A 72089-nucleotide genomic window follows, 5' to 3' on the forward strand; every position below is an offset into this window, starting at 1 on the left:
CGTCGGGAAACGCCACGCCCCTCCCTGGCGTCCCGAGTAGCTTTCCTCTCACTCAGCGCTCTGAGCCGGATGCCCTGGTTCTCCAGCTCCCTCCCTCTAATGCCTCTGCATCCACAGTATACAGCCTCTTGGGGGCCTCCAGTCCAGACCCCAGGGCCACCTCAAGGTTCACCCCCAATAACAAACACTCCCTTTTTGTATGTGAGCACCAGAACATTGATGACGAAATTTTAAAGTCTTAGTGAATTCTTTTATGTTAGTTCCATGGCCAGCAGAGAACTGCCTTTCATTTCCACTCACCCTTCCCACACTATTTATTACAGCTCTCTTCCGGTCTGTTGCAACTGCCTACTGATTCATGGAGAGGACAGTAGCAATCAGGTGGGACTTGCCACAGCTTCCCAAGCCCTGTCCTGGCATTCTCTGCCGCCCCTCTGCATACATGCTCTACAGGGCAACCAGCCCCTCAGCTCTGCTCAGGATCCCGCGCCTCCCAGCTTCTCAGAGACTTGGCTCCTGCAGTGTCTCCTCTCTGCTGTTCTCTCTACATGGGAGCATTCCACAATGGGGGGGGGGAACCCCACTGCCTTCCCCCAAGTCATCCTGCAGATACTGGCCCCCAATCTGTACCTTTCAAAGCAAAACTGCTTCAACTTCTCCCGAGGCCGTTAGCTCCTGCACCCGCTTCGATAGAGCTTTCGTCCCTATCTCTCCACTGCGACTGTTTTCGTCAAGGCCTCCCTTAACATCCATATTGCCCGACACCACTCACACTCTGTGCACATGCGAGGGAACAACCTTTGGCGCTGTGACCATTCATTTCTCCACCTACTTTTTTTATATAGATTTGAGTTGGGAGGTGTATATAAACTCAATTTCTATTGTATTTGACAATGTGCGAATTTCACATTATGCCCCCTTTGACCTGGATATATGGGAATTCGGGTCAATATGAAAGACAAGCCAAAGAAGGAGTATCCTTTTCAGTCACAGAGGGGGCAAAGGCCCCCAGAGGAAGTGGCGGCAGAGGTGAAACAGCTCAGACAAGGGACAGGTGTTCGAGAAGTGAGGGGGAGCTCCAGGTACAGGAGGGTTTCCCCTCATCCACACGTGGGACTCACAGGATACACTCCGTACAATGACCCAAGCGCTCTCTTTGAGTAAAGGGATAACTGGAGTTGAGATATATAGCTTTCTGGAGCTGATCTTAGTTCCTGCTATGTTGTAGATGAGATGGGGGGGGGGGCTGGATTCCCCTATGGGGGACGTAGAACGTGGCTGGGTTCATAACCAGAGGTTCATGATGGAAGCTTTAACCCGGCAGAGGCTTAGATGACTCTGCAGCTGCACCTGTGGAGGGCACAGTCCTGCCCAGGGGTGGGATGGAGGATGAGACCCAGATGCGGAGGTATTTGCAGATGCCAGCTGAGTGAGGTGAGGCTGAGGCAGCCAGGGAGCACCAGGTCCCCACCAAGAGGAGGGAGACAGAAGTGCAAGTTACACCCGCCTCCCTGCATGGCATCAGCAGCTGGACCTGGGGGGGGACAAGAGTCATCCTTCCCTCAGAGACCACCGAGGGCACTGTGAGCCACATAGGTGTGTCATAGAACCCCCCCTTTCCACATCATCACACACACCTGTAAGCCACACATACCCTTCCTCATATCGGGGAGGAGTGAGGGGCGAGGGGTGGTGGAAACGTGAGACTGAGCATTTGTAGATAGGGACCATTCAGCGATTGCATCGGACCACGCTTACCTACCACATTCAGTGTAAATGCATGACTTCTCTCCCCCCTTGCCTTCCAGTCCAGATGCGGGGCCTCACTCAGTCAGGAGACTAACGGAACCAAAGCGCCTGGGTGATGTGAGGAGCACGAGTGAGTCTGTGATCCGAGCTCACCATCCCCACCGGCTTTTCCTCTGCCTGCGGTCTGTCCAAGCAGTCATGTTAAAGGAGATTGGGGGTCCTTGCCTTGTCCTCTCCTTTAACTCAAGAAGCTTTTACCATCCACAGACGGACCCCAGGACAGAGGACAGAGAGAAGAGAGGCCCACACAGACACAGTGGAGTAGTTGACAAGGGTTGTCACAGAGCTGAGCTGGGCCTCCCCGTGGCCACCGTGCCCCTGCCCTCCCCAGGCAATTTCTCCTTGAACAACCCAGACGCTCACTTCAGGGCCTGAGTTCTGGATCTGGGCTTCAGAAAATGTGTCCAGAGCCAGAGGAGGATGCCTGGAGGATCGTACCTAAAGCCAGTGGTTTTTATTAGAAGAAGGAGAGGTTTTCCCTTCTTAATTCGTTTGAAGGTAAAGCATGTGAGTTTCCTCCATGGAGCTGAGGGGCCCAAGTGAGGACCTCAGTAGTTGCTGACAGAGCCAGCACTATCCCCCCCCCAAGATCTCCCCCCCCCCCCCCACTGGGTGCTCAGAACATCTAATCTTCGAGGGAGAGCCTCCCCAGGTCCGCCTAGAGCTGTCACATCCGCAAGTAGGGACCCAGGCTTTTGTTTGCAGAGACCAGCAATCAGGCGCCCAGTAAAGGACAAGTCTCAGGTCTCCAGCTGCTGTCACTGGCCCCGTGAGTGTGTTCTCCGTGGTGAGAGCCCATTAGGTTCTGGCCACAACACAGTCATGCAGCACGAACGGTGTTCGACGGGCTTTCTTTATAGGAAGCTAGAGGACTTAGAACGTACTCGCTTATGCCCGCTGCCCCACTTGGTTCCTGAAGCTCAGAAGGTCATGCTTTCTACCCCCCTCCGTCTGAAACAGACAGTGGTGCCCTGAGGCCCTGGAGTCTCTCAGATGGAAACCAGGGTCTAGTCCTGAAGAAGCCACCACGCTCTCGTGTCACTCTGGGGAAGGAAGGGGTCGACCTGGAGCCAGGGCTTGGTCTCTTCTTACAGTCGTGGTTCACCGGGCCTCCCTTTCTCATCTGGCCTCCTCTCGGATAATGACCTATCCCTCCCTCCCTCCTCCAGCAGGGATAAGGAGCTTTGGAAAGATGGGGTTTCCTTCAGAAAGGCGTGGACTCTGTGACCACAAAGCAATGGCTGAAGTGGCTTTCGGACCGGACCTTGGTCCTTCTCCTGAGAGCGTTCGCCTGCGTTACCGCTCGGCGTCTGACCAGTGGCCCCTGTGTGAGATCTTAGAACAGTCTGGACCTGGGCCACTCCCTGACTTGCAGCCACCCGCCGGAGCCTGCGCCCTGCATCCTCTTCACGGTGATCTGAGGACGGCACTCTGACCCCAGCTTTGCAGGGGCAGAATCACATGGCGCTTCTGTCCTGCGGCTCCATGGCCCAGCCTCTCTGTTCCTCATTGGAAGGACCCGAAAGCCCAGGCTCCTCACCACCAGAGAGGACATGCCGAGGCCAATCTCATGACCAGGACTTAGTTTTACAGAGCATTCTAGTCTATCCAGGCCCCGGCCGCAGACGAGGTTGCCCCGAACCAAGAAACATGTTTGTCGGAGACACTTGGTCTGAATGTCGTGGCCAGATGCCCACGTCCCCAGACCTGCCATCGCCCCAACCCCCGGCCCCGACACCCAGGGCCCTCAATGGCGGCGCTGCTCTGAGCGTCCCCAGCAGGACTCCTGTCCTCAGATGCCACCTCTGCCACAACTTCCCATTCGGTCCCCCTCTGTTTCACTCTCATCTGACAACTCAGTGTGGGGCTCTGCCGGGACACCGGCCGTTGAGGCGTCTGCCCGGAAGATGAAGCCGCTTCTCCGTGGGTCACAGAGGCAGGAATGGGGCGGGAGAGAGGTGATGGAAGACTTGCTCCAACCCCACCGCTGCACGGACCCCACCGCTCTGCCCGCAACTGAAAGAAACACCGGTGAGGCTCTGTCATCGAGTCAACAGCCCGCACCATCCGCAGGGGTTTCTGGAACCTGCAACCAGTTGCTTTTCGGACCTCCTCTTGGGGACAGAAACTAACATCCTCTGAAAGCACACAGCCACCTGCTTCTACTACCGCCCTGTGTCAAGCCAGGTTTCTTGATCGTGTAGACCGCAGAGTGGACTTACTTGGCTACCTCTGGATCCCTCCGCGATGTCCCCCACCCGCGGATCATCCCTTTGCTAAATTCTCCAAAGAGCTCCATGTTGCCAAACCAAAGTACCCAGCGCCGTCTCGGCCACAGTAACAGCCCTCGGTTTCACAATGCTGTGGTTCCTCAGCTGCTGGGACCGCAGCCCACCCTGGCTTTCCTCCTGCTTCTCAGATCTTCACTTCTAAGTCTCCCTGTTGGCCCGTTTCATTTGATCCCGTGCTAAATCTTGTTTTCTTTTTTCCTCCCAGGGTTCCAACCTCTGCTCTGCGCTCTTCTCATTACCTGTACACGATCCGTGGGCGACTACATCGCCACCCAGAGCTCTACCCCCCTGACTCGCTTCCATCTGTATCCCCATGTATCCCTGTGGCTTCTCCCCTCAACGAGTCTACCTAAGAAATGCCTGCTGGGCCCCAGATCCCCATGGGCTGAACCTATGGGGCATCTGCACTCAGAGGTCCCACAAGCCTTGCCAATCTGCAGACGACCCCAGACCTCCATTCCCTCCTCTCGGGTGGACACCACCATCCACCCAATGCCTTAAGGCAATATCCTGGGGAGGTTGCTAGGTGTGCTCTCCACCGCGCCCCCCCCCCCCCCCCCGACTCTCTGGGACCTGCTCAGGAAAAGGCTACACCATGATCCTCACGTTGCCACAGGTGTTTGCAAAGTCGCCTGTGAGGGCTCCTTCTCCACAGATACACTCTGAGCACATCCTCACAAAGCTCCCGGTTCGGGTGCGTTCCCCACAGGAATTCCTGAGGACACCCGGGCCCTGCAATACACCTGGGAGGTTGAAATCCTCATCTTCTGTAAGAACCCCCCGTGTAAACTCGATGAATGAGGCACAGCAGTAAGCCTGGGATTTGGAATATGGAGTTGAGTATCTGGAAGCAATCTCTCAAAGAGAAAGTTTGGGGAGGCACGTGTCCTTGGGTGAGCATGAAACAAGGGACTGCTCAATTTTACTTTTCATCATCAGTACCTCGACCTGTTTGGGCTCTTATCTGAGCATGGGAATGAGTTTGAGAACATAAAGTATAAGAGAAAGTTAAAAAACACAACTCAGTAAACTTGGCAGATAAGCCTGACAGCCGAGCCATCGCCATCAACGGATACGAATCTCAGCCAACGCGTTTTCATAGAATTATTGGGATCTGTCTGATGAAGTGGTCGATACAATGTTTTCTCCGATCTTAAAGTAGCTAAGCACAAGGGATCTGGACAGGAAATAAAAAGTCTTACGTTTCGTGAGCAAATGCAGGGTTTTAACTTCAAACTCTGGTTTTCGGGAACATTGAGAGCAGCCAGTACAATGGCAGTTTTAAAGCCCGCGTTTACTCTGACCTGTTTTTCCTTTCCTCACAGCCTATGAGATCGGCCAGCCACAGCAGGTAATGGTGAAAACCTGCGGGCCTTGTAAGGCGAGTCTCAAATTTCTCTTTTTTTTTTAAATTTTATTATGTTATGTTAGTCACCATACAATACATCATTGGTTTTTGATGTGGTGATCCACGATCCATTGTTTCCGTATAACACCCAGTGCTCCATGCAGTACGTGCCCTCCTCAATACCCATCACCGGGCTAACCCATCCTCCCACCCCGCTCCCCTCCAAAACCCTGTTTGTTTCTCAGAGTCCATAGTCTCTCATGGTTCATCTCTCCCTCCGATTCCCCCCCCCGCCTCATTTTTCCCTTCCTTCTCCTAGTGTCCTCCATGCTATTCCCTGTGTTCCACAAATAAGTGAAACCATATGATAATTGACTTTCTCTGCTTGACTTATTTCACTTAGCATAATCTCCTCCAGTCCCATCCATGTTGATGCAAAAGTTGGGTATTCATCCTTTCTGATGGCTGAGTAATATTCCATTGTATATATGGACCACATCTTCTTTATCCATTCATCTGTTGAAGGGCATCTCGGCTCTTTCCACAGTTTGGCTATTGCGGACATTGCTGCTATGAACATTGGGGTGCATATGGCCCTTCTTTTCACTACATCTGTGTCTTTGGGGTAAATACCCAGGAGTGCAATTGCTGGGTCACGGGGTAGCTCTATTTTTAAATTTCTGACTTGAGGTTTTCGCCTTAAGGATGGTTCTGTTTCCACGGCTGCAAACTAGGTTTTCATAGAAGTTTCCAAATAATGCTCTTGCTGGGGCCACATTCCAGACTCCCTACCTCAGACTCCCTGGGGATGGAGCACCTGCATCTGTCCCTCTTTTTTTTTATTAATTTTTTTATGTTACTTCCAGTATAGTTAAGATAGTGTTATATAAGTTTCAGGTGTAGAGTACCGTGACTCAACAATTCCATACACCACCCGGTTCTCATTAGGAGGGGGGCACTAATTAATCCCCATCACCTAGTTCGCTGATCCCCTCACCCACCTCCCCTCCGCTTACCATCAGTTTGTTCTCTATAGCTAAGAGTTTGTTTCTTGGTTTGTCTCTCTCTCTCTCTCTCCCTCTCTCTCTCTCTTTTTCCTTTGCTCCTTTGTGGCTGTTAAATTCCACGAGTGAAATCATATGGCACTTGTCTTCTGACATATTTGGCTTAGCATAATCCTCTCTAGCTCTACCTGTGTTATTGCAAATGGGAAGATGTCATTCTTTTTTATGGCTGAGTAATATTCCATTGTATATATACCACATCTTCTTTATCCATTCATCTCTCCATGGACGCGTGGGCTGCTTCCATGCTTTGGCTATTGTAAACAATGCTGCTATAAACATAGGGGTGCATGTACCCCCCCGAATTAGTGTTTTTGTATTTTTGGTTAAATACCCAGCAGTGTGATTGCTGGACTATAGGCAGTTCTATTTTTAGCTCTTTGCGGAAACTCCATACTCTCTTCCAGAGTGGCTGCACCAGTCTGCCTTCCCACCAACAGTGTAGGAGGGTTCCCCTTTCTCCACATCCTCGCCAACACCTGTCGTTTCTTGTATTTTTGACTTTAGACGTTCTGACTGGTGTGAGGTGATAGCTCACTGTGGCTGTGATTTGCATTTCCCTGATGGTATGTGATGCTGAGCATCCTTTCATGTGTCTGTTGTTGACCGCCTGGATGTCTTCTTTGGAGAAATGTCTGTTCATGTCTTCTGCCCATTTTTAAACTGGATTATTTGTTTTTCAGGTGTTGAGTCCTCTTTGAGCTGCTCCAGGAAAGATTCGATGGGCAGCTGAGGTTGAGAAGCATCGCTGAGCTTTCCCGGTCCTGGTTTAAAGAGGATCTCGGAATCTACAGCCATGTGTACTAATACTGAAATTTTAAAAAATCCCTTCTGTGTCTTCTCTTGCAGGAGCTACTTTTTTTTTTTTTTATTTGAGTTTAGTTGACACACAATGTTACATCCGCTGCAGGCGTATGTCACAGTGATTCATCATGTCTAGCTGCTCTGCTCCCCAGTAGCGTAGCTACCACCTGGCCCCAGACAATGCTAGTACAGTATCACTGACGATATTCCCTGGGCTGTGCCTTCCATCCCGTGACTTTTTCATTCCTTCACCGGAAGCCTATATCTCCCCCCCCGCCCCCCGCCCCCCCACTCAACTTCCCCATCCACCCACCCCCTTCCCTCTGGCAGCCATCGGTTTGCTTTCTGTATTCATAGGTCAGGAGCTATTCGTGACGTTATTTACTTTACAGCCATATTGAGAATAATTTCAAGGACTCAGGGCTGTGTTTATGCGCCACTGTCCCCTTCTCTACAGGACACTCAGGCAGGCGGAGGGGAGGGAGAAGGGCCTCAAGGATGGAAAGGCAGCGGGATTTCCATCGTCCTGGTTACCCCTCTGCCGTGGATCCCCACTGGCTTGCTGAGCGAGGCAGGGGCCCCTGTGTGTGTGGGGGGGGCGGGGGACAACATCCTTCCCCAGTCTACACATGTCTTCCTGTGGCCAGAGGTTGAAGCGAAGGGTGAGGCTGGTTACCAGGGACACCGCGGCCAGTTCCATGGGATTCCTGAAGAATGGAAAAGTCCTAAGTGGGTTTCAGATGCAGCATGGACTATGGGAACTTGGCCCCAGCCACAGATTTCTGAGACAACCACTCTGTTCACCCAGTGGCTGCCCGCACACGCGGACACGCGGACACGCAGACACGCGCAGACGTTGCACTCACCAGCACTCCGTTCCGTTGTGCCCAGGGCTCGTTCTGTTGTGCACAGGGCTTGGGCTGGCGGGAGCTGCTAGCTCACATGGAGGAGGCAGTGATGATGGGTCACACAGGCAGGACCCAGAGAACATGGAACGAGAGATGGGGCAGTTTCTTAGTGTTATAAAGTCAATGGCATACCTCTTCCTCCAGGACTTACTTAGACATCTGCATTACATTTTCTAAAGGCTGTAATTTGGGGCACCCGGGTTGCTCAGTCGGTTAAGCATCTGCCCTCAGCTCAGGTCATGATCCTGGGGTCCTGGGATCGAGCCCCGCGTTGGGCTCCTTGTGTAGTGGGGGGGGGGGCTGTTTCTCCCTCCACCCCTCTTCCCCACTCATACCCTCTCTCCAAATAATAAAATCTTTAAAAAAAAAAAAAAAGTAAATAAAGCCTATGATTTACCTCTCACAAAGTTCACCCAGTTAAAGGCTGCAATGCAGTGACTTGTAGTAGATTTACGGAGTTGCGCAGCCTTCAGCAGGATTCAGCTGTACAACATTTCATCCCTCCAGAAGGACCCCGTGTACCCGGCGGCACTCAAGTCCCACTCCTACCTCCAGGCCGAGGCAACATCTAAGGTAATTTCTATCTCTTGTAGGTTTGCCCTTTCTGGGCATTTCCTGTAAACGGGCTCATGCTTCAGGCGCACTTGTGTGTCCGTGTTCTTTCACTTAGCGTAACACTGTGGGGGCTCATCCGTGTTGCTGCAGACACCACAAGGTCATCCGTCTTCGTAGACCAGTGGCATCCACTGCCACAGTTTGATTATCCTTTTAGCCGTTGACAGACTTTTAGACGGCTTCCCCTTTTTTGCCGTGAACGTCTGAGTACAAGTCCTTGCTTGAACATAGGTTTCGTTTCCGGTTTCTCCATGTCCTCATTCTTTGTCTTGCATGATTGCGCCGGCCGGACCCTTCAGTCAGTGTTGGACGGAAACGGTGGGCCCCGGCATCCTCACCTTGGTCCGCCTCTCAGGAGGAAAGCATTCATTCTTGCACTACTCAATGGGATGTGACATGAGACTCATTTTTCTTCTAGATACCCTTTATCAGAATGAGGACGTGCCCTTCTAGCCCCAGGCGGCTGAGAGGTTTTTTTAGCGTGAATGGGTCTTGAATTTTGTCAAATGTCTGTTCTCTCTCTATCGGGATGATCAACTACATGGTTCCCGTCCTCACTCTATGATGATGGTGTTTACCTTAACTGCATTTTGAATGCTAAAGCAATATTGCAACCCTGGGATAAGTCTCACTTGGTTAGCTGCATACTCCCTTGTGAATGGTGTTGGATCTGGTGTGCCGTTTTGGGGAGGGTTTACGGGTGGATAGTCGTAATAGATATTGGTTTATAGATGTCTTGTGTTGTCCTGTGTGGCTTCGGTAGCCGGGTAATATTGTCCTCATAGGCTGAGTAAGGAAGTCTTCCCTCCTCCTGTCTATTCTGGAAGAGTCTATGAAGGACGGCTACTGTCTCTTCCCACAGTTTACCAGAATTCACCAATGAGGCCAGCAGGCCCAGGCCCTTCCTCTGTGGGAAGGTTTTTAATTCCCAACTTCAATGTCTTTACTTGCAATAGGTCCATTCAGAGTTTTCTCTTTGAGCATATTCCATTTTACCCCCATTCTCTCCCTGTAATTTCTTGCCTCCTGGTGGCTCTGCCTCCGGGTCTCTGGTCTGGAACCCGGCATGCGGAACATCTCTAGACCTCACTGGATCCTGGCTCCCAGTCCGGAACTTGGGAGCGTGTGCTGTGTCAGATGGGACCCCCAGATATGCTCATGTGCTCCATACGTAGGCAAGGGGCCCATGCCCTCGAGGGGGGGGGTGGGTGGGGTGGCACCAGTGAGTCCCTCGGGTACACCCACCCAGCCATTCTCCATGGGCCCCCAGGTAGGCCGTAAGTCTGTGGCTAGGAGCGCCCTCAGCAAGCCCCCCGGTCCGCGCTGCCCCGCCCGGGTCCTGCCCGCTCCTCTCGTCTCCTGGCGAGACAGCCTCACAGGGGATCTGTGACGGCTCCCTGCCACACGTCTGGGTGTCCCAACTCTCCCTGATTGAAGGCTCAAGTCCCGAGGCCCGGGACCGTCTCGCCATTACTCCAAACTGCCCCGCCCCGGCAGCCAGCCTAGCACGGCGTGGGGGAGGCGAGGGAGACAAGGAAACCTTCACGAGTGGCTATGCATTTGATGGTGGTTGGCGTGGCTGCAGAGGTGAGGCCACCTCCTTCCCGTCTCTGTGAACTCTGCCCCGTGGGGAAGACTGGCCCTGCCCCAGGGCATTCTGCAGAGGATTCAAGGAGGTAGCTCATAAGACTTGGTGCTTCCAGCTGGGAAACGTCCACCAAAGTCACCGGTTCTCCGCACTTCACCCACAGCCTTCGGGGAGGTTACAGGTAGTGAGCTGGTTGAGATGCCCACTCTGAATGCAGCCCGCCTAGGTCTGTGTGCCACGTCCCGCTCCGGTGCCTACGCGACACCCAGCAAGTCACCTAACCTCTCTGTGCTCCGCTTCCCCACCTACCCATTGAGACTGAGGTCTTGCTCCACGAGGGGTCTCTGGGAGCGGATTCCATAAGCTGATATTTGCAAATATGCAGCATAGGGTCTGACAGCTAGTACACAATCAAGAGACTGAAATGCCATGTTACTCCTGCTCCCCACACCCCAAATGACCAGTTTGAATTGAGGCCTCGGAGTTTCAAGAAAGAGAAGTCCTGCTTTAGGGCGCCTGGGTGGCTCGGTCCGTTAAGCGTCTGCCTTCGGCTCAGGTCATGATCTCAGGGTCCCGAGTTCAAGCCCCACGTCGGGCTCCCTGCTCAGCGGGGAGTCTGCTTCTCCCTCTCCCTCTGCCCCTCCCCCTGCTCAGGTTCTTTCTCTCTCAAATAAATAAATAAATGATCTAAAAAGAAAATAAATAATCTAAAAAGAAAAAAGACCCTCTCCTTCAAGTGGGAGACAAGCCTGGCGGGGTCAGGTGAGCTCCTAAGCTCTCAGATGAGATCACAAGTTGAGAACATAATCAACATACCTGTGCTCAAGCCACTTCCCTCTGCGGCAGACTCGTAGATCTTGGCAGCAACACAGCCCTGGGGACTACCTAAAAATAGAGCCTGACAGAAAGCAGAATTTATTGTCAGTTTAGAGGAATCGCATGGGCATTTCGTGGGTACACAGCATTGGATCCTGTGTTGGTGTGTGGGGAGGAGGGGAGGTGCGGGGCGGGGGGGAGACCGATTCATTCAATGAATCCTGAAATGAAAAGGCACGGGCCTAAATCCCCAAACGACTCTCCAATAACTCAACGACGCTCTGGTTGTCCCGCAGCAGGCATGAAACTGCCGTTCCCGTGCACCAACCCAGGGCCACCAGGCAACGAACGAGGAATGGCCCCCGAAGATCCTAAGGCCAGGGGAACCGGCACCATCCCACGGGAGCTCCTACCGTGCGCAGCGGACTCTGCTTCCAATTCTCTGTGGGCAGGAAGACTCTCCTCCCCTTGCTCCTGGATCATGTGAAGGCCGGTCCTGCTGCAGGGCCACAGACGGTGACGTGATGCTGCTCCCTGGTGCCCTCCCCGTCCCCTGCCCCAAATCCGCACAGTTTACAGCTCCGCCCGATCAACCGTGATCTGCTGCTCTAGGATTTAAATGTCGTCATCTCAGATCTAACAAAGAACAAAGCAACAGGGATCAAGAAACCAGAACTCAAAAGCTATTTTCCTTTCATACGCAGATTTATTTGGTACGCACGACGAGGCAACCCACCAGAAATTCCGCCCAGGGGAATACCATCAATGCCACGAAGCAGGGAAGCGTTGACCTACGTTTAGCTCAGCGTATTCATAACGGCTTACACAGAGAACACCACGGTGAACCCCCATGTTCCAGTTCCACGTCCCTTTCCGCCAGATTCTCGATTTAGCGTCAGATTCTCGGAAGTGGGGCTCAGCTGAGCGCACGGGCATCCCAGCAGACCTAGTGCTGCTTCTGGGAGGCGGTCAGTGACACGGCACGGAAGCACACGGCCATCACCAGGGTGTTCATGCCACAGAGAAACCCTGTATCTTACTGACGACGAGGCAGGGAGGAGAGACAGACATCCGGGGTGGGGAAGTGACAACATGCATCATGGGAGCCGAAACACGGAAGTTAAGGACCTCTGGTGCGCAGTGAACCACAGAAAGCCCCACGGTGACCCAGAAATTCCAGGCAGGAAAGGGTAGGCCCTTCCCGGGACTGGCTCCACGCTCACACGGACCGAGTGTCCAGTCCTCACGCTGCTTTTGCTCCTTCTCTGACTTCTCTGACTGCTTACTGTTCGGTCCCCAAAAGGAACCCACGCTCAGGATCTGGCCACACCAGCCTCCACGTCTGAATCCGTTCAGATCTCTGTCACGTGAGGACGAGAGCCTCAGTTTTCTTTCAACCACTGCTTCAGGAGCCTCTGGAACATTCTTTTGCTTTCCTGCTGCATCTCCAGTTGGAGCTTCTCCTCTCTCTCCTGCTGTTGGAGCACCCCTTCGGGCAGAAGGCCGGGCCGGCTGGTCCCCAGGCTGAGGGTCAAGCCACTGAGGCCCTGCACCAGCGTGTCCCAGGAGGAAGGATGCGGGGCCCCTTTCCTCTCTGTGGGCATCCCGGAGACGCTGGGCCTATGGCTCTGGCAGTATCGACATTCACATCGGAATCTGTTCGGATCCCTATCCCCCGAGGAAGAGATCCTGGCCTTCCTCTCGACCCGGTAAGGTGCCACGTGATCGAGGTGTCGCCGTCTCACGTGCCCCAGAAATGTTCTCTTCCTCTGAGGGGATGCTGCCCTTTCCCACCGCCTCTCTTGGAGGGTTTTCTCATCCCTGTACCGCTGCTGGAGCAGCCCGTCTGGCAGAGGGGCAGGGTATCTGGTGCCCGGACTGGTTTTGAGGTCACCGAGGCCCATCATTAGCAGTTCTGAGAAGGAAGGAGGGGAGGCTGCTGTGACTTCCCGGGAGGTCTCTTCAGAGCTCATCGGGGAAGATTCGGGAATCAGTGTTGAGTTACATTTCTGGACTGGATCCATGGAGGCGTCGTCGGTGCTCACAGCTCCGCCCGGCCCTTGGGTCTAGACAGGACGGTGAAGATGAAGGTTCTCAAAGAGCTGGAAGGTAGCGGAGGGACGGGCACGGCCGGAAGAACCCAGACTGCAACACGTGGTGATAAAAGAAGAAAGAAAACCCGTTATTATTCCTCTGACTTCAGCTTTCCGGGCCTCTGTCTCCTATCTGTGAGATGGGGACGACAATGAGCCCTAGTCGCGAGGGCTGTTCTGTGCTCTCAGTGAGATAATACAGTTCCAAGAGCTCAGAACACTGACGGCATATAACCAGGGTCTCAGAAGTGACAGCCATTATCGCGTCCGCCCACGTGACCCGCCATGCAAAATGATGTCCTGCAGTCAACCACGGTAATTCCTGCGGACGTTTTATAACCGTTCTCAAGCATCACTTTAAGAACAATCCATGTGTGACCGGCTTGTGCTCTCCTCCTAGGTGTTCATGTACTTTCGAGAAGCAGACATTTGCTAAAATCTAAGCATTTCACCATGGGGAGGGACACATTCTTTTCAAGTTTCACTGGCTTTCATCTCTTTAGAAAGGATATTCAAGCCTATGGACATCATTTGAAAATTCCCCGTAAGAATAAATAAGAATTTACCAATGCATAAGAACAGAAATCAATGAGGTTTCTAACAAGACACATTAGAGGAACTCAAATCAAAAGTTGCTTCTTTGAAATGATCCATAAAATCGATACACCTCTCACGGGACTGAGGAAGGAAAAGAAGAAAAACAGAGAGCAGAGCAGAGCAAGATACATCCCACTTCCTGCTTTCTAGCCATACGACAAAGCCAGGGAAATCAGAACAGTGTGGCACTGGCATAAAAACCGACACACAGACCAATGGGACAGAATCGAGAGCCCAGAGATGACCCCATGCATATACCGTCAACCAGTATTTGACATAGGAATCAAGAATACGCAGCGGAGAAAAGACAGTGTCTTCGATAAATGGTGCTGGGAGAATGGGATAGTCACACGTCAAAGAAGAAAGCTGGACTCCTGGCTTATACACACAAAAATGTACTTGAAGTCGATTAGAGACTTCAGTGTAAGACCGGAAACCATAAAACTGCTGGAAGGCTACATGACAGAAAAGCTCCTTGACACTGGGTCTTGGCCGCAAATTCCTGGATATGACCCCCGAAGCACAGGCAACAAAATCAAAAAGAAACAAGTGGGGTTACGTGTAACTAAACAGCTGCTGCACACCAAAGAAACCACCAACGAGGTGACAAGACAACTTATAGGATGGGAAAAAATATGTGCAAACCGTGTATCTGTCAAGGGGTTCATATCCAAAATATAGAAAGAACTCATACAACTCCACGGCAAAAGGGCTAATCGTCCAATTTAAAGACGGATAAAGGCTGTGCTTAGAGAGTTTTCTAAAGGAGACGTACAAATGGCCAACAGGGACATGAAAAGCGGCTCCAAACCGCTAATCATCGGAGAAATGCGAATCAAAACCACAATGAGGTATCACCTCACACCTGTTAGAATGGCTAGCATCAAAAAGACAAGAGATAAAAATGCTCGCTGGGATGTGGAGAATAAAGAAATCACGGGGCGCCTGGGTGGTGCAGTTGGTTGAGCGTCTGACTCTTGGTTTCGGCTCAGGGTGTGAAAAGATAATCAGATTTGTGGTTATCAGAGGTGGCGATTTAGGGAGGGAGAAATAAGTTACCAATAGCAGGGATGAAAGAGGAGATTTTGCTAGAGACCCAGCAAATATGAAAGAAACTAGGCGGCAATATTACGTTCAAATCGACATATATAAATGCAACAGCTAGGAAATGGATTGATTACCCGAAACCCATAAACCATCAAAACTTACCCAAGGCGAAATAACATGCACAGTTCAGTATCATTTACAGAAACTGACTCAGTTGTCTAAAACCTCTGACGACAATCCCAGATGGTATCGCCAGTGAATTCTACCAAATATCGACAGGAGAAACAGACACACGCAGATATTCTACACAATTTCCTCCAGAAAACTAAGTGGAGGAAACACTTGCAAGTGATTTAGGAGGCCAGCATTTCACTGATACTACGAAAAGAAAACCACTGACCAATGTTCTTTCTTAGCACAAGCACAAAATTCCCCACCAAAATACCAGCAGTGGAATCCAGCAATCCATTCAGAGAAAATACACCATGATCAAGTGGGTTAGTCCAGGAAAGCAAGGGTGGTTCAGTAACTGGAAACCAACTAAGGCAATCCTCAGATTTAGCATATAACTGATTAAGCAACGTCATCTGATTACAAAGAAAAATGAAAGACTCAATGCTATGCCTATCAAAATCCCAACGGCATCTCTCAGTAACAGAAAAACAATCCTAAAATGCATCTGGAACAACACAAGACCCAGAACGGCCAAGGCCACCTTGAGGAAGAACACAGCTGGAGGTACCAAAGTCCTTCATTTCAAAACACAGTCCAAGGCTACAGTAAGGAGATCAGTATGGTACTGGCAGAAAGACAGACACAGACCAATGGAACAGAATAGAACCCAGAAATAAACCCAAGGCATGTACAGTCAACTGATCTTGACGAGGATGCCAATAATACCCGGCGGGGAAAGGACACTCTCTTTGACAAATGGCGCTGGGAAAACCGGATGCCCACGTGCAGAAGGATGACACTGGACCCTCTGTTACACCACACACGACAATCAACCCAAAGGGGATTGAAGATTCAATAAAAGACCCGATACTGTGAAACTCCTGAAAGAAAACGTAGAGTAAAGCTGCATGACGTTGGTCTTGGCAATGATCTCGTGGAATCAACACCCACGGCACAGGCAAGAAAAGCAAAAATAGACAAGTGCGACTACATCAGACTTAAAAGCTTCAGCACAGAAAAGGAAACCACCAACAAGGCGCAAAGGCAATCTGCAAAATGGGCAAAAACATTTGCAAACCACGTATCTGACAAGGAGTTGATTTTCACTACGTATAACAAACTTTCCTAACTCAATAGCAAGAAAACAAACAACCCAATGTGAAAATGGGCAACGGATTCGAATAGACATTTCTCCAAAGAAGCCATACAAATGGCCAAAGGGCATATGGAAAGTGGCTCCACATCCCTAATCACCAGGGAAAGGCCAGTCAACATCACAATGAGCTATCGGGCCGCACACGTGAGGAAGCTTCTCGTCAGAGCAACTACCAAACACAGCAGGTCCCAAGTGTCGCTGGGCATGCGGAACACGGGAACCCTCGTGCCCTGTCGGTGGGACGCAACCTGGCGCAGCCACAACGGAAAGCACTATGGAGGTTCCTCAGAAAGTTAAAACTAAAACTGTCACAGGTTCTTGCTCATATCGGGGTGCCCCCCTCCAAAACAACAAAAACTAAAAACCAAAAAACCTACCATATGACCCAGCAATCCCACCCCTGGGTCTATGTCCAAAAGAACTGAAATCGGCATCTCAAAGAGCTGTCCGCACTCCCGTATTTACTGCAGCTTTCACCACCCCCCCCCCCCCCCGCCCCGAGAATGGGAACCACCCAACTGTCAGTCAACAGAGAAGTGGATGAAGGAAGTGTGGCACGTGTACACAATGGGACATGAGCGGCCGCACCAGAGAGAAGGAGATCGTGCCATTTGCAGGCCAGCTGCTGTGGATTAAAGAAGGGGGACAGATGATGCCGCCTCTCACTCTGTGCCTTCCACGGGCCAGGTAATGTCAGCTCCGTGTTTCACATCTGTCGTCTCCTGCAGGTCTCCCAACAAACCTCAGGGAGGCAGAGTGACTGCCCTTTCACCAGGAGGAATTTGAGGCTGTAGGAGAGAGAGAGACTGAATGGCAGGGTCTGCCCTGGAATCCGGCGAGAGTGTCAACCGAATGCTGGGGTGCAGGGAGGGGAGTCTGGAGATAAAGGCAGGCACCGGGACACAGAGAGCTTCCGATGCCATGTGGCAGTAACGGACTGTCACGTGCTCTGTTACCTGCCCTGCAACCCCCCCCAGCCCCCGCACCAGAAGCAGCCCCTAGCTGTCCGAGGACAGAACTGGAGTGACTGGAATTCAGGCACACGATGGAAGATGACGTGTATTTGTGTTCTCCCAGGTGGGAGACCCACAGCGGGGAAGCCAGCCTTCCGGTGAGGGTCATCCGTGCGTGACGCAAAGGATGAGAAGAGAGTGGCACAGCAAGAGAGTCTCTGGGGCTGAACGGACACGTCGGATGCCGTCTTCATGGTCTTGGCTGTGGCTCATCAATGTGAAGTGTGACCTGCCACCTACCCGGGGGCAGCCTCAGTGGTTGCAAAGACAGGGAACGTGCCAGGCACAATTCTGTGAACCATCCTTGCATTACCTCATTATACACTCAGAAACGCAACCCTCTCTGTTTGGTGATGTCATTAGGAAGAAGAGTAAACCCATTTCACAGGCGAGGAGAGTGAGGCACACAGGGCCAAGTCAATTTCTCCAGAGGACATGACAGCGAGTGGCAGAACCGGGTTGGAGGGAAGGGTGTCTAGGATCAGAGCTTGTGTCCTTAGCCATTAGAGGGCGTGGCTCCCACAAAACAACAGAGAACCAGACCCCACGATGCTCACCAGATCAGGAAGTCAGCTTTGTGCTGAGTTGAGGAGGAGACCCCTCCACAAACAGGCCTGGGCACAAAGGTAACTCCACAATCACACAAACGAAATCAGAAGGAAGGGTGGGCGCAGGCGGGGACACACTCGGGGATCCAGTGATGCCATCGGGGACGTAGGTTCTTTCTAGCTCTGATCTGGCCTTTTCTGGAACACACGTTCCAGGACCAACAGCCAGATACGGCAGTGTCCGGGGCAGAAAGAGACTTTCGAGTCCTGTATCTTTCCTATGAACAAGGAAGTTTCCCAGAAGCCTTCCAGCAAACAGTCTCTTCCTTTCTCACCGTAAAGCACGGGCTCACACCCCCATCCCTCAGTCGGTCAGGAGGGACTGGAACGTGACGCCACATCTGTCCTGCACGCAAGGTTTGGGAATGTAACGGCTCTGAGGAAGCCCTTCGCCTCTTACTCACCTCTGGAGACTCAGGCAGCGTTTCTAAGAGCGAGCCTTCTTCACCCTCTTTCCTTCACCCTGGACAGCGGACCTTCCTCTGGACTTCCACAGACCCTGCGTTTCCCCTAGCCCAGCCCCAATCCCACCCAGCTGTCAGAGGCGGACTATTTGTCTCACTCACTAACCAGCCCAGGAGCTGACAGAGGCCGGGCACTTTGACTCGTTCACCCATCAGAGCCTCAACCCCAGTGGGCATTCACAACTATCTACCGAATGGAATAAAGGAGAATGTGAGGCCCTTTCTAAACATCTCGTTTGGTGTATCAACCCTGCACACTCCCTGTTTTCGGGTCCCAAAGGAGCAAATGCCTGTGCGAGGAGGGTAAGTGACATCACAGAAGCTCACCTCCAGTAAGAGACAGAACTGCAGCCCAGGCGCGTCCTGACTCCGGACGTACGCACCCTTGGTGGCAACGCCTCTCTGGGTTATCTGTAAGCCCCAAAGCCTAGCCTAGAAAAGTAACCCCAAGGGAGTGAGTTCGGGCTTCTCGAGGAGGTGCCCTTTCACCAATGACGTGAACAGGGAGAGGAGTCTGAGAGGCAGATATCTGGGGTCAGGACTTTCCAGACAAGGGGGCACACTCGGGAAGAAGTGTCTGAAGCAGAGGCTGCTGGACACAGTGCAGATCCTGCCGGGAGGTTGGAGCCACTGGGGGAGGGGCAGGGAGTGAGAGCCTCACAGAAAGCGGGGACAGCAGAGGGTGACGGGCCCTGGATCTGGCTGGGTGAGTAAGCTTCTACTCAGTCAGCTGGACCACGAAGGACACCCACGGATCACAGATGCTGAGTGACAGCCTGTATCAGGCTGTAAGGTAGGCAGAGGAGGGACACGGAGAAGACCACGCAGCCACTCAGAGAAGACGCAGGTTTGGGCAAAGCGCTGGAAGGACAGTGAGGAGGAGCGCCTCCTTGGGAGGCTGACAGCACTCACCTGGACCGACACACCCTCCACCTGGGTGCCCATGTCCCCGTCCCCGAGGGCATTTGTGCCCTAGCCATAGCATCACACCCTTAATTAGCAGCCCGAATTCACGCAACAGTCCACCTGTTGGACAGATCACTGTGGGCACCTGCTATGTGCACCGGCCACTTGGTACTTGGAAAACATTCTCTGAGCTGACTGGTGCTCCAAAGATCTCGATCCAAGTTCCACCGCGAGACCAGAACTGTGGCTGATGGGGCGACAGAATGTCCCACACAATTTAAAATATCTTTATAGCCTCGTTTTTTTTTCTTTTTTTAAGTATCTGCAATCGGAGATGGTACAAAAGATGCAACCTTCCTCCTCCTCCCAAAGAGAATCTTGAGCACAGAGATGTCCTGTTTCCTCCATTTGTAATCCCGAAACAGCTGGTACGCTAGCTACCCTTTATGATGAAGTCATAACAACACCTTGGGTCAGGGTCCTTCCTTCATTGAAGAAACATGTCCTCAGCACCACCTGAATACCATGCGTCAGTTTCCTGGACGTGGTTTGGGGATGCAGGGATGATTTAGGCTGCAGTCGGCCAGCAGATGACCACCACATGTCGCGTGAGAAGAGTGATGGCGGAATTTAAGTCACGGGACCTTAGGAGCACAGAGGAGGGCATCCTACCTCTACCTAAGCGTCTGTGTGTGTGTTTGGTCAGGACACACTTCTCAGGGGTGGGGAGCGTGATGAGGTAGGCACTCTTGATCACCCACATTTTACAGACCTGCAAGCTGAGGAACCGGGAGATCCCCACAGGGAGAGCCAGATTTCCGTCCCTGGTCTACCGAGCTCCGAGCACCACTGCCGTTTGGCCAGCCCCACGGCTGTGACGCAGCCACTAAAAGCACTTGGTCGGCCTCTGCTTGCCTCTCAATTCATAATCGCTGGTGAATAGAGTGAGCCTGGTGCAGACCTAGTTTGGGGGGTGGGGTGGACTGCAAAAGTCTCTGTAATATGGCAAAGGACCTCTCGACGGGGCACCCTGGAAGCTGAAGTCCTGCTTGGCGGTTGGCTCTGAGGCAAGCCTTCCACGCCAAGGGACCCCGGGGCTGTTGCTTCGGGGCCGCTCCTCAGAGGGCAGACGCAGAGTCTTAGGACCTTTCGGGGTTGCTTTACCCTGCAGGGTACCTGCGTTTCAAGGTGGGACATGGAGTTGGGACCATGATGACCATGCAATCGTCCAACGGTATCTGCATTCCAGCAACTGAAACACAATCCAGGTGTGTCATTGTGAGCGCAAAGACTGGCTTTGGAGTCGGGCAAAATGGAGGCGGGATTCCCAGGTCCACCCTCTCCTGCGTCAGCCACCTAACAACCCCTTTCAGTTTGCTTCCCTGTCTACAGACGTTGGGCTTTGAGACCCACCTGAGCCTTTGGGTAATCAAACCGTATATACCACGCACACCTTAGCTCCTCAAGAGCTAGGCTGCAGAAAAAGGCAGTCACGCTGTGCCCTGTGTTAGGGACACGTCAGCAACGGAGCGTGGTATGCCAGGCCCCTGGGAGTCTAGTCCCACCCTCTGGCCAGGGTTGGGGGTTGGGGCAGTGGTGGTTGGACTGGTGGTTCCATCTTTTCCCTTGTCCAAGGCACACACTTCGTTTCACACCGAGCTGTGCTGTTCCTAGAGGGGTTGTAGTGAATGAGGGTAATCCCCACGGTTGAGGCTAGTCTATGGCAGGGAGAACCAGCAGTGGGTTCACACTCTCCACTGGATGCTGGAGGAACTGACATAGTTTCCTGCAGGGCTTGCTGGCACCTGGTGGGGGCCCCTAGGGAGTCATACGGAGGCACTGTCAGATTCCCTTGGAGGGTTCCCATAGGAGCAGGCAGCTGATCCTTGCCACCTCGAGGGCCACAGGGACGAATTAGTCAAACCCCTTGTAAAGGGAACACCACTTAGTATACTTTCTCTTGTCCTAACAGAAAACCCAGACTGCAACTTACGGTGAAAAGTGAGCTCATTAAAACAAAGTCCAAGGGTGGGGGGGGGGGGTGGTGGCTGAAGGCCTGCTTAATTTCCTGAGTCACAGGTGCCCTAAAGTAACATATTCTGTCCATGTTTCTGCTTATCCCTCCTCAGTGGAAGGCAGGACCCCTTCACATTAGGAAAATTTGTGCCACATTCCAAACCCCGAGTTCAAATGGATCCAAGGCTCCATGTAAAATGAGGTGAGATCTTTGCCGGGTGTAATCCTATTCTAAGCAAGGAAGCCTTTTCCAGAAAAACTCTGCGGTCAGATTGCATTTCCAATTAGCTCACTGTGAACCAGAGTAAAACACCTGTCCATTTGGGGGAATTTATAATGAAATCTCCATCACTTCTTTTCAGTACAAAGTTCTGTGAACAGTGCCTTCTCGCCCAGGTACTCCTCAGGTTAAATGGAAATTGCTCTCTACTGAACCTGACAGCTGAACATACGTAGGAATCAGGCAAATGAAGTGAATCCTCGATCGACAGGGGATGGCAATGCGTGGGGCTGGGGAAATGAGAGGCAGGGAGAAGAGAGTGTGTCTGGGTGCACTGGCCATCTACTGAACAGAAAGAGGTGGAAGGGGGCTGGAATGTGGCGTGGGCGTAGGGCAGGAGGCGGTGTGCTGAAGATGAGGCAGTTGAGGGTAGGCGAGGCCCGCTGTGCCTAGTCCAAGAGGCCGGACGTTATTTTAAGGACAGCAGAAAGCCCCTGCCGAGTTTTGAGCAGGGTAGACAAGACCAGGTCAGGATTTAAGAACAGTCCGTCAGGCAGTGGGATGAAAACATCTGTGGCCAAGGGTCAAGATTGGTGGTGATTATCAAGCAGAGACGAGGGTCATCTGGCCTAGGGAACTAACCCTAGTGATGGAAGAAGTGTCAAGAGCTTATTCAGAAGGACGGAGGAGGTTGGATTGGCCGGCCTTGGTGACTGAGGGGGTGGTGAGCGAGGCAGCAAGGAAGGATGGCTTCTTTTTTTCAAAGATTTTATTTATTTATTTGAGAGAAAGGGAGCGCGTGAGAGAGAGTGAGATCACGAGCAGAGGGAAGGGTAGAGGGAGAAGCAGACTCCCCGCTGAGCAGAGAGCCCGATGCGGGACTCCATCCCAGGACCCTGGGATCATGACCTGGGCCGACGGCAGCGCTTAACTGACTGAGCCACCCAGGCGCCCAAGGAAGGATGGCTTGAAGGATCGCTGGCCTAAGCAGCTGGGTGGAAGGTTGCTTCTCACTGAGTTAGGCAACACCGGAGCAGATGCAGATGTATGGGGAGTGGGGGTGGGCGTGGTCAGTTTGGGACGCGTTGTGTATTCTCTGCCTGTGGCACTCAACCACCTAGTACCTCAGCGACTCGGGGGAGCTGACCCAGCCTCTCTGTGCCTGAGATGCCTCACCTGGAATGAAGGATACTAAAAATTAGGAAAAATACCTAATTTCTGTTTCATTTAGTCTAGGATAATGCTCTCCCTTTGCACAGCACAGTGCTGTTTGACAGTCAGGCACTCCCTAGGTAAAATGGGAGTCTCTCTACTTATCCACATAGTGGTTGGTCTTACTTAACTGCCTTTTGTGTCTTCAACATGCAGCACGCATTGGCAGTGCCAAAAGAAAAAATATTAATTCAAAGCGATGTGTTTAACACATGTGTGCCATAGGTCAGCCCATCAGCCTGTCTCTCAGAGACACAGCCCCCCTTCAGGCCCTCCAGTCTTCCTCCTGTAGCCTCACTCCCTCATCCCTCAGGGATGGTGGTGAGCCTTTGGGACCTACTTTCTCCAACACTTCTCTTCCCTGGAAAGTCATCTCCAGCGTCTCACAGAGTGGCTAGCACTTGTTGAGTGCAATGTGTCTGTGGGCCTGTCAGTTGTCTCAGGAGGTGTGTAGCTTCGGGGAGGACAGAGCCAGATGTGTGGATCTGGAAACCAACACTGTGTTCCTGCACAGCCGACAGGTGACGAAGCCATCCATACCAAGATCTGAAATCAGGGCCCCACCCCTTATTCCCTGTGTGCCTTTGGGCGGGTGACTTCACCTCTCTGTGGTCAGTTTCCCCACTTGTAAGATGAGGACAATGACCTTATTCTGGGATAATGACTCACTTTTGCTTCCTTCATTTAGATCAGGAGAGCACTGGTGGTTCAGTGGTAGAATTCTCGCCTGCCATTTAGATCAGGAGAATAGTACCTCTTAAAAACCACAAAGTGCTCTTCAAGTATCAATTACTTCCACGGCTAAAAAGAGAATCTCTGCTTGTCTGGATATCCGCTTGGACAGGCACAGAAGAGGCCAAGCACATTTTTACCCTGTAGACAACGCTGAACTTCACCTGAGCCCTGAAAAAAGCCACAGGAAAGCAATCTCTACAGGCTTTCCCGTTCCAGAAATGGCTTCCCCCAAAGGACCACTCATCCCCTTATAACTCTGGGAAGGCTTGCTGTTCACTCTTTGTCATACCTGCCATCAGCCTCTCGGGGGACTCTTGGGTTTACTTGTGACAAGGCCAAACACAGACCTTCCTCCTTTGGCTGAAGGGCCAGACACAGTCCCTCCAGCTCCCTGCTGTCTCAGGAACAGCAACTGAGGTTAAAAGTCAGTCCTCCTGAAACTAGCTAGACACAGAGAGAAACATTTCGTGTCCGGCTGACTGAGACTAATCCTGAATGCAGAAACACCCCTACCTTAAATCTCCCCCACTATAACGTGTCTACGCATCCCTATGAACAAAAGGCAAAACCACCCTGTCGAGAGACACTCTGATCCTCAGATCTCGGTGCTCTCCGGATTGCAAGAGCTTGAATAGACAAGCTCTCTACTAGTTTTGCTTTTGCCTTTCCTAGCGTGTATGTAGAGCCTACGCAAAAACTCCTAGTAAGAAAACAAAAATTATTAACAGGTACTTCTCACGCGTGCGCTCTGCGAGGGACGTAACCAGGCTGTCACGGAGAAGCCCCTCCCGTCCCACCCCACCCGGCTCAGCACCAGGTGCACCGTCTGTGACGTCACCCGCAGCGCCCGGAAACTCTCACTGCGGCCTCAGGAAGCATTCGTCCCGTGCAGTCCGCTGCGCCGCCGTGGGGGCGGGCTCAACCTTCCCAACTCGCCGGGTGCCTACGTCGCGCGTCCCATGCACCCACGCCGAAGCCCACGGAGAGGAGCCACTGTGCCCCGGGACGTTCCCGTCTCCCTCCCGGCCCCGTCCAGCCCGAGGAAGGCTCAAAAGCACCCGGCTTGGGCACGTGGTCCCATCCCTATGACGTCACGGCTGTCACGGAGCCCCGCCTCTCTAGGAAGCCGGGAGGTCTTCTCCTCTCGGTGGTCTTAACCCTTCTATTTTTGGAGCCGCGCTTCACCGCACTGCGCTGAGGAACCGAGGGGGTGCGCCGGCGGCGGGATGACGGGAACCTGATCCCGGGAAAGAACGAGCGAAAGCGAGGGTCTGAGAGTGAGAGAAGGAGAATCTCCCTAAACAGGCCGTGTGCGCATTAGTGTCGCAGGACCGGCATTCTCCCTGGGCCACGCGCGACCGGTGCTGTCTGAAAGAATAGCTCTTTCTCTCACAAGCCCTATCTCAGCAGTATCAGGATTGCGATTTGGGAACCTGCGTATGGCGTTATTTCTCTTTCTCTAAAAGGGTTGCCATTCTTAGCGGACACGAGATTGAGACTTCTGGTGGGCACTGCTAGACCCCGGGGCATCACTGGGCTCCAGTCAGTGATCCACGGGGTCAGAAAGAGTCTGTTTCCTAGGCAGTGCCTCCTGTATTTCCTGAGAATTCTGTCTAGGAGGGGAGAGAGAGAGAGAGAGAGAGGTCATAATGTGACATAGGAAAAGATATGCTTTTAACAGGCTGTGATTCCTACACTGGTTACAGTTATTTAGACCGTTGTAATCAGATTACAAGCCGCAGTGTATGAGGTTTGGAGAAAGAAGGCATCTTTGGTTATCCAGTGTGCTGGAATGCAGCCGATCCTGACAGTAGACATAGGGCTAGTGTGATCAGAAATTTGGCTTTGTAATTAATCACAGGATTCCATTTACATTTCCAATACAATTTCCTTATGTTGACTACTACTGGATGTACTGGATGGTGTGTGTGTGGGGGGGTTGCTTTGCTTGTTTTGTCAAAAACGTAAAATTGAATGGCCTTTCCTGTCTGAGCCTCTCAAGGTACCAGCAACAGAGAGAGAAAGGATTTTAAAAAAAGATTCCATATTTTAAGGAGATTTGCAACAACTCCCTATCAAAAGGGCAGGGTCTCTTACCTGGATGGAACCTCTTGGGATTCAGTAAAATGTTTTGTGAATAGTTTTTTTAGGGAAGCACTGGGTCTGGTGTTTTAGTTGGATATTGACTACATTTCAAACTGTACTTGAGATTTGCGTGAAATAGGTAAGTTACAGCTCTGGATTGGGAGAACCCAACCCTAGGGAAGGGTCTGAGGGAAGCACACCACAGAGTCAGTGGTCGAGGAGCCAGGTTATTGGGAGCTGGAATGCATGAGTCCCGGTGGGCAACTCAGATCAAGCTCTGTCTTTCTGGACAGTTGTCAGACTGAAACATTGGGTAGAGGTCACAAACACCTCATGTCTGAACTCGGTATGTGACAAAGTCTCTCAATGGCGATATAAACAGCCATGTGGCTCAGAAGTTTCAATGCCTGCAACACAGCACCACAAACAGAGGAGGCCTCACCCTGGGACCCGGATCGCCCCCAGCTCAGAAGCATCACACCCTGGACACAGACTTGTATCCCAATAACACACTGAGGGAAGCCAACCACACAGACTCACTGGCCCAGACAAGGAAGCCCGGGTGTTGGGAGCTGGAGGGGATGAGCTCCAGACCCAGGAAAGGGCAGCTAGGAGACCTCAATGCACTGGACATACAAGATTAAACAACGCACAGAACTCAAACTCAAATCTGGGATCTCAAGAAATGAGGAGAGAGACACGAAACAGCTCAGAGACAATAAATTCTAAAATACAGACCCACATGCACTTTAGGAACCTGACAACCTGCAACACAGAGACGTAACAGCTCACAGAGCTCACACCCTGCACGTAGATGCCACACAATCACAGAGCTCACACCCTGCACGTAGATGCCACACAATCACAGAGCTCACAACCCTGCATGCAGACACACAAACAGCACAGAGCACCTGTACTGTGAACACAGAGCTTGCTCGGACACCTCCTGTCCTGTGACCAATAACCTTTGTGATCTCACAACCTACAGTATGGGCCCCCAGGAGCTCAAATATGTCAACCTCGACAGAGTCACTCAGGAGAGCTCAAACCCTAATTCCCGAAATACATCATGGCAACAGCCCCAGTCACCTTACATTCTGCACACTGCACCCAAAACGGGTCAGATACCTCACACACTGGGAGAGAGCCCTAAATAGACCAGAGAACTCTCACTTGGGACACACAACACTCCACAGCTCAGTGATCTCACACACCGGACACACCCTCACACAGCTCAGACACCTCAAAACTTGGACAGACCCCAAACCAGCTCAGAGAAATGACATCTTGCTTCCGACCACAAAAAGTCACCCCACACAGGACACATGCCAATGAGAGCCACAGTGAGGTCTCACCCAGCCCCATGAGTGAGACACAGAGACTGAAAGACAGAATTACAGAGAGCCTTTCTGGAACACAGCTGTCTCCAGGGCATTAGCCCCTATCCCAGTGTGCCCGTCCAGGCACCTGAGGAACGTCCTTTTCCAGGCGAAGGATGACCCCCAGGTGTTGCCGTCATTGCCTGTTTTCCGGACAAAGACACAGCTGCACTAGGCCCAGGCCACACCCAGGAGGGCAGCCGGCCCTCCGCCAGGCTGGACACACAGTAGAGCCCTCCGCCCATCAAAATGGGGATATCTTCTAGGTTGGAAGTGTTCATAACATCCTCAGGAGACTCACACTGTCCTTAAGGCCCCAGAGCCCTCCTGCTGAGGAGTGGAAGCTGTGGAAGGTGGAGCAGCACATCCCATGCTGCTCAGGGTGGATCCAGGGCCCCCCCCCCCCCCCCCCCCCGCCGGGGGGCCCCCCCCCCCCCCCCCCCCCCCCGCCCAGCCTTGTGGAAGGCCTGGCCCACATCCCACTCACCCTGAACACAGTGCTTCCTTCAGCCTTCTCAGCTCCTAAACCTTGGAGGCACTGCAGCCACCTGGTTTTCCCAGGGTCCATCTGAGCCCCGAACCAGAAGGACACCTTCAGCCAGCAGATCCTTTGCAAGCCAGTGAACGTGAGCGGGGGAAGGAGATGGGGAAGGGGTTCGCATTGCCCTGCCAGGTAGATATGCCACAGACCACGTGCCTGACCACCGAGGCGCACCCCTGTTCCACCCACTGCTCCACCTTAACCTCTCCCCAAAGAGGAAGCCTGTCCCCTCCTCTCAATGCCTAATTCTGCTTTAAAGGAAAGGTGGCATGAGGGTCTCCAGTTCCTGCCGTGCTTTGTGCAAATAGGGAGGCACGCGCATTTCCCCTCTCTTCTCACACCATGAGGCCAACACCAGAGCAGGGCTATTTGCACAAGGGCAGTATCTACTGTAAGGTGTGGAATTTGGGGACAGAGGCTGATGTGGGCCCGATTGGTGCACCTTGTCCTCCTCAGGGGACACACACACTGGCCCACCTCTGAGGCCATGGTGGATTTTCACGAACCCAGGAACCCAGGAACCCAGTCTTGCATCTGCAGCCTTTCGGACTCAGGTGTGAATACAGTCAGGGCTTAATGCCTGACTGGGGAGAAGTTCACTGACTTGAGAACCCACCTATGTCCTACTTACCTACCCTCAGCCAAACATCTCCCCTGTCTAACGCTTTAAAATCCCATCATTTAAGCATTCACCTCTTTGGGTTGAGTAGGTCACCGTCGGGTTCCCTGGAGAAACCTGGCCTGGAGTACCGGTCATGAGCTCTCTGAAAGCTCTCTGCCCATCCAAGACCTCCATGTAGTCTGGTGGGCACATAACGGGACACTGGAGTAAGATTCAGTGATCGGTTATTGGGCGCTGATGTCCATATCGTGGGATCCAGTACCCACTGTTAAAAAACATAACAGGGAAATAGACTAGAGGACAGAATAAAAGCCAGTGATCCCACTGAGCTGGCTAGTATCTTCAGCCTCTTCTGCAGATTAGCAGCCTGAGGTTCCAGAGAAGGATTGCAACCCCCCCCCCCACATCTACCTCCACTCTTCAAAGCCCCACCTCTGCACCCACAATCTCTCTGAGGACACCCCCACTTCCAGCCAACGGGAGCTCTCTCCCCTGGAAGATCCTGGTAGGCAATCGCATCTAGACCAGTCAGATCCAGTGGTGTCCTTCATCTCTGCCCTGCTCACCTATCAGGGAACCATCCACGAGCTCCACTGCCATCTTCCCTAGTCCCCATTTGATTAGAATCTGTAGAGCTGACGGGGTGGGGTCGGAAGTGGGATGATGGAGGGGCGCCTGGGTGGCTCAGTCGTTAAGCGTCTGCCTTCGGCTCAGGTCATGGTCCCGGGGTCCTGGGATCGGGCCCCGCATCGGGCTCCCTGCTCAGCGGGAAGCCTGCTTCTCCCTCTCCCACTCTCCCTGCTTGTGTTCCCTCTCTCGTTGTCTCTCTCTGTGTCAAAAATAAAATCTTTAAAAAAAAAAAAAAGGTGGGATGATGTTGACCTCAGGGGAAGTGGAGGTCCTTGCATGGTGGTGAGCTCCCCGCGCCATGCACACAATGGTTTCTTTGGGAACACAAGCCTCCCTCACTCCCGGTTGTACCTCCCAGAGCGGACTGCTTCTTCTGGGCCTCTCAGTGGTACATCCTAGCATGGGAAGGTACCTCCCACTGCTCCTCTACCAACCTTTCACCCTCTCCTGTCACTGCACACTCTGGTAATTTGCCCAGACAGGGTCACAACACCCTCCAGCTCCCCTCCTGCCCGGGAATACACTTAAATGGGTAGTGGATTGTTCCATCTCGGTCTCGCTACTCTTAAAATCCCCTCAGGGATCATTCCAGCTGCAGACTCCAAGATCGTGTAGACAGCCTGGGATAAAGAGCTCAGCCTCCTGTCAACAGCCCCTACTTCATGAATGGGGTGCTGAGGAGGCCAGCAAAGGGGCATCTGTTACCCCAGCCACACCGAGGGAAGCATGAATTGGTATAACAACTTTGCAGGGCTCTGTGGCGGCATCTATCAAAATCTGATTCTACCCTGTCCCCACCCTCAGTATGATTTCAGCTTCATGAGAAGAGGAGCACATGTGGGTCTTCTGTGATGTCTCCCCAGCATTTAGAACAGTATCAGGTACACAAGTAGGTACTCCAGAGATGTTTCTGTAGTAGCCAAAGGAACCTTGGATCCAGCAATTTCCACTGCTGCCAACTTGTCTTAAAGAAATATTTACACAGGCTGAGGGGCACCTGGGTGGCTCAGTCGGTTAAGCGTCTGCCTTCGGCTCAGGTCATGATCCCGGGGTCCTGGGATCGAGCCCTGCATCGGGCTCCCTGCTCACTGGGGAGCCTGCTTCTCCCTCTCCCTCTGCCACTCCCCGTGCTTGTGCTCTCTCTGTGTCAAATGGATAAATAAAATCTTAACAAAAAACGAGAAATATCTGCACAGGCTTTGTGTACAATGACAAGACAAATTTCTGGGGGAAAGAAACTCTAAATGGCCATTAGCAGTCAACAACCTTTGGAAGGGGAAATGAGAGATGAAGTGTTCAGATCATACCATGGACCACCCACTGGCCTTGAAACAGAATGAGAGGAGCAAATCTGTACTGGCCAGGAGTTTTATTTTATTTTTATATATATTTTTAAACGGGGAGTAGCATGTAATAACTACCCCTAAGTCAACCAGTGTCTGTATGTGTGTATGTATGTGACATGCAGTTTGTAAATACGGGTAACAGGGACAAGAGGGAAACACCTAATCCGGCTACGGTGGTCACCTCTGATGACCAAACTGACGAAGGCAAGATTTGGACAGCTTACTATGTCTTCGGGTGTAGCCAACTGTATTTCTAAAAATGGCCAAAAACCTATCCAAAGGTCCATGCTATCCTTTAATTTTTTTTGTTCAATTTATTGAGCTGTAAGTCGTGTACCATCAAATGCACCCTTTTTAGCCGTATATGCACAAGGTTGTGCAAACCGTCACCAATATCTAATTCCAGAACAAACCCTGTACCATTAGCAGTCCCTCCCCAATCCCCTGTCCCAGGAACCCTGGATATTCACTCATCGGCTTCATGTCTCCACAGATTTGTCCATTCTGGATATTTCAACTAAACAGGATCATACGTTATGTGGCCTTTGAGTCTGGCTTCTTTCACTTAGCATAATATGTTCAGGACTCATCCATGTTGTAGCAAGTATCACGACTCCATTCTTTTTTGGCTGAATATTATTCTACTGTATGTATAGGTCACCGCATGTGATATATTCATGACACGGTTGGCATTTGGGTTGTTTGCACTCTTCGACTGTTGTGATTAATGTTGCTAGGAACATTCGTATGCAAATTTTTGTGAGAGCTTATGTCCTCACTTGTCTTCGATAGATACCTAGGAGTGGGATAACTGGGTCACACAGCAATTCTGTTTAACTTTTTGAGGAGCTGCCAAACTGTTTTCCACAGCAGATGTTCCATTTTGCATCCCCACCAGCAATGTATGAGGATTTCAAGTTTTGCACATCCTCCCCAACCCTTCTTATTTTCATTTTTGAAATTCTATCCATACTAGTGGGTGGGAAGTTGTAATTCATTGTGCTTTCAAGTTTTGTTTCCCTAACGACTAATATTTTTGAACGTCTTTTCATGTCCTTATTGGATATTTGTGTATCTTTTTTATAGAAATGTCTATTCAAATGCTTAGCCCATTTTTAATTGGGTTGTCTTTTTACTGTTAATTTGTAAGAAATCTTTTTACATTCTGAATACGGGACCCTTATTAATACACATATATTTTCTTCCATTCTTTGTTTTTGTTTTTTTTCACATTCTTTTTTTTTTTAAGATTTTATTTATTTGTGAGAGAGAGAATGAGAGACAGAGAGCATGAGAGGGAGGAGGGTCAGAGGGAGAAGCAGACTCCCCACTGAGCAGGGAGCCTGATGTGGGACTCGATCCCGGGACTCCAGGATCATGACCTGAGCCGAAGGCAGTCGCTTAACCAACTGAGCCACCCAGGCGCCCCGTTTTTTTTCACATTCTTATGGTGTCCTTTAAAGCAAAAATTTTTTCTAATTTTGAGGAAGTCATTTTCATCCATTTGGCATTTATTATCTGTGCTTTGGTGTCATAGCTAAGAATCCATCACCTAACCCAATGTCACAAAGATTTACTCCTATGCTCTCTTATAGAAGTTTTATAGTTGTAGCACTTACATTTGAGTTTTGGTCCCCTTTGGCTTAATTTCTATCTATGCTAGGAAGTTTGGATTCAAATTCATTTTTTAAATGTGAGTATCTAGTTGTCCCAGCACCATTTGGGACATGTAATTGTCTTGGCACTGCTGCCAACAATTAACTCACCGTGGTTGTATGGGTTATTTCTGGGCTCTCGGTTCTATTCCGTTGATCTCTATGTCCATCCTTACATCAGTACTACATCGTATTGATTACTGGAGCTTTGAAATAATGGTTGAAATCAGAATGCATGAGTCTTCCACCTTTGGTTGTCTTCTGCGAGATCGTTTAAGCTATTCTGGGGCCCTGAAATTTCCACATGAATTTCAGGATCAGTCTCTCAATTTCTAAAACACTGCAGTTAGAATATCGATAGGGATTATACTGAATGCTTGGATCAATTCGGGGAACGTTGCTAACTTAACATCAGGTGTCCCAATCCATGAACACAGGAGGTCTTTCCATTTATTTAAGTATGCTTTGATCTCTTTCAACTGTGTTTTGTAATTTTCGGTGCCTAACTCTCACACCTGTTCGGTTAAATTAATTCCTAAATCTGTCATTCTTTTGACTCTACTGTAACTGAAACTGCTTTCTCTTCTTACTTATTTGGATTGTTCACTGCTAATGTATAGAAACAGAATTGATTTTTGTGTATCAATCTAGTCTATGCTAGGGTTAAACTAACTATAGCCACAACAGAACTGAAGTCCAACTTGACTAACGAAAAGATCGACTCAAACACCGACACCCTCTGATGAAAAAGCAAACAAGAGGGACACATTACATACAAGGGAACAAACAGGATGGCAGGCTACTTACTCCTCAGAAGCCATGCGACCCAGAATTTTCGGATTCATGCAAATGCTTCTGAAAAATGAAGGTGAAACAAAAACTTCAAAACAAACAAAAAAGCTGAGGAAACGCACAGCCAGCAGATCTGCCCTACGAAACATGTTAAAGGAAGTACTTCGGGAAGAGGCAAATGATATCCAAAGAAAATCAGGGATCCTGGGGCACCTGGGTGGCTCAGTCCATTAGGCGTCTGCCTTCGGCTCGGGTCATGGTCCCGGGGTCCTGGGATCGGGCCCCGCCTCGGGCTCCCTGCTCGGTGGGGAAGCCTGCTTCTCCCTCTCCCTCTGCCTGCCGCTCCCCCTGCTTGTGCTCTCTCCCTCTCTCTCTGTCAAATCAATAAATAGAATCTTTTTTTTTTTTTTTTTTTTAAAGATTTTATTTATTGATTTGACAGAGAGAGAGAGAGCTAGAGAGGGAACACAAGCAGGGGGAGGGGGAGAGCGAGAAGCAGGCTCCCCGCCGAGCAGGGAGCCCGATGCGGGGCTCGATCCCAGGACCCTGGGATCATGACCTGAGCCGAAGGCAGACGCTTAACGACTGAGCCACCCAGGCGCCCAATAAATAGAATCTTAAAAAAAAAAAAAAAAAAAGAAAAATCAGGATCTATACAAAGAATTGAATAGTGCTGGGCATGGTAAAGTTGTGGCTGAATAGGAATTTTGTCTCTTATATTTAATCTCCTTAAAAGAGAAGTATCTAAAGTAATAATAGTAACAATGTATTATGGGGTTTAAGACACTGGTAGAAATAAAATGCAAGGCCACCACAGCACCAAGGATGGGAGAAAGGAAGTGGGGGTACAGTCGTATGATTCTTACAGTGTACATGAAGTGGTAGAATATCATTTGAATGCATGCTGTGACAAGCACCAATATATACTGTAAACCCTAGAGCAACCATGTGAAAAGAACCTTTAAGGTGTATAACTAGTAAGCCAACAGTGGAGATAAACTGCAGTAACAGCAAATGTTCAACTGATCCAAAATTATGGAGGGAATAGGAACATCTGAATAAAAAATACATATGATAGAAATATACAGCCAGCCAGATGGTACCTGTACATGTAAAGTGTTAACACGCTAAATGTACATTGCCTACACGTCAATTAAAAGACCTAATTTGACACTTTAGATAAAAATAGCAAGACCCAACTACATAGTGTCAAAAGAATCCCACTTTAAGTATAAATACATATATAAGTTAAAAGTAAGTGAATGGAAAATGGTAATGCTATGGTCTGAAGGTGTCTCCTCCCAAACTCTCATGTTAAGTATAACCCTCAAAGATGACAGTATTAGGAGGCTGGCCTTTGGGAGGGGTAGGTCCTCGGGCAGAGCCCTCATGAACGGGACAAGGGCCCTTATAAAAGAGGCTCCAGAGAGATCCAGGTCACACGACCACAAATCCGTGACCTAGAACAGGGCCTTCACTAGAGCCCAACCAAGCTGGCCCTTGATCTTGGTTCTCCAACCTCCATAACCGTGAGAAATAAGTTTGTGCATAAGCCACCTCGTCTGCGGTATTTTGTTCCTGCATCCCGACCACACTAAGACACACCCAGCAAACGTGAATCAAATGAGTAGCTGGAGGGGCTAAATTAATATTGCACAAATACACTGCAGAACGAGGATTATCACAAGGGAAAAGACAGATTTACATAAGAAAAGGGAGGTCTAGCCATCGAGAAGATATAAAAATCACGAACGCGCATGCATTTTTTAAAGCACAAGAGCTGAAAAGTAATAAAACTAAGAAGAAAAACAGACAAAGCAGTTATAGCGAGAGCCTTCAGCATTCTGCTGCCCACAACTGACAGTACAATCAGACCCCTATGGAACACCGGAGCATCACTATCCACAGACATGACCTAACTGATACTTACAGAAGGACAGCGGAATACACATTCTTCTGAGGTGCACATACAGAGCTCACCAAGATAGACCACATGCTGTGCCACAGAGCAAATCTCAACTTCTAAAGGACTGAAATCATATAAACTAGGTTCTCTGACCACAAAGAATTAAAATAGCAATGGGTTGCCGCGAGGTATCTGGAAAACCACAAAATATTTTGAAATTAAATGACATTTCTAAATAACGCGGGGATCAAAGAAGAAACCGCAAGAAGTTGAAAAGGAAAACACAGTATATCAAAATTTGTGAGGTGAATCTAAAACAATGCACTGAGGGAAATTTCTATCATTAAATACTTGTATTAGAAAAGAAGAATTGTCTCAAATCAATTATCTAAGCTGTCACCTTAAGAAATTAAAAAAGCAAAATCAATTTAAACCTAAGGCAAGTGGAAAAAGTGTAACGGAGGTCTGAACAGAAATCAACTTAGTAGAAATCATAAAATCGACACAAAGGAATCAATGAAACTAAGAATGGGTTCTTTGACAAGATCAGTAAATCTAATAGGTTTAGCCAGAGTGATAAAAATGAACGAGGGCAGGGGCGCCTGGGTGGCTTGGCCCGATTAAGAGTCTGCCTTTGGCTCAGGTCATGATCCCAGGGTCCGGATCGAGCCCCGTGTCGGGTTCCCTGCTCAGTGGGAAGCCTGCTTCTCTGTCTCCCTCTGCCGCTCCCCCCTGCTTGTGGCTCTGTCAAAGAAACAGATAAAATCGTTAAAAAAATGAATGAGGGCAGAGTGACACAGATGACTAATATCAGTTTTGCCAGAGGGGACATCAATAAAGATCCTTTAGAGATGAATTGGATAAGAAAATATTATTAAAAATATTATCCGAACAAAGATGAAATGGGAAAACTCCTTGAAAGACACTAGCTAGCAAACCTCAGTCAAGAAGTCGTTAACACGGGGACGCCTGGGTGGCTCAGATGGTTGAGTGTCTGTCTGCCTTTGGCTCAGGCCATGATCTCAGGGTTCTGAGACTGAGCCCCACGTCGGGCTCCCAGCTCAGCGGGGAAGTCTGCTTCTCCCTCTCCCTCTGCCTCTCTCCCTGCTTGTGCTCTCTCTCAAATTAATAAATAAAATCTTTAAAAAAAAAAAAAAAAAAAAAGACATAGTTAACACGAACGGCCCTATACCTGTCAAAGAGAATGAATTCAATAAATCAAACACAAAAAACCATTCTCTCACAAAAAACTCAAGGCTTAAGTGGCTTCATTGTTTAAATTCTATCAGGGGCGCCTGGGTGGCTCAGTCAGTTAGGCGGCTGCCTTCGGCTCGGGTCGTGATCCCAGGGTCCTGGGATCGAGTCCCACATGGGCTCCCTGCTCAGCGGGGAGCCTGCTTCTCCCTCTCCCTCTGCCTGCCCCTCTGCCTACTTGTGCTCTCTCTCTCTGTCAAATAAACAAAATCTATAAAAAAAAAAATAAATTCTGTTAAACACAGATGGAAGAAATAATGCCAGTTTTGTACAAAATCTTCCAGGTAACTGAAGATGATGTTACACGTCCTAAAGCATGTTATAGAGCCAGCAACATCCCGACATCAAAGCAAGACAAGACGTTTGTTATAAATTACAGACTGTGAAAAAACATAAAGGGAAATATCACTATAGAGTTCAGAGCCTAGAAGGGAGAGCCATACTGCTCAACATCAATTACAGGAAGGGCTGTCCATTACAGACCCAACAGAAGACTAATCAACATGAAAGAACCTCAATTCCAGGCCCCAACACAGCATCGCCTACAAGATAGCAATTACCCCTGCAACGCAGCCAATGAGAACCTGTCATCATTCTGAACTCTTGCTTTTTCTCCAATGGACTTTTGTTCAAAACAACCCCTTCCGACTTCCTCCTTCTCCATAAAATAACATTCCTCTCCTTTGTTTGTTGGACTTGCCTAGGATTTTGCCTTAGGTTGCTTGTTCCAATTTCTAATTCTCCACTATTCCTGAATAGACCCATTTTTTTTTGGCTGGTAAAATAACTGGCTGTTTTACTTTTAAGGCTAACAAGAGCAATGTAACTCATGAGCACAGATGCAGTAATCCAAAATAAATTAGCTGTTTGAAACCAACGATATATACAAAAGATAAAATACCATAGTGAAATGGCATTTGCTCTACGGCTTCAAGACGAGTTGAGTGTTTGATAATCAATCACTCTAACCGACCATAATAACAGACTAAAAATATATGAGCATCTCAACAGATGCATAAAAAGCATTTGATAAAATGTACCTGAGAAAAACTCCTAGCAAATCAGGAATAGAGAGGGGTTTCCATCTTAGTCTCTTAGGGGGGGATGTAACAAAGCTACCACAGACTGGATGAGTTACAGAAATAAGAGAAATGTATTTCTTACACTTTCGGATGCCGGGAAGCCCAAGATCAAGGTGCCAGCAGATTCGGCATCAGGCGAGGCCCTGCGTCCTGCCACACAGACTGCTGACTTCTTCTCCTCACATGGCAGGGGGGGCTGAGGGAGCTCTCAGGGGTCTCTTTTATAAGGGTGCTAATGCTGTTCGTGTGGGCTCCATGCTCATGACCTGATCATCTCCCAAAGGCCCCACCTCCAATTACCATCATACTGGAGAAAGGCTTCACCATGAATGTTGGGGAGACGGCAATATGCGTTCAGTCTATGGCAACATCCTTAAACGGATAATTGGCACCTACAAAAAGATCGAAAGCTAATGTAATCGTGAATCGTCAAGGTCTGAATGCTTCCCTTCTAAGACAGCGAACACGGCAAGTATGTGTACTTTTGCCACTTCTAGTCGATAGTTTACTGGCTGTTCTAGCCAATAAAAAGGTCAAGAAGAAAGAAAGAAGTAACACAGGCATTATTCACAGGCAAAACCTGACTCCATAAAAAGAATCCACAGAAAAGTTACTTGAATTAAGAGGCCAGTTTAGCAAAGTAACAAGATACAAAATCAGTATGCAAAAGTCAATTGTTTGTATATACCGGCCATAAACAATCAAAAACGGACATTGTAAAAAGCAACACTACATAGTATACTACTAAAAACCAGGAAAGGGAAGTGTGCCACCATCGTCCCCACTCCCCAACTACAGAATTGTGGCTCAGAGGTTTTGAAGCAGAGAGCTCCTCTCAGAGGAATGAATTCCATTTGCAATGGAGTGTTTCGAAGGTTAGGCCTAGGGGCACTTTCAAAACAGTGGAGGCTGTGGTAAAAGGCAACCCGGAGGAGACTGGTGGAATTCCTGGACACAGAGGATCAACTGTAGGCTGGCTGGATTACCTGACACAATCAGGGAGAAGAGACAGCTGGAAGGAGCCTGCCTAGGGTCAGAACAAAATCTCAGACACTAACCTTGACAGCTGGCCCTTCAAAGGAGTGGGGATTTCACAGGTTCATATTATGAAGCAAGACAGCCAGGGCACTGTTGAAAACAGTAGAAGCAGCCCCCAGTTAGTGGACCTGGATAGCTGGGTTTGGTCAGGGAAAGAGACAATCAAAGACAGCCCCGCCCAAACCAGTCATCCCAAGGTGACAGCGGGCATACCCGTGTCGGCTCTCCCTGAGGAGTCAAACCTGAAGCATAACACAGCTAGGATGGGGGGCGAGGCTAGGGGGAGAGTGAGGAGTGAAAAGAGACTCTAAATAAACCAGCCAGACACTAAACAACTAAACAAGCTAACAGCAATAACAAACCCAGGAAGGGGTGTGACGGTCCAGTACCCAGAATTGCTATAATATTTTAGATAGTGTAGCAACCGGACTATTTTAGATTGTCAGGTTTCCAGACAAGAAAAAACACTTAGGATACATGCAAAGAAACAGGAAAGTATGAATAAGCGAGCAACAGAAACTGCCTGTGGTTGCAACCAGATGTCAGATTTGACAAGGAATTCAAAGTTGCTGTTATAAATAGGTCCAGAGAACAAAAGGAAACCGCAATCAAAGAAGTAAAGGAAGGTATGATGAAAATGTCCCATCAAATAGAGAATAACAATAAAGAGAGAACAATTATCAAAAAGAACCAAATAGAAGTTCTGGAGTTGAAAAGTGCAATAACTGAAGTCAAAAACTCACTCAAGGGGATCGACAGTTGTTGAACTACCAGAGAAAGATTTAGCCATCTTGAAGACAGACATACAGAGATCACTGAATCTGAAGAAAGAGAGGAAAACAAATGAGGAAAATAAATTGAGCTGCACAGGAATGTGGGACACTCTTAGGAACGCCCACAGAGAGCATGAGAATGCCACAACACAGACAGAAAGGAGCAGAAAAAATATTCAAAAGGAAACTGCCTGAAAGAAACTGAAGGAACTCCAGACAGGAGAAACGAGAAGAGATTCAGACATATCATAGGAAAAATGCTGAAAGCCAAAGGCAAGGAGAAACTCTTGAAAACAACAAGAGAAAATGACCCCTCACTTACGGGGGCAATCCAATCAGATTAACAGCAGACTTCTCAGCAGAAACAATGGAGGCCAGAAGGAAGTGGGATAATCATTGAAAATGCTCAACAACCAATAATCTCATATCCAGTAAACTCTTTTTACAAATGAAAGCAACACTACTGAATTTGTTCCTTAGTTCTAACGGTTGTTTTGGTTTGGTCTGGTCTTTGTCAGAGTCTTCAGGGTTTTCTACGGATAAGAGCATGTCGTCCGAACCCGGTGGGCATGATGGCTAAGTAAAATAAACCAGACACAGAAAGACAAACACTGCGTGATCTCACTTATACACGCAATCTAAAATAGACTCTTAGAAGCAGAGCATAGAACGATGGTTGCCAGGGGTTGGGGCAGGGGTAAGTGGGGATGTGATGGTCAAAGGTCCAAAGTTCTAATTATGCCAGAAAAATAGGTTCTGCAGATCTACTCTACAGCGCAGTGCCTTTAGCTGATGATACCGTGTTGTAGACTTAAAATCGCTAAGAGATGATCTTATGTTAAGTGTTCTTACCACTAATGATGGTAATATAGTAACAACCACACCCACAAGAACAAAGGGGGTGGGAGGAAACTGTGGGAGGTGATGGCTACATCTACGTCCTTGATGGCAGTGATGGCAGACATCTGCATACACACTCATCAAGTTGTACACACGAAATACATGCAGCTCTACCTATCAATCATACCTCCATAAAATGCACCTCTTTGGCACCACTAATCACAGGCGTAATTTTTATGTTTCTGTGTATGATGGTTAGAGGAACTATTCTCTTGTGATTTGGCACAAACGCCACGAAAACAGGGAAGTGTCTTTATTCATTCTATCCCCCAGGCACCCAACACAGTGTCTAGACAGTGGCTGGGGACTTGGTGAATCACAGTTAAATGAATGGAGTCTCTCTCCCTGTGTTTGTTACACACACACACACACACACACACACACACACACACACGGTCACCATCATACCCATGCAGATCAGTGAGCAGTGCCTGGGCAGACACCCTGAGGGGATCAGGAGGTGGAGGAGCACCAGCAGTTTTGCTAGATGGTGGCTCTGAGCTTCTGTAAGGTGAAGCAGCATGACTGTCAGCAGGGCTAAGAAGCTTTCTGAGTCTAAGGTCAAGGCTGGGACCTTTGTGCCTGCACACACTCGGTGTCCCCTTGTTACCGCCGATGGTGGGTCCTCAGAATGCTCATCACCACGTGCAGTGATTCCCTCCCAGACCTCGGGCCAGGGCGCCCTCTCCCCACAATAATGGAGCACGCTACTCTCTTAGCAGAAAAGCAAGGCCAGAAAATCGGTTTTCTGCTGTTCGTCCCCTCTTGACGTGTTTTCTCACCTTTTATTCACTTCCATGGTTCTCCTTGGAGTCTCCCAACCCAACCTGCTAATTCCCAACCAGTGTCTACAACACCTGTGCATGCGGCTCACTGGCGATGTAGGCGTCTACTGGAGGAGAGCTGGATCTAACTACGGGGCGGTGTATTTTCTTTCTGCTTTCTCGTCTGAATCTGTAAGCTTCCAGACGTCAAGAAAAGTACTCCAGCTGGCCCACAGGAGGAGAATGCTTCAGGTGAGGCTGCCACTCTCATGCACCGCAGGGCGCAAAGCAGTGCTGCCTCATAAGAACCACACGCTGCCCCGCTGCACCGCAGGGGCCAAAAGAGAATGAAAGCCTAAGAAACCTCAGTGCAGATCCTCATGTCAACGGCACAACCGTCTCCTCTCAGGGACATGCAAGCTGCTGTCTGGTCTGGTTTGGTTTCGACCTGCATCCTCTGGGGCGATTTCATAGCACTTGCAGACTTAGCTAACCTTCCATCCAAAGCTCTCTGCTTCCCCCGCTGCTCCTCTCTACTGTACCACATCGCTCCTCTCTGCATTAAATGCCCGGACTGGGTGTTCACCTGGCAAGGGTATCAAAGCCGCAGTCTTCATAAAAACGACTGGAAACTCGTACCAGAGACACTGGCTGTGCAACAAGAATGAAGATACAGCAAATCAAACAGTGAACAAAATGTTATTTGCAAATTATCTAGCGTCTCACACTTAGGGTAAATGACTTAATGTGGTGTACTCTCTTCCAGGCTTCATTCTATGCATTTTTTAAATCATGAGATTGGAGTGGGGAGGTCCTCTACACTCTTTCATCTGCTGTTTTGTTTCCTCACATTATACCATAAACTACTGTCCATCATGATAATGACGATGAGGATACTGATGCTGACGTCCGCATGTATAGACCTTGATATGAACCAGACACCCACTTAGTGATGTGCCTAGAGTGACTTGTCACCCCACAGTGTCTCATGCACTGAAGAGACAACATGTTCAATCCATACCCAGATCCAGTGTAATCAGATTAAGCTACTGCACACGTTCACCTGTCTTTTGAGCCAGAGGACACTGGACATGGAGGTGCACTGCAGTTTAGGGCCAAATCCCACGTCTCTTTATGCTTCTCTCTGACCTGGGTACCACCCTGACTCTGCCCTTGCTGGCTAGGTGGCTTTGGGTAAGTTACTTCCCCTCTTAACCTCCACGTGTCTCAGTTTCCTGGTCTGTAAACAGGGCATGTCAACCTTAAAAATACTTACCTCCCAGTGTTGCAGTGACTAGTCAATGACTTTAAAAAACAGTCTATCTGTAGGGAAAGAGCTAAAAACAATGCCAGGCCTATAGTAAGCCTCCTGACGTGTGAGCTTCTATTCCTGTGTCTCTTTACTTCTGCTTTCTGCTTGTGCCCCTCATCCTTCCCTCCTGTTTGCCACGACTTCTCTCTTCCTGCCCCCAGTATACCTTCACCTCGCCCTCTCCCTTTCCCTCCCCACCGCCCCTTTCCTCAGACTCTCCAAAAACACTGTTTACCATCTCCTCATGCTGGAGCTCAGAACATATTAATACATCGGCCTTTTGTTCAATCAATAATGAATATTAGTGGAAGAGAAAAATCCACACGATAAAACTGGCCATGTGAAAACTCCATGAGAAATAAAGTCTTACCGATGACAATCTGACCTAGTAACAGTTTCATAGCGTTCCCGGATTCACCTGTGACCATCTGATGCAGGAGAAGTGGATTCGATAGAACTAACAGCAAGAAAAGAAGCCACGTGATGAGGTTCTTTGGCCTTTACACTTCACTCTTTGACATGATTATGCAAATTCACAGACTCGTGTTCTATCCTTATCCAGTGACCACTTACTTTTCCAACCACCGTACAAGACGTATGAACGGGTCACTTGGTCTAATTCCCTAGAGAAGTTTCCACTCGGACTTCATAATCACCCATAAGGAGAGCTGAATACTCACTATGCTAAGAAACATACGCCGTCCCCTGTGCCCCCGCCCCCGACTCAATTCTGGAGTCCCTGAGGAGCTGACGTGATCGCGCCAAGTCCCTCCAGTGAGTCAGAAGTAGTCTCGACACCATCTGTCCGGAACACGCTTCGGGGAGATGTGGGAAGGACAAGAGGAACAGCAGCTAGAACTGACTGACAGCTCTCCACATGCCAGGCGCTGTCCTGACAACTTTCCTTGTCTTAACACAGAAGGTGCTCTAAACTGCCCCACTAACTAGTGTTTCCATGTTGCTACAGGAAACGAGGCTCACGGATGTTACGGAACGTGCTCAGTGTCGCCCAGCTGTAAGTGGTGGAGGCACAGGTCTGAAGGCGTTGTGGAAAACTCACCCTGCTGTGTATTTCTTCAATCAATGGTAAGCTCCAATGGCCACCGCAAAATATTTAGAATAACGGCTAACACAGACCAGACTGGTTTTATAGCATGGAACCGCGCAGGACACAGAAATGTGATTTCAACAGCAATCACGTAGATGGAAGCTCGACAGGACTGGATTCAGGAGACTTTCTGGAAACAGTACTCTCAGAGCCTCCTTAAGAACAGCAGACAGGACGTCAGTCTCCTAGCCAAAGGCGTTGGGTTTGTGCACCAGAGAAGGCACCAAACTGGTGTCGCTTCCGCACCCTCACAGTGGAGAGAGAAGCCTGGTGGCAGGAAAAACAGAGGACCATTCTCCTGCTCCAGTAGTTCCCAGACAAGCTGCCCACATGAGTCAGAACCCAGGAACTCTGAAAAAATGCACACGCTGGGGCGCCTGGGTGGCGCAGATGGTTAAGCGTCTGCCTTCGGCTCAAGTCATGATCCCAGGGTCCTGGGATCGGGCCCCACGTCGGGCTCCTGGCTCAGCGGGGAGTCTGCTTCTCCCTCCCCCTCTGTCTCTCCCCCTGCTCATGCTCTCTCTCTCCGTATCTTTGTCTCAAACGAATAAATAAAATCTTTAAAAAAAATGCACACACTCTGATCCACACCCAGTGAATCTCATTTAGTGTGGCTACGACGGTGCCCTAGAATCTGGGATTTTTAACTCTGCCTAGGAAACACTCAAGAACTTTATTAGGCCCCTTTGGGAGCAAGCCTGTCTCCAAGGTACTGACTTTCTGGACAGACACGCACATGAGAAGACCAGCCTGAAAGCAGGCAAGAAGAAAGGACATAATGAACACGGCGCGAGAGGCAAAGCAAGGGCAGGGCAGTGCATGTTCTGAGAAGACATCATGACCCCGCTGGCCTTTCTTCCTGAAGGCTTCCGTCTGTCTTATCTCAAAACCATTTTCTTTGGGGCGCCTGGGTGGCTCAGTCGTTGGGTGTCTGCCTTCAGCTCAGGTCACGATCCCAGGGTCCTGGGATCGAGCCCCGCATCGGGCTCCCTGCTCAGCGGGAGGCCTGCTTCTCCGTCTCCCACTCCCCCTGCTTGTGTTCCCTCTCTCGCTGTGTCTCTCTCTGTCAGATAAATAAATAAAATCTTAAAAACAAAACAAAACCACATTTTCTTCAAGGCCAGTGGATGGGGATGGTGACAGGAGATGACATTTAGATCCCACGACGGCATGGGCTTTTCTCGAGGACCATGCATCCCGTATGATGTGAGGTTATGCGATCTATTATCCCCACCTCCTCTCAGCCTTCGGTTCATTCTCGCACCCACGCTCCATTCCACATCAGCCTGGAGCAACCAGAACTTGGGGCCAATGTCTTCCCTTCCCCTGCCAGAAACCTGCCCCTGACCTTAGAAGATCGTCTCCCTCTTCTCCTTGCAGCTGTCCGTCTGTGATCTCACCTGCTGGCCCAAACAGGACAGTAGCTTCAAGCCCTAGCCCAGCCCCCCCCTCTGCTGTCCGCACGTGGAAAGGCTTCTCATCAACGAGGAGAAGCCCAGGTCCAGGAGCTAAGAGCCATGACTACCACAAAACCATCCTGGGCACTGACATCCCATGGCAGTGGTGACCCCCGAAACAAAGCTTTACCTCACACCCTAGCTGTCCCAGAAACATTTTCTCATCACAGTAAGCAGACAGAAGAGGAAGGTGCCCGGAATCCTTCCTGGGGGGCACTGTGCCCTCCTCCACGCTGCCACACTATTTCCTCTGACCAAATGCAGGCAAGGACCACAACATTCCTATCCTTCCGTTGTGAATACGAGGCTTTGGGGGGAGGGTACCTGCAATAATAATACTTAATATTTAAACCAAAATACTGGCGCATTTTGAAAAGTTCAGAGGGCAATTTTGATTGTTGAAATGATGGAAGGGAGGTCCCGGCATTTAGGAAGGGAAAGTTGCAGGGATGCAAACCTTTTTTGCAGAGACTTCAATGCACTGGATTCTCCATGAATGTAACTTCCCTGTAAACGGAGGGAAACTGGCATGTTGTTTTACCCGGAAAGGTACCAATAACCCTTGACCGTTTTGGAAAACACATCGGCGAAAGCCATTCCCTTCTTGGCTTTGAGTCTGCGACCACATGCCAGTTCTGGCTCGGTAGCTGCGGCTGTGCATGGAGGAGACAGGATGAGGGGAACCCAAGTGTACGGACCAGATGCAGCTTCTGCACGATATGCTGGGAAAGGACGGGAAGAATTCAGTGGGAGATGTTCATCGTGTGATCTGCCAGGAGCGGCCGAACAAAACCAGCTTAACCACTGCCACTTTGCTTCCATGTCTGTCTCCCTCACCAGACTCCTACCTCCTTCTTGGAAGGTTGGACACACACCCAGTTCATCGTGGTGTCCTCAGGCCGGAGGCCCCGACACTTAGCAGAAGGCCAGTCCACACCTGTGGAACTGAAGGAAACTGGGAATGGCTGGACCCCGCGTCATAATGACGAACCACACGACAGAACCATGTCCAGACTGAAGCATGTCAGGCTGCGGAGGGCGGGACGCGAGTGCCACAGGCCTGTCTTAGGACCCCTGCAGCAGGGTCCCAGCAGCCTGCGGTACTCATCTCCCACTACATCCCTCAGGGGTCCCAGATTTGACCAGTTCAAACAATTCTCACCAACCATAAAAGTCTAACATAGTAAAAGAGATAACTTACTGCTTAAGTGTCTGTCTGAACCTTGTTTTTAGCTGGCCTGAGGCACAAATTCAGGCACAGCACACTCTGGGCGGGAAGCAGAAGCGGACCTGAAAGTCTTCCAGGCTGAGGCAGCGGCAGGCTAGGCAGAGCGCGCACACACGAAGTGTAATCGCAGAGGGCACACGCGACACTCCTGGAACAGAGTTTACAACTGTTAGGGAGCCCAGAGCTGGACACACACGAATCAGGCGATACAGCTCACCAGGGCCTCGCTGTGGCCTCCCACCACGGGACCTTCCCCTCCAGGACTCCCCGTCTGAGCCCTTGCTTTCAGAGGGCTGCCTGGAGGCAGTCAGTTCCAAAAGTGTGGTCTGTCCACACACCAGTTCACCTCCTTCCGAGGGAGGAGGTCATGTGGAAGTGCGGCGCAGGCAGAGCCCCAGAGCTGGGGCCACGCCTGCTGTCCCACAGTCAGAGCTCTGGCAGGCGTGGCTGCAGGCTCAGCAGCCAGTTTGCATCAAAGTGCTCACAGCCACTGGGAAAGACTGCACTGCGAGTATTTCTTCAAAACAAAACAGACAGAGGGCGCCTGGGTGGCTCAGTGGGTGAAGCGTCTGCCTTTGGCTCAGGTCGTGCGTGATCCCAGGGTCCAGGGATGGAGCATCTCCCTCTCCCTCTGCTGCTCCCCCTGCTTGTGCTCTCTCTGTCAAATAAATAAATTTAATCTTAACAAAAAATAGACAGTTTCCAGGAACAGTTTGGACAAACAGAGGTCATTAATGTCTTTGCTTCCTCCCGCTGCCTCTCCCCAGGTGCCAGGTTTGCGTTTTCTCCACTGTTACAAAATCAGCGTGTACAATTCTGAAATCGAACTTTCACATTTCTTTACTTATCCCCTCCTCTCCTCTAAACCTTTTGTATGGAGGGGCTGTTCTCAAAAGGGACAAAAGCGTTTGCATAGAAAAACCTATTGCATAACGACAAAGACTCGTGATCATTAGGGACTGTCAGGATGAAATCCTGAATTTTCAACATTTTCAAAATGGGTTTACATCACCTCCTGCCCTTTTTGTCTCTCTCATTCATGCAGCGACCAGGCTAGAAAAGGTCGTTCCCTTGCTGGGCGCAGCTGCATTGAACAGCGGCCCTGCCTCACATCTTGAATCAATTTTCTCAATGCATCCAGACGCCAACAGCCACAATGTTCGAAGCCATTTTGAAATCCTCCCTTTTCCCCTCTCACTGAAAGTTTATGGAAACTGCTAGCAGTAAACGGACACTTGCCGGTGACCACACAGGGGCCAGGGGGCTTCCTGGTTGGAATGGGGGGAGGGCCAGCCACAGCGGCAGTAAGCAAGGTGAGGAAAAGGCTGGAGTGCTTTCCCCCCCCACCCCGTCTTTGCCTCTAGTTTACGGAAAGCTTTTTCTGGCTCAGGGAACTGATTAAATCTGTTTCCTCCCACTTGGGAGGAGAGAGCGTGTTAAACTTTCAACATTTTTGGCTGACCCAAAGCTCACCTTTGGGAAGGTCTGTATCCTCTTGCCTGGCCCTGAGAAAATCAAGCCCCAAGTCCTAAGGTGGCTACAACAGTTGAGCTGCTGCTTCATACCATGGGTATATCCACAGTCACTGGGCACAAACGGTTCATCCCCTCTACCGCGTCAGCCTTCCCTTACTCAGAGAAGTCTTTCAGCACATTTTAGTGAGGCAGGGTCTTCTCGCTAGTGAGTCCCACGGCTACCACCGCTGTTTCTGACGTCCCAAGACCACCCTTGCTTTCGGTGAATCCCCAGGAGGGCCCAAAGGACTCAGCACACAGTCATCCTCAGGGTTAAGATTTATTACAGCAAAAGGATACAAAGCAAAATTACCCAGGGGAAAAGGGCCCCTGGGTAACATCTGGAGGAAACCAGTGCAAGCTTCCAAGAGTCCTTTCCCAGTAGAGTCATGCTATTTGTACCTCCAGCAACAAATCATGGTAAGTCACACGAAACGCTGTCTACCAGGGAAGCTCATGACTAACACCGTGTCTGAGGTTTGTTTTGGGGGCTGGACACAGAGGCACTCTCTGCCTAGCACGTACAGAGATTTCAGATTTCCAGAAGGAAAGCAGGTGTTTAACATGAAACATATTGTTTGGACAGTTTAGGAAGAGTAAAGCATCCTGCTCGGGTAGGGAATGGTGGGAAGCCTTCCGAAATTCAAGTTCCCGGATGCAAGGTAAGGGCCAGCATGCTGATCTCTGCAAGGATAGCGGTTTCGGGCCTGCTATGTTAACTCTTCTCTGCACAACACCCAACAACAATGCTTCGAGATGCATCACCAAGTCAGACAGAAGGGAAGGATAAATGAACAAATCTACAAATGATAGCTGTAGAGCTCAACACTCTCTCAGTAATATGCAGAAGGAACAGGAGAAAATCAGCAATATGTGGATGAACTGAACAACACCGTGAACTACCTGGATGTAAGCGACAAGTACAGAACCCTTCCCATAGCAGCGGCAGAATATACATTCTTTTCAAGGGCATATGGGAGTTTTACCAAGGTACCCTGCATCCTGGGTCATAAAACAAATATTACAGGGTTTTTTTTTAAAGATTTTATTTATTTATTTGACAGAGAGAAGCACAGCGGGAGAGGGAACACAAGCAGGGGGAGTGGGAGAGGGAGAAGCAGGCTTCCCGCTGAGCGAACAGCCCGATGCGGGGCTCGATCCCAGGACCCTGGGATCATGACCTGAGCCGAAGGCCAAATATCACAAGTTATAAAATAGTTGAAATCATACGGAGAATGTTGCCTGAGCAGAAGAGAAAAACTACGAGTATGTAAGAAAAAGTGAAGAGGAAAATCTCCAAACACAAGGAAATTACACCACACGCTTCTAAATAATCCATGGGGCGCGCAAAGGGCAAGTCTCAAGGGAAATTAGAAAATATTCTGGATACTAACCCCTTATCAGATGAACTGAATGGAAATGAAAATACAACATATCCAAATTTGCAGGATGCAGCTACAGCAGCGTTGGGCAGTAAATGTACAGCATCAAATGTTTGCATTAGAAAGAATCAAGGACCCAAATCAATAATGAAAGCTTCCCCCTTAAGAAACTAGAAAAAGAAAATAAACTCAAAGCAAGTAAATAAGGGAAACAGACATTAGAACAGTTATCAGGAAAAGAATAGTCATTGAAACCAAAAGCTGGTTCTTTGAAAAGGTCAGTAAAATTCATAAATTTCTATCCAGACTGACACAGAAAGAAAGATAAGGAAAGATACAACTTAACACTATGAGGAAAGAAATAGGTTACAGACTCTACAGCGAAAAGATTCTAACAAATAACTATGTACCTACATTTGGCAACTTAGATGAAACAATCAATTGCTTGAAAGACACCGACTATTAAAACTCAACCAAAAAAAAAAAAAAACACAAAACAAAACACCACCCAGATTATCTGAAAAACATACACATTATTTTAAAAATGTTATCTTTTAAAAACTTTCAGGAAAGAAATCTCCAGGCCCTGATGGTTTCTCTGGAAAATCCTACCACACATTTAAGAAGAAACAACAGCAATTCTATACAACCCCTTCAAGTAAATAGAAGACAGGGAACATTTCTTGAATCATTTTATCAGATCACCATTACCCTGACACCAAAATCAGACAAAGACAGTACCAGCAAATCCAATTCAATAATATATAAAAAGAATAATACAACACGACCCAGTTGGGTTTATCCTAGAAATGCAAAGGCAGTGCAGTATTCAAAAATCAATGAATAGGGGCACCTGGGTGGCTCAGTTGGTGAAGTGTCCCACTGTTGGTTTTGGCTCAGGTCATGATCTCAGGGTCCTAGGGTGAAGCCTTGCCTTGGGCTCCATGCTCAGCAGGGAGCCTGCTTGTCCCTCTCCCCCTGCTCCTCCCCCCCCCCACACTCCCAGGCACTCTCGCTCTCTCTAAAAATAAGTAAATAAATCTTTTAAAAAGTCAATTAATAAATCAATTATATTAGCGTATCAAAAAAAGAACCACATGATCATATCAATTCATGCAGAGAAAGCATTTGACAAAATTCAACCGCCATTCATGATAGAACAAGTCCGCAAACCAGGAACAGAGGGAGTTTTCTTAACCTGGATTTAAAACATCTTACAAAAATACCTACACCTCCCATCCTACTTAATGGAGAAAGACTACATGTTTTCTCCCTAAGACCAGGAATGAGGCTAGGATATCCACTCTCCCCTCTGTTATTCAATATTTGCTGGAAATCCTAGCCATTCAAGAAAGGAAAGAAAAAAGAAAGATCAGGAAGGAGGAAATAAAACTGTTCCAATTCACAGATGACATGATTATGTACACAGATAATCCCATGAAATTAAACAAAAAACCTCCTAGAACTAGTAAGTGCATCCAACGCTGTTGCAGCATACAAGCTCAACACAAAAAGTCAAGCAAATTTCTACATGCTAGCAATGAACAATTACCTAACAAAACAAAAAGCAGAAATCACTGGCACATACCACTTAAAATAGCTTCCCCCCTCAAACCTAGCGAAACATACACAGGATCCGTATGCCCTAAACTACAAAAAGAGGAGGAAAGAAGTATAAGAAGGCCTGGACAAATGGAGACACATACTGTGTTCATGGGTTGATAAAGTCAGTATAATTTAGATGTCAACAGGTCCCAAAGGGATCCATCATATTAATACAATTCCAATAAAAAATCCCAGTAGGACTTTTTTGGAAATATACACTGATTATGAAGTTTAGGTGGAAAGGCAAAGGAAGTAGAATAGTCAAGTAATTTTGAAAAAGAAAAAGGAAGAAGAACCATGAGAGACGATGGACTCTGAAAAACAAACTGAGGGTTCTAGAGGGGAGGGGGTTGGGAGGATGGGTTAGCCTGGTGATGGGTATTGAGGAGGGCACGTTCTGCATGGAGCACTGGGTGTTATGCACAAACAATGAATCATGGAACACTATATCTAAAACTAATGATGTAATGTATGGGGATTAACATAACAATAAAAAAAATTTAAAAAAAAAAAAAAAAAAAGAAAACAAAACAAAAAAAAAAAAAAGAAAAAGAAAAAGGAAATTGGAGGAGTAACACCAATTTTATGATTTACTACGCAGCAACAGCCAAGATATGGAAACAACATCAGTGTCCATGGAGGGATCAATGGATCACGAAAATGTGCTATAGATACACGATGGAATATTATTTGGCCACAAAAAAAGAAGAAAATCCTGCCTTTTGCAACTACATGGATGGACCCTGAAGGCTTTATACTGAGGTAAGTCAGACAGACAAAGATAAATACCTTACGTTGTCACATATGTGGAAATTTAAAAAGCAAACTCATAGAAATAGAGATGAGAATGGTGTTTGCCAGAGGTTGGGGGGAAATGCTGGTCTTCGGTACAAAATTCCAGCCCGAAGATGAATAAGTTATGGGGATCTAATGTATATAGACAGCACGGTGACTATCACTCACAATACTGTATTAGATATGGAAAGTTAAGAGAGTAGATCTTACATGTTATCAGCACACAAAAAATGGTCATTATGTGAAAGAACAGAGTGTTAGCTAACTTTACATAGTAAATATTTCACAGTGTATACATGTATCACATCATCACCTTGTATACCTTACGTTTACTTATGTTATGTATCAATAGTATCTCAATAAAGCGGAAAAAACAGAATTATCCCCAGCATGTTCCAGTGGGAGCCCCTTCAAGCAATTTTGTGTGTCCTTCTGACAGCAGCCAATCCTTCCTTGACCTGTCCCTTATTACTGGTACCACAAGTTGAGCCAGGCTCATTTCTCCTTTCCCTCTGCCATCCCAACACACACGCGTATGAACATCTGTATCTATCGATCTATGCCTATATGCACACATACATACCGAAAAGCGTGAGTTCACATGGAGACCTCCAATCGCAATGTAACACCTCAGAATTTGTTTGTTTTCTTCCCTTCTGTATTTGAAACTCCGTTTTCCAAGAGCGAAAGTCATGTCTCCCAGTATCTTTTTACACATTTACTGAGTTGATGAATCCCACTGTATATAAGCCATCCCTCCTGCACGACAGAGGCCCACCCTCACATGCTCTGCTGAACCACTCCCTGACCTTGACCTCCATACACCACTCGAGTTAGAATCCTTGAGCCAGTTGGCCTTCTCCCCATCCAACCCCCAGGGACATCCTCCTCACCACCTTGGGCTCTGTCCCCAGTGCAGCCTGCTCCTATGTATGGATGCCCTTGCCACTGTGCCTGGGCTCTGACTCCTCAAGTAGGGGATGCCCCTCCACACATACACTTGCCTTGCTCTGTAGCACCGAAGGGCTTTAGCGCTGAACTGCTCAGGCACAGAAGAGAAGAGAAGGGAAAGAAAGGGGAGGGGAAGAGGTGAATATACCTCAGTACAATCAGTTAATTAAGGTGAACTGGGCCAAATCTGGGCAATATCATGAAGCCAGTGCTTTTTTTCCCCTCCCTGCTCTCCAGCTTCCTCTTCCTGCCTCTCTTCTCTACCCCTGTTCTTTCTCAGTCCTGACCTCCATCAAATGTAGAAAGGTAATGAGGGTCATGATTCCCGTATGATCATTTACATCAGCTGGCTGGCTGACATCCAGTGTGGACGGCATCCACCCTGCAGCTCTGACACTCAAGCCCTCTGTCTCTCGTGGCGGAGCACAAGGTTTCCCCCTCTTTTAGCAATTTCAGGTGTAAGCAGGAGAGCAGATTCCGTGCACTTCTCGGAGCCTTGGGTCCTCTGTCTGTAAAATGGGGATGAAGCCCACCTCCCTCACAGGTTGTGGGAGAAACAGAGACAGCAACACCAGACACCTTTCGATGAGCTCTATGTGTCAAACCCAGCGACGAGGGCTTTGACCAGCATCACAGGACTCCTTGATATCCAGGAACACACCCAGTGGATTTCCCCTCAGCACTGTTGCACCTGCTGCTGTACCTTCTGCCTCCAGTGTTCTAACAACGCAGGTGGTTCCACGGCCTGCTCCTTCACTTCCTCAGGCCTCTGCTCAGTCATTACCGTCTGAGGGAGTCCTTCCCTCATCACCCTGAATCAGTAACAACATGCTCCCCACATACTCTTTCCTCTAACCGCCTTATCTTTCTATGGAGCACTTGCCACCCTCTGATAGTCAACATATACTCACTGGCTAACTCTATGAAATGCGAGACTTTGTCAGTTTTGTCCTGTGTTGTATTCCAACTCCTAGAAAAGTACTCAGGCACACAGCAGGTGATCAGAAAATTCTTGGGGAACGATGGCTGGGAGTCAGGACCCTGACACACACTTCTAAGTTGCACAGGTACCCTCCAAGACAGGCACTGGCCCCATTTTATTGATTGTGATCCATATTCAGGCTTCAGGAGACAGGTGACTTGCCCAATGACACAAGCAGGATTTGGGGCTCTGGGCTTTGGAATCATATCTGCCACGTTCCAAAACCCTCGGTTCCTGGACAGAGACCTCACAACCACAAAGGTCAAAGATTTTACTTCTGAGACACAGAGCCCAAACAGCTCAGATACCCAGAGACAACAAAAACAGATCACTGAACACAACCTAAAAAAGATCCCCAAAATCCCTGCACAACGAGCTCACAACTTGAGTCACAGACTCCCCAAAGCAACAGAGATCATACACACTGAGACAACTCCCACACGCCAACAGACCAACGTCTTCACTCTAAGGACACAAATTAAATCTGCTCAGCTACGTCACATCCTAGAGAGACTCCCAAACCATGCAGACACCTCCCAAGCTAATACAAAGACCTCCAAAAACAGAAAGACATTTAAGCTCAAATAACTCGGAAACATCACAGAACCTTCAGAGAAAGCCCCCAGACAAATGAGAGAACCTACACGTACCTCGCACACAGACTCCCCAACAGCTCAGATCCTTTACACCTTAAGACAGTGCCCCCCACCCCAGGCAGCTCAGAGACATCACAACTTGAAACCCAGAATCACACACAGCTCAGAGACCTCACACCCTAGGGTGCAGCTGCCAACACAGAGATCTCAAACCCAGGGACACCAATGCACAAAACGCTCAGAAAGTGCACCCCCAGATATACAGACACACACAGCCTAAAACACCTTATCCCATGGCGTACACAATCCACTCAGACAGCATAGCCCATTCACTCACAATCCCCCCAAAGCCTCAGAAAGATCAAATGTACCCAAACTGCATCTGTACTGACCTACCTGTAGCGATACACATCCCCAAACTGCCTGACACACTCCACTTCTTCCTAGGCAGGGACGCCAACCAAGCGCACAGACCTCGCCCTGGACATTAATTGATTGCACCTGGAGGACTGACGGCACCGCGCCAGACGCGCCCGGCTGAACAAGACTGAAAGAGCTCACGTGAAGACGGCACGGTCACCGCGCGCGTCCGCCGCCAGACACTGGCTACCAGCCAGCTGTTGCGCGGAACCTCGCCACCGACTAGGGCAGCATCTTCAGCCCCTCGGGGCAGTCGGTCGGTGAGCAGTTCAACTCGGAGAAAAATTCTACACTCTGAAAGGCCACACACACACACGCACGCACACACAAACACCACACACACCCCTCACCCCGAGTTCCAGCTCCGCCAGCGTCTTGCCCACCCCAGCCAGACGACCAATAGGAACTGGGCAGGCGAGGACGGAGGCGGGGACTAGTAGGCACTGTGCGCCCCGGAAGGGTTTACGCCGGCCATCTCACCGGAACCAATCACCGCGTAGAAAGTCTCTGACCCCGCCCCCCCACAGTGGAGAGCCAATCCCTCGCCCGGTTGTTGCTCAGCTGGACGTGACCATGTAGAGACGGAGGGGTGGAATCGGCGAAGTGAAGGGAAGGCGGAGGCCTCACACCGGCTGTCCACTCGGGCTCAGATGGGCCAGGAGAATGGAGTGCAGCGGGCGGGGAAGGACCCGGCGGCGCTATTAGCGCCTCCGCTGGGAACCGTGGCTGATGCAGACCTTCGGTGTTGTCACCTACACAATGGATTGTTCCAAGATCGGACGCCCCCTCCCTAATGGTACCTCCTGGCGAGGACGGTCCTACTTCCGTGCCCCTGAGAGGTACTTCCAGAGACTCTTCCTGTTCCATCTCGAGCGCCCCTTGGTGGTGCGAACCTGGAATGGCTGGTCGAAGCCGATGCCCAGGGGCCTTCCAGGCTGGCCCCAGAGGGAGGGAGGGCAAAGCCAGGAGGCAAACCTGACAGCTCGCTGCAGTCTTGGACTCGGGGGAAAAAATCTTCCTGAGCTGAAATTTACCTCCCTCCAGTGGCCACCATTGTACCAGGGAGCGTTGCAAGCGTTTTTCATGTGCTGGGCGTTGTGCTGGCTTGTGTCTCCCTGGGCAATGCAGCATGGGTCTGGTGGGGGAGCAGGGGCAGGAAGGCTAGAGCACCGGACTGGTGTTAGAGGCCTGGTGTGGGGCAGGCCTCTGTGGTTGACTATGAGTAATAGGTCAGAGGGATGGCGGGGTCTTTGGTTCTGTTAGGGACGGGGCCATCTCCCAGGAGCCCCAAGGACACTGAGAAAGTGAGATAAAGACCGCCGACTTCGTCACCAGCCTGTCACCCCTGAACATGTTCCCTAGGAGGATCCTTTAGCCTGTGTAGCTATGTGTCTCATCACAGCCTTGCATTTATTTACTCATTCTCTCATTCATTCATTAATTCCCTCCAAATTAGGTGTCAGGCAATATTGTGGCTGTTAGGAATACAATCGTACAGACATAGGAAAAAAAAAGAAAACCTTGCTCTCACAGAGCTTACATTCTATTGGGATCATACAGCACAAAAATGTAAGGAAATTGTCAGGTTTTGGCAACTGCTGCGATGAAAATTAAATCAGAAAAACGAAATAGAGAGGTCAATTTCTAGAAACAGGTCAAGGAAAGTCTTTCAAAGCATGTGATCCTTGAGCAGACACCTAGAGGACATGAATATCTGCAAGACAAGTATCCCAGACAGAGGTAGAGCCAATGGAAAAGTGCAGGAGTGGAAATTCGTCCAGGGTGTATGAGGTACAGTGAGGAGGCCAGTGTGGCTGGCTCAGCAAGGCTGAGGGAGAGAGGTAGGAGATGAGGTGGGAGGGGCCAGACCCTGTAGCACCTTCAGGGCCTTGGTGAGGACTTTGATATACTCTGTTTGAGCCCCGGAGGTTTTGGTTTGGGGTTTTTGTTGGTGGTGGTGGTTGGTTTTGTTTTGTTTGTTTTGTTGTTGTTTGTAGTAGAAAAGCCCCTCAGGTTCTTTCAGAGGCCAGAGGCCCAGGCCACCCAGTGTATGGGGAGCAGCTCTCTGCTTGCCCCAAGGGAGAACTTCCCTTCTGCCCCTCTGCAGCTGAACATACCTTCCTTGGACAGTTCCATAGACTCATGAGCAACCCCCCACGGTTCCCCATGAACATCCCTGTCAAAGGATGATAGCCTCAGGAAAGGCCAAGCAAGGGCCCTCTGGCATGAGTGAGGTCCCACCCAGGTGGGTGGGCAACAGAGACAAAGTTACAGGCACAGAGAAGTCAGAGAAAGAAGAGCATTAGAGAGACCAGGACAGAGAGACCCTCTGGCCGCACGCTGTCCCCACTGAATTAGTACCCACCCATGGGCCCCCAGCTCTGCTACTGGATGATGTATGTGCCTGTCTCTCCAGAGCGAAAGAGGCACCTGACGTAATAATTCAGCTGCCTGTGGTCTGGGCCTCAGTCACACCGCCTTGTCCTACATCGGGACCCTCTGCCCCTCAGGACAAGGACACGTTTCAGTTATGGGGAGGCATATGCTGTACACACGGTTCCTCACAACCCCTCATGCCCTTGACTGCCCTCCTGCTGATCTCAGTGCCCAAAAATGCTGCAAGGAGGGAAGCGAAGGCAGGAATCTCTAGGTTTGCTTGAGGCTTTGTGCAAATTGATGCACCGAGGTGCTTCCCTCACCTCTCTACCTTCCACCACCACCTCCGCATTTCATACCTCAAGTACTGAGCCGGGGAACAGGGTGTGTGCGTGAGAGACAGAGAGACAGACATCCTGAAAGTGAGTCGGCTACAGGGTCCTTGTGGCCCTGGGCAGCCCTCGCCCTTCCCCCTTCCTGGTCACCCCCTACCAGGCCTTGCTGTGCTGAGTTCTGCCTGCCTCCTTCAAAGAGCTTAAGTCACATCCAGTTCCTCCCTCCTCAAGAGCTGAGAGGGCCCTTCCTCCCTGGGCCTCAGCCCCCTTACGTGCAGATGATGACCTTCTCCTTAGGGGTTTGTCAGTTAACTGAGTTAATACATGTACATAGGTTTGTGACAGCGGTTGGCCCCTAGCAGGGGTGGGGGTAACGTTAGCAGATATTCCTTTTATCTGTATTGTTACCACGGGCTCCTAGGAGCTGCATGGGACTGAGGAAAGGTTCCCCCCCCCCCCCCGAGGATGGAGACACTAAACGTTCATTCCTGTGCTAGCGGGGCAGGTGTGGGAGACAGCACGGCAAATGTGAGCTCCCAGGCCTAGTGCTGAGCCCTGTGAGGGTGAGGTCCATCCTGCCTTCCTCGCAACCACGTTCTCAGATGCAGATACACGAACAGCTCAGAGGCCCAGCCCTCTGGACAAAGACCCCCCCTCCCCCCCACCGAATAGTTCAGAGACCTCAGACCCTGGGATAGAGACTCACAGATCGTTCAGTCATCTCTCATCCTAGACACCAGCCACAAACAGCTCAAAGATGTCACACCTGACAACAGAGTGCCAACTGGCTGAGAGGTTTCCTAGTCCCAGTAACAGCTGCCCTTCCGCTCAGAGGCCTCGCACACCCACTCCCAGAGCCTACAGGCTGCACCCTGTGACACAGTGCCACAGATCTTGAGCTCGGGGCTGCTGTGAGGGCAGTGACAGGTAGTCTCTGTTCCGTCCACCCTGTGGGGGAGAGGCCTGGCGTCTTGCCGTCCTCGCTGTCTGCAGTCACACCATGTCATCTGGAAGTCAGGTTCACCCCGGGGCTGGGGAGTTCTCTGGGACCGAAGGGTTCTGAGAGTGACCTCTCAGGTCTGGATCCTGGGGATGCCTGTTATCTGACCCACCCTGCTCACCTCTGGCCATAGTGACTTCTGCATCCTGCCCCTCGGGGTCTTAGGGTGATCTGAGATCCATAAAAGGAGACCTGGGGAGCCTGTCGTCTCTGCCATCTCTTAGCACGCACCGTAGGATACTGTATCCTGCAGAGTGGAGAGGCCTTTCCTTCTCACTGCCTCTGGCACTCCCCCCCTTAAGTCCCTCTGAACAGCCCCGTCCTTTCCCCAAACCCCCTCTTCTGCTGGCAGCGGCTATACCCTCTCTCTGCAGACACCTGTCTGCCTCATCCCACCACCAGCCACCTTCCCCTTGGCCGCCTCCCAGGTCATTCAGACGTGTAGGAGGTGGCATGGCCAAAATGGGACTGGAGTGGCCCCGTGGCGATGTCCTAGAATGGGTGTCTGCCCGCAGCTGGGCTAGCAGTCTGGGGTGCAAGATAGCATCATCGTCACCTCTGTCAGAAGCTGGGGCTAATCACCCTGGGGTGGGGTGGACTTTCCTGCCCCTGCATACGCAGTATTTGTAGTGGTTGTGGTCCATCTCTGTACCCACAGTGCTAAGTCTCGCAGGGGACAGTTTCATCCTCATACCTCATCCCCGGTACACCCCGAGGAGGTGAGACCTCAGAGGGGCTGTTTCTCACTTAAGTCCTGTGGATCATTCTCGTGGTTCTAATGCTAAGGTGAAACTTCAAGATCACCTGTTGGTCTTGTTCAAACATGACTGCTGGGCCCTACCCCCAGAGTTTCTGATTCATTATGTCAGGGGTGGGGTCCAGGAATTTTCATTTCTAACCAGGCTCAGCCTTCCTCTCATACGACTGAGTGGACTCGGATTCCCATCTCCCTCCACCTCATTACTAGTGGACCAGTCCTTTCCTGTCTCTCTCCCTCCTCACCCCATAACACACCCAGATGAAGAGTCTTATCCCTAGACCCTGAAGATCTTGATGAAGTCAAATTTGTAAGTGTCTAGTACATCAGAGCTCCTGCCCCAAGAAAGATGTGAGGATACCAGTCAACAAGCTTTTCTTCTCCTGGACCAGTGATGAACAGTATCATGGCACCATCTATCAACCTGAAAAAACCTTGCAAAGCTAGGCTCGTGAGGACAAGGACTGTTTTTGTTCAATATCCTTAGTCTCTGTAGTGCCTAGCACATAATGGGCGCTGACTGAATGCTCATTGAATTACTGATCTTTGACCCAATAATTCCTCTTAAAAGAATGTATAATCAACCCCCACATGAACAGAGCTGTATATTCAAGGAAGGTAGTAGAATTCAATCAGGAACAACCTCTAACTGTCCATTAATAGTGATCATTGGATGGTAACTGAAAGATGAAGGGTTCATCTTTTACCATGGAGGACCCACTGAGTTTGGAACCAAATGGCGGGACTAGTCTATACTGATCACAAGGTTCTTCTTCAGGACATGCTGTTAGTGGTGGAGAGGGGGCAGTGAACAAATGGGAGATGGTCATAGTAGGACCTGGGGTGAATTGTGTGTGTGTGTGTGTGTGTGTGTGATGGCTTTAGTCATTTTGGTTCGTTTAACTATATAAAATCTTCCAGTCCATGAATTCGGGGTGTAGATGAAAGATCTCAAATAAACAATGTAACTTTATATCTGAAGGAATTAGAAAAAGAAGAATAAACAAAGTCCAAAGTTAACTTAAGGAAGGAAATAAATGACATAAATGAGGAGAAATATACAGCATCAAGTCTTGGTAGAAACCCTCAACAAAGTATGTATAGATGGAAAATTCCTCAATATCACAAAAGCCTTATACAAACGTCCCACAGCTAATATCATCCTCAATGGGGAATAACTGAGAGCTATTCCTCTACTGTCAGGAAAAAGACAGTGATGTCCATTCTCACCATTACTATTTAATACAGTACCTAGAAATCTTAGCCTTAGCAATGAGACAACAAAAAGAAATAAAAGGCATCCAATTTGCCAAGGAAGAAGTTGAACTTCCACTATCTGTAGATGACATGATTCTCTATGCAGAAAACCTAAGGGGCTCCTGGATGACTTAGTTGGTTAAGCATCTGCCTTCAGCTCAGGTCATGATCCCAGGGTCCTGGGATCAAGCCCCACAATGGGCTCCTTGCTTAGCAGGGAGCCTGTTTCTCCCTCTGCCTCTGCCTGCCGCTCCCCTGCTTGTGCTCTCTCTTTCTCTCTGTCAAATGAATAAATAAAATCTTAAAAAAAGAAAACCTGAAAGACTCCATCAAAAAATTGCTAGAACTGATAAATGAATTCAGCAAAGTTGCAGGATATAAAATCAATGTACAGAAATCTCTTGCAATAGCTGGTGCAGCCACGCTGGAAAACAGTATGGAGTTTCCTCAAAAAGTTGAAAATAGAGCTACCCTACAACCCAGCAATTGCACTACTAGGTATTTACCCCAAAGATAGAAATGTAGTGATCCGAAGGGGCACATGCACCCCAATGTTTATAGCAGCAATGTCCACAATAGCCAAACTACAGAAAGAGCCAAGATGTCCATCGACAGATGAATGGATAAAGATGTGGTATATATATATATAATGGATGGAACTAGAGGGTATTATGCTAAGCAAAATAAGTCAATCAGAGAAAGAAAATTATCATATGATCTCACTCATACGTGGAATTTAAGAAACAAAACAGAGGATCATTGGGGAAGAGGGGAAAAAGTAAAACAATGAAATCAAAGATGGAGACAAACCATAAGAGACTCTTAATCATAGGAAACAAACTGAAGGTTGCTGGAGGGGAAGGGGGTGAGGGGATGGGGTAACTGGGTGATGAACATTAAGGAGGGCATGTAATGTAATCAGCCCTGGATATTATATAAGACTGATGAATCACTGAACTCTACCTCTGAAACTAATAATACACTATATGTTACTTAATTTAATTTAAAAAAAAGAAAAAAGATATCTGTAGCATTTCTATATACTAATAATGAAGTAGCAGAAATCAAGGAATCGACCCATTTACAATTGCACCAAAAAAAAAAAAAAAAGAAAAAAAAGGATACCTAGGAATAAACCTAATCAAAGAGGTAAAATATCTGTACTCCGAAAACTACAGAACACTTATGAATGAAATTGAAGAGGACACAAAGAAATGGAAAAAATTCCATGTGCATGGATTCAAAAAACACACATTGTTAAAATGTCTGTACTACCCAAAGTATCTACACACTTAATGCAATCCCTATAGAAACACCACCAGCATTTTTCAGAGAGCAAGTACAAAAAATCCTAAAATTTGTATGGAACCACAAAAGACCCTGAAGAGCCAAAGTCATCCTGAAAAAGAAGAGCAAAGCTGGAGGCATCATGATTCTGGACTTCAAGCTATATTTCAAAATTGTAGTCATCAAGACAGTATGGTAGTGGCACAGAAATAGACCCATAGATCAATGGATCAGAATAGAAAACCCAGAAATGGACCTACAGCTAAATGGTCAACTAATCTTTGACAAAGCAGGGAAGAGCATCCAATGAGAAAAAGTCTCTTCAACAAATGGTGTTGGGAAAACTGGACCACTTTATTACGCCATACACAAAAATAAACTCAAAATGGATGAAAGAACTAGATGTGAGACAGGAATCCATCAAAATCCTTGAGGAGAGCACAGGCAGCAAACTCTTGGCATCGGCTGTAGCAACTTTTTCTACACATCTCTCTGGAGGCAAGGGAAACAAAAGCAAAAATGAACTATTGGGAATTCATCAAGATAAAAACTTCTGCACAGCAAAGGAAACAACGAACAAAATGAAAAGTAAGCCTACAGAATGGGAGAAGATATTTGCAAATGACATATCTGAGAAAGGGTTAGTATCCAAAATTTATAAAGAACTTATGAAACTCAACACCCCAAAAATAAATAATCCAGTTAAGAAATGGGCAGAAGACATGAATTGACATTTTTTTTTTCCAACGAAGACATCCAGATGGCTAACAGACACATAAAAAAATGCTTATCATCACTCATCATCAGGGGAAATACAAATCAAAACCATGATGAGATACCAGCTCACACATCTCAGAATGGGTAGAAATTTTTTTAAATTTTTTTTTTAAAGATTTTATTTATTTGACAGAGAGAGACACAGCGAGAGAGGGAACACAAGCAAGGGGAGTGGGAGAGGGAGAAGCAGGCTTCCCGTGGAGCAGGGAGCCTGATGTGGGGCTTGATCCCAGGACTCTGGGATCATGACCTGAGCCAAAGGCAGACACTTAACGACTGAGCCACCCAGGCGCCCCCAGAATGGGTAAAATTAACAACACAAGAAACAACAAGTGTTGGTGAGTATGTGGAGAAAGGGGAGCCCTCTTGCACTGTTGATGGGAATGCAAACTGGTGTAGCCACTCTGGAGAACAGTATGGAGGTTCCACAAAAAGTTAAAAAGTTGGGATGCAGCAATTGCACTATTAGGTACTTACTGAAAGGATATAAAAATACAGACTTGAAGAGGTACTTGCACTCTGATGCTTATAGTAGCATTATCAATAGCCAAACTATGGAAAGAGCCCAAATGTCCATCAAGAGATGAATGGATAAAGAAGACGTGGCATATATAAATACAATGAAATATTACTCAACTATCAAAAGGAACAAAATCTTGCCATGTGCAACAATGTGGATGGAGCTAGAGCATTTGATGTTAAGTGAAATAAGTCAGTTGGAAAAAGACAAATACCATATGATTTTGCTCATATGTGGAATTTAAGAAACAATACAGATGAACATATGGGAAGGGGAAAAATAGAGAGGGAAACCATAAGAGACTACTACTGAGAACAAACAGGGTTGATGGAAGGAGGTGGGTGAGGGATGGGTCAAATAGGTGATGGGTATTAAGGAGGGTAGTTGTTATGATGTGCACTGGGTATTATACGTAAGTGATGAATCACTAAATTCTACTCCTAAAACCAATATTACACTATATGCTAACTAGAATTTAAATAAACATTTGGAAAAAAGCATACTCCGGGACGCCTGGGTGGCTCAGTCGGTTAAGCGGCTGCCTTCGGCTCAGGTCATGATCCCAGGGTCCTGGGATCGAGTCCCACATCGGGCTCCTTGCTCGGAGGGGAGCCTGCTTCTCCCTCTGCCTGCCTCTCCCCCTGCTTGTGTTCTGTCTCTCTGACAAATAAATAAATAAAATCTTTAAAAAAAAAAAAAAGAAAAAAGCATACTCCATCAAACTTTCACAGCAAAAATAAATAAAAAAATTAACCAGAGAGGCAAAAGACTTTACAGTGAAAATCATAACACTGATTAAGGAAATTATAAAGACTAATGTGTTGACCTTGAATAAGATACTGTCTTCTTTTATTCTGTTATCTCCTTAATAAAATGGAAATAACTGAATGGATAGATATATATTTTTTTAAGGAAAAGGGGCTATTCTGATTACAGCTGGCCTGTGAACAACATGTGTTTGAACTATGTGGGTCCACTTATATAGCAGATTTTTAAAAAGATTTATTTATTTGAGAGAGAGAGAGAGAGAGAGCACAAGCCGGGGGTGGGGGGAGAGCAGAGGGAGAAGCAGACTTCCTGCTGAACAGGGAGCCCAACGTGGGGCTTGATCCCAGGACCCTGGGATCATGACCTGAGCTGAAGGCAGATGCTTAACTGACTGAGCCACCCAGGCACCCCGATTGTTTTGATAATACAGTAATGTAAATATATTTTCTCTTCCTTATGATTTCCTTTAATTTTTAAAAGATTTTCTTTCTTTTTTTAAATTTTATTTTATTATGTTATGTTAGTCACCATACAATACATCATTAGTTTTTGATGTAGTGATCCATGATTCATTGTTTTCATATAACACTCAGGGCTCCACGCAGTATGTGCCCTCCTTAATACCCATCGCCGGGCTAACCCATCCCCTCACCCTCCTCCCCTCTAAAACCCTCAGTTTGTTTCTCAGAGTCCATAGTCTCTCATGGTTCATCTCTCCCTCCGATTCCCCCCCTTCATTTTTCCCTTCCTTCTCCTAATATCCTCCATGCTATTCCTTATGTTCCACAAATAAGTGAAACCATATGATAATTGACTTTCTCTGCTTGACTTATTTCACTTAGCATAATCTCCTCCAGTCCCATCCATGTTGATGTAAAAGTTGGGTATTCATCCTTTCTGATGGTTGAGTAATATTCCATTGTATATATGGACCACATCTTCTTTATCCATTCATCTGTTGAAGGGCATCTCGGCTCTTTCCACAGTTTAGCTATTGCGGACACTGCTGCTATGAACATTGGGGTGCATATGGCCCTTCTTTTCATTACATCTGTGTCTTTGGGGTAAATACCCAGGAGTGCAATTGCTGGGTCATAGGGTAGCTCTATTTTTAATTTTTTGGGCACCTCCACACTGTTTTCCAAAGTGGCTGTACCAACTTGCATTCCCACCAACAGTGTAAGAGGGTTCCCCTTTCTCCACAAGCTGTATTACAAAGCAGTGATCACCAAGACAACATGGTACTGGCACAAAAACAGACATATAAACCAATGGAACAGAATAGAGAGCCCAGATATGGACCCTCAACTCTATGGTCAAATAATCTTTGACAAAGCAGGAAAAAATATGCAATGGAAAAAGACAGTCTCTTCAATAAAAGGTGCTGGGAAAATTGGACAGCTCTATACAAAAGAATGAAATTCGACCATTCTCTAACACCATACACAAAGATAAACTCAAAATGGATGAAAGACCTCAATGTGAGACAGGAATCCATCAAAATCCTACAGGAGAACATAGGCAGTAACCTCTTTGACATCGGCCACAGCAACTTCTTTCAAGATACATCTCCAAAAGCTAGTGAAACAAAAGCAAAAATGAACTTTGGGGACTTCATCAAGATAAAAAGCTTCTGCACAGCCAAGGAAACAGTCCACAAAACAAAGAGGCAACCCACAGAATGGGAGAAGATATTTGCAAGTGACACTACAGATAAAGGGCTGGTATCCAAGATCTATAAAGAACTTCTAAACTCAACACCCAAAAAACAAATAATCAAGTCAAAAAATGGGCAGAAGATATGAACAGACACTTCTCCGAAGAAGACATACAAATGGCTCCCAGACACATGAAAAAATGTTCATCATCATTAGCCATCAGGGAAATTCAAATCCTTATGATTTCCTTAATAACATTTTCTTTTCTCTAGATTACTTTATTCTAAGAATACAGTATATAATATGTAAGAATAAAAAGTATGTGTTGACTGTTTTCCTGGTTAGGATTCTGGTCAGAAGTAGTTTATTAATAGCTTAATTTTTGAAATAAAAAACAATCTAGATATAAACTTGTGGAATTAAGTCATATTTAGCAAGGTTTCTGGAAAGAATATCGATATACAGATATATTTGTGTTTACTAGTTCAATCAGAATATAAAATTTTAAAAAGTTATATAATTTTCAATAGCACCAAATATTTATAATAAGTTTAATAAAATATTTACAAGATTTTTTTGATGATAGTTTAAAACTTTATTAAGAGAATTTTATCGTCAAATATCTAACAAAGAACAGCTTGCATGGTTTCAGCTTGTCTTTATTTAAACGTGTGGTTGCCCTTCACCTGTAAGACAAAATAAGATTTGGGAACTTTACTTAGTAGAATTTTATTTAGATGACATTAATGTTATACAAAGGACACCACAGTTTTTGTTTTATAAGATAGACTTCCAAACATATTTTACTAATGTATTTTAAACACACCACTCTTTCTATTGGTATAAGGAAACAAAAAGGTTGTTCATGTTCAGAACATATTAAATGAAATGAACCTATTAAAAGGTAGTTATAAATGAAGGCAAAAATTGTGTGTACTTTTACTAAAAATCCAAGTAACACACAAATCAACTTGAAATAAAAGAAATTTATAAATCAGTATTATTTAAGTAAAACAACTTGAAAAATATTCTGAATATAAGATATTAAAACAGTAATGTCACATTTGTTACTGCTTGAGTAAATAGGAATTCCAGTACTACAATTGTTTTTTCTTTATTATGCAGAAGTGCAAAAATGTTTCTTTGGTTTACTTTAGTGCTAATGTGAATGGCTAAGTAGGATAACCATTTTGTCCCCATTTCTACCTGTAGTCCTAGTGTGATTATGAATAATGTCTTTTTTCACACTTGACAGTGTTGAGTTTGTATAATAAATTATATAATCACACTAGTTTTGAGTCATTGCCTTCATTTCTGATATGAAAATGTGAAGCTCATATATACTTTGTCTTAGAGCATGGTAAAAAAAAAGAAAGGAAGAAATGAATGGAGACAGGGAGGGAGAAGAAAAGGGAGAGAGAGGGGGATAAAAAGATACCTAGAAAAGTCAGACATTTGTTTCTAAAACTAAGTACTTTTTAAAAACCTTTATTAAGGAATAATTCACAAATATAATTGTATATATTTAAAGTGTACAACATGATGATTTGTTCCACATTTACATTATGGAGTGACTACCAGATAAACATAAGTAATTAACACACCTATCACCTCATGTAGTTAACTCTTTTTTTCTTTTTTTTTTTTTTTGTGGTGAGAATGCTTAAGATGTATTCTCATCACCTTTCAAGTATACAATACCATCTTATCTACTAAAAGTAAATACTTGTGAGGGACAACTCTGACAAATTTCATAAGCTTTCCTATGGTCTCTGTGATGTTTAAATAATTAGGTGCTGCTGGGATTTATTAAATAATATGTTTTCCATATTTTGAAAACATTAGAGTTCAAACATTAGAGTTATGATTTCCTTAATAACATTTTCTTTTCTCTAGATTACTTTATTCTAAGAATACAGTATATAATATGTAAGAATAAAAAGTATGTGTTGACTGTTTTACTGGTTAGGATTCTGGTCAGAAGTAGTTTATTAATAGCTTCCATATTTTGAAAACATTAGAGTTCAAAAATGTATTCACTTTCAATTACATAAAATACTCAATGTCAGTGTCTTGTTCATTTTCAATATTACATACACTTGGGTGTATATATTTGGGCTTTTTCCATTTTCCTCAAGATTATGTACACTAGTGGATACTCTTCATAAGTATTTTTAAAAAGAGCAACTTTTTCAATTTATTAGTTGTATTTTCTTTTTACTAATGATACATACCGTTTATTAAGTACCTCTTTCTTTTTCCATTAGGATTATTCTGTTGCTTTTTTTTATATTGGATGGTCATGCAATGTATTATCTATTTAAAAACATGCATTTAAAGCCTGTGATCCTCCTATGAGTATATTCTAGCCATGTAAAATAGGCTCCTGGAAGCAGTCTGAAAACTGTCTCTTAATGTAAATAGTCTAAAGGAATGGTTCAACAATTTAGAGCAAAAAGTTTAAGTACACTAATACATGGTAATTTATTCCCTAAACATCAAGTGCTTCCTTTAAACTCAGAAGCTCTTATAATTAACGTTCAGCAATTTGGAAGATACATGTAAAACATACTTAAGTTGGTTTGTCAGGAATTATTAAGATATTGGTCTTTGGACTTCAAATCTTATTAATTTATGCCTCAAGGCAAAAATTTAATAATATGCCATGTTTGAGATGGTTAGAGGTGATTATATCATACCATCCATAGCTCATGAAGACTGACAGTGGGGACAAGGAGTGTGCTTAGCATAGGTATCTTACAGCTGCCTTGAGCATTAGTGACTACGTGCACTCTCTCTACTTGATCAGACACAGAAACTAGAAACTTGACTATCTCTTCCCATTTTATTATTCAGTCATTTGAGCCTTCTTTGGGGACAGAATTTGAAATGCAATAGGTTTTTTTTGAATAGACAGAATAATCCAGAATTTGACAGAATCTAAGAATGGGTATCCAGGTCTCCATACACAAAAACATCAAGCAAGATGATAAAATTTGACTCAAGATGTTATTTGTAACAAATAAGTCATGTAAAATGGAGTATTTTGTTATTCTTTGAACAGAACCACAGAATGCAACAATCAGCATTAAAAAGGATTGTAATATATCTGATTTGAATTCACTAATTATTGTAAGATTAAGGGTGGGATTTAGAATTAAGTGGTTCTCCAAGAATCACACAATTTATGTTAGAGCTGCTACTTTATACAAACTGATATTTATTCCAAATACATTTTGTATTTGTTAAAATGCAGAAATTATTAAAAAACTCCGAAAATTATTAGCTAGTTAAAATACTGATACTCAAAAATAAGAAAATATTCTCATTTTTTAAAAAGATTTTATTTATTATTTGTTTGAGAGAGAGACAGAGATAGTGAGAAAGAGCATGAGCAGGGAGGAGAGGGAGAAGCAGGCTCCCACTGAGCAGGGAGCCCGATGCGGGGCTCGATCCCAGGACCCTGGGATCATGACCTGAGCCGAAGGCAGACGCTCAACCGACTGAGCCACCCAGGTGCCCCAAATGTTTTCGTTTTATTTATTTATTTTTAAAGAAAGAGTGCAAGCGCACTAGCGGGCTTCGGGGAGGGTGGGCAGAGGGAGACAGAGAATCCCAAGCCAACTCCACACTGAACACAAGAGTCTGACACAAGGCTTATTCTCATGACTGTGAGATCATAAACCGAGCAAAAATCAAGAGTTGGATACGTAACAGACTGAGCCACTCAGGCGCCCCTGTCTTCATCAACATGGCTTTGACCCAATTTGTTTCTATATCTGATCATCTAGAAGTCAGGCAGTTAGGCATTTAGGGTTTAAACTACCTGTCAAAGTATCTTTATATGTGAATTCTGTTACTAAAGTAACAGTAATATAACACCTATATTATTAAAGATATAATAGTCAAGAAAACAGAAAAGCACATACTTTACATTCTTAGTGGATCACATACCTGCTTCTGGCATTTTAATGAACTCTAGACTTGGTAAACTTGCCCCCTTCATATTAGGAGCATCTTTGCTTTTATCCCCAGTCGTTAACTGAACCAGTTTCCGGAGATCAGCTTTCATTTCAGGCCCTTAGAAAAGAAAGGTTATCAATTTAAGCAGTAAACATAAACATAAAGAAGTGATAATATTCATTCTTTCAGTTATATGAAATAGAAGCGTGTAGGCTAGTGTGAAAAAAAATGCGAGGGAAGATGGACTTCACATCTTTTCTTTTCTGTATTATGATACTTTATTTCAAACGACATTCTAAAGATAAACCATACTAAATCTACATTTCCTTCATATTACCATAGTGTACTAAGAGTAGAGAGCATCAGCTATCTAAGAAATCTGAAGTCTATACTATAGATATGATTATAATGAAAACATAATATCCTGGGGTGCCTGGGTGGTTCAGTTGGTTAAGCCTCTGCCTTTGGCTCAGGTCATGAACCCAGGGTCCTGGGATTGAGCCCCAGTTTGGTTTCTGCTTGTGTTCCCTCTCTCGCTGTCTCTCTCTCTGTCAAATAAATAAATAAAATCTTTAAAAAAAGTCCCTTTTAAAAAAAATTGTAATTTACTGAACGATTAGCTGATTGTATTTGTGGGACCATGACAAATCCTATACTAGTGAGATCCATCCCCTACTGGGGCAACCTTTAAGTTTTTTGACAAAATTAACTAGTTAGATTTCAGTGCAAAATCCCTCTATGTAACTTACGATAAATGAGTCATGTATAGAACAAAAAATAAAAAATAATAGCAAAACATTAGTGACTAATAGTCAAACTTTTGTATTACAGTGAGAATAAAGGAAGTAGGGTGGAAAGAAATTAATGGACTTTGTTGTCAGTTGTATTGTGGAAACCTCTTAACAGCGAATTCTGAAAATAATCCATGGTCTGAATGATGTCAATAAAACACTACAAGTATTTGATGAAAATATTATATTTAGAAGACATTCATTTCTTGTTTCATGATCATATATTTTTTAAAGATTTTATTTATTTACTTGACAGAGAGAGACACAGCCAGAGAGGGAACACAAGCAGGGGGAGTGGGAGAGGGAGAAGCAGACTTCCCGCCAAGCAGGGAGCCGATGCGGGGCTCGATCCCAGGACCCTGGGATCATGACCCGAGCCGAAGGCAGACGCCTAATGACTGAGCCACCTAGGCGCCCCGTTTCATGATCATATTAACATACTTTTGATTTTCCTAATCATAAAGGTATTTAAACACCTTTTAAAGCAGCTTAAAAATCATACTAATATAGTGACCCTAATGCCAGTTTCCCAAATTATCCAGTTCTTACAAAACATACCATATAAAATGATTAATCAGACAGTGGCTATCATTCATTGAGCTCTTTTCTGGAGTCCCTCTCCTGCTCCATTCGATTGATTCCTGGGCCAGTATTTTTTTTAAGATTATTTATTTGACAGAGAGAGAGAGAGCACAAGCAGGGGGAGAGGCAGAGGGAGAGGGAGAAGCAGACTCCCCATTGAGCTGGGAGCCTGACCTGGGGCTGGATCCCAGGACCTGGAGATCCTGACCTGAGCGGAAGGCAGATGCTTAACCATCTGAGCCACTCAGGAGCCCCACAAGGCAAGAATTTTAAGACCAAAAGTTCAAAGTTTCTTGTGGTTGAAAAATGTCCTTTCACACTTCTTACTGATGAGTTAATGGGTTTTTCAGGTAGTTCCCAGAACGAAGAAGGTTATTTGCGACTCTTGTGTTCTTAGGCGAGGCCTTGCTGGATTAGTAAATTTATGTTGATGTAGAGAGCAAAGTGGAGTCTGTCATGTCAAGCAGGGGCCTGTGTCAAGCAATGACCCAAGTAGGTAACGGTACTGCTGCTAGGAGGGATGGCCGGGACCAGCATCAGCCGACACCCCAGAACTGATAACAAGCAGAACCAGAGGAGGTCTGCAGGGGCAGACCTTTAAGTCCCGACTAAATCCCTTTAGAAAGGGGAAGAATTTTGCAGCAAACTGCCAGACTCTTCAGACAGGACCCCTCTATGACTGACCGCTTAGAAAAGGCCACTGCCTCCGACAGCTGTGCCCGACGGATCTCTGAACAGAACTGAGATCCTTCACTGCTTGAACGTAATAAGCGGTAATGCCCAGAGCTGCCCCGGACCAGAACGGACCGGACCCAGGCCTTGTTTCAACTGCATGCCCACAGACGGACTTCCCCTTTGGTTCACTAACTTCCTGCACCCTTGTGTTATCTCGCTTGTTGTGTGGTTTGTCTTACGTCCCGCTCTGTGTGCTGTTTGAGAAGCCAAGCTTAATCGCAGGGGGGAATTGTCATTGAGTTTAGAATCCTGAACCTGCTTTATAATGGTGATTTACTTTGTTCTATGATTGCATAAAGCTGACACTGGGGAAAGACACAACCCCTGTGTGTGCTTTCATAGAGGGGTCATGACAGTTGATGAAACCAGGGGAATATGAACCCTTGCTAATGTAGACAGTCAGCTGTGTGCAGGTGTCCATTTTGATTACTTTTAGATAACTTAGTAGTTTTGTGTGGGAGGTGCACATGGAAGAGAGAACAAGAGGGGGACCCTGGTCAGAAAGTATCTTTTTCTAAATAAGTTAGGATATGCTGCTGAGCTTAAGTGACTCTGATGTGTTCCATCTAGCTGGACTTCTTTGAAGGAAGTCGCTTCAGTATAGCAAGGGAGGTCTCTCAGTCTCTCTGCCTCTTTCTCCCTAAGAAGCAGACTGAATAGGAAATGTGATTCTTCAAAAAGAATTTTTAAGAGTGAGAGTAGTCACAGTCCTCAGAGTTTTATTTTTTATCTCTTAAAATCATTGTCAGCAAGGAGACTATCATTACCGAATTTTTCTGGCCCTTTCTCTTTTAGCCCCCGTTTTTGGGTGTGCGTAGCACTCAAGAAGGGCTCAAAGGTTGGGACACGGTGATTTCTGAATTTACACTTTCTGTGAGCACCTAAATTGCAAACATTCAAATTCCTGCCATCGGATGCCTGGACAGTTAGTTGTGGGTTCTGAGGACCTGATGATGCCCGAACTGCTCCAGTCCACTTCACAGGGCTGACTTCAACCTGGTACAAACATTTGGCTTTCTCCCACCATTCCTGTTGGAGATAAGTGTTGGGCAGCTCGTTATAGGGCCATAATTGGATTCAGGTGAAAGCCAGTTGTGAAGCTGCTCCGGGGACCCCCAGGAAGCAGCAGCAAGTATCAAGGACACTGTAGAGGCGGGAAGAATTGCCTGATTCTTGCCTCCAGGAGTTGTGTCTGGGCTGCTAAGCAAGGAGCTAGGGCTGAGAGTGCCAGAAACTCCTCTACCTGGGTGGGGGAGGGCTTCAGTTTTCTGCAGGACCAGAGCTTCTCTTCTTGCAAGCAGGAGAATCTAGGAAGCAATTGAAATTCCCACAGAACTGAGGATGAGTGGGCATGGGGCAAGTTCTACAGATTCGGGGCGGCTGCCATTTTCCAGTGTACTGTAGGCGGCTAGTAACTAAGCTCACACTGTTTGCTGGTTGAGATTTTGCTTACAGAGTTCCCAGCAGCCTCACCAGGTGAGTAAAAAATGTCACTTCTGGCAGGTAATGGAACCTCAAGATACTTTGGGGACCTCGTGGAGAGGAATCCACCTATATCTACAGGTATTGCAGGCATGTCTGATGGCAAGTACTTGGCTTGGCTTCTGGCCTGGAGAGGCTTCTAAAAGTTCAACCTAAAGATTCCTTATAAATGTTCCAGCAAAGTGAATTCTAAAAGATCT

General features: G+C 47.6%; 1 protein-coding gene and 1 long non-coding RNA gene across 12 annotated transcripts; both read right to left on the reverse strand.

Annotated features, from left to right (window-relative positions):
• Window positions 1–7693: 7693 nt before the first annotated feature.
• On the reverse strand, window positions 7694–11396 carry LOC116628083. Its single transcript, XR_004298566.1, has 3 exons — window positions 11244–11396; window positions 8183–8249; window positions 7694–8023 (listed from the first exon to the last, which is right to left on the reverse strand). It is a non-coding gene; the product is annotated as an uncharacterized LOC116628083 (long non-coding RNA).
• A 531-nt stretch (window positions 11397–11927) lies between these two features.
• LOC116628082 (protein FAM156A/FAM156B-like) lies at window positions 11928–54030 on the reverse strand. 11 transcript variants are annotated; one of them, XM_032398160.1, is made up of 4 exons: window positions 53952–53998; window positions 45330–45504; window positions 40746–40902; window positions 11928–13388 (listed from the first exon to the last, which is right to left on the reverse strand). In XM_032398160.1, the coding sequence occupies exon 4, from the start codon at window positions 13265–13267 to the stop codon at window positions 12626–12628; it is 642 nt and encodes a 213-aa protein (XP_032254051.1). In that variant the 5' UTR covers window positions 13268–13388; window positions 40746–40902; window positions 45330–45504; window positions 53952–53998; the 3' UTR covers window positions 11928–12625. The 11 variants fall into 11 exon arrangements, with proteins under 11 accessions (XP_032254051.1, XP_032254057.1, XP_032254056.1 ...); XM_032398166.1 differs by lacking the exon at window positions 53952–53998 and adding an exon at window positions 53743–53945; XM_032398165.1 differs by lacking the exons at window positions 40746–40902; window positions 45330–45504; window positions 53952–53998 and adding exons at window positions 28183–28404; window positions 31854–32033; window positions 53578–53945.
• Window positions 54031–72089: the final 18059 nt, after the last annotated feature.

The sequence above is a fragment of the Phoca vitulina genome, unplaced genomic scaffold, assembly GCF_004348235.1.
Source record: "Phoca vitulina isolate PV1807 unplaced genomic scaffold, GSC_HSeal_1.0 scaffold111, whole genome shotgun sequence".
NCBI lineage: Eukaryota > Metazoa > Chordata > Mammalia > Carnivora > Phocidae > Phoca > Phoca vitulina.

Excerpts from the sequence above, each read along its gene's own strand:
- LOC116628082 (XM_032398167.1), bottom strand. The coding sequence starts at position 13,267 with ATGGATCCAGTCCAGAAATGTAACTCAACACTGATTCCCGAATCTTCC.